The sequence below is a fragment of the Pogoniulus pusillus genome, chromosome 43 (assembly GCF_015220805.1).
Source record: "Pogoniulus pusillus isolate bPogPus1 chromosome 43, bPogPus1.pri, whole genome shotgun sequence".
Taxonomy (NCBI): domain Eukaryota; kingdom Metazoa; phylum Chordata; class Aves; order Piciformes; family Lybiidae; genus Pogoniulus; species Pogoniulus pusillus.
In genome coordinates this window covers 1,534,153-1,603,072 of record NC_087306.1, presented here as the reverse complement: position 1 = coordinate 1,603,072, position 68,920 = coordinate 1,534,153, and the positions used below count along the sequence as shown (strand labels likewise).

General features: G+C 57.1%; 2 protein-coding genes and 1 non-coding gene across 5 annotated transcripts in view; 1 reads left to right on the top strand and 2 right to left on the bottom strand.

The window, feature by feature from the left end:
* ANP32E (acidic nuclear phosphoprotein 32 family member E) overlaps positions 1 to 5,138 on the top strand; it is an 18,248-nt gene extending 13,110 nt beyond the window's left edge. For 2 of the 3 annotated variants that reach the window (XM_064175982.1, XM_064175981.1), the window contains exon 7: positions 2,220 to 5,138. In XM_064175982.1, the coding sequence (XP_064032052.1) occupies positions 2,220 to 2,287 (68 nt within the window). In that variant the 3' untranslated portion in view covers positions 2,288 to 5,138. The remainder of the gene's footprint in view (positions 1 to 2,219) is intronic. The other variant, XM_064175983.1, reaches the window with a different exon arrangement.
* A 15,716-nt stretch (positions 5,139 to 20,854) lies between these two features.
* Positions 20,855 to 24,101, bottom strand: LOC135192686 (immunoglobulin superfamily member 1-like). The gene is made up of 5 exons (XM_064175974.1): positions 23,873 to 24,101; positions 23,401 to 23,703; positions 22,970 to 23,281; positions 22,180 to 22,284; positions 20,855 to 21,130 (listed from the first exon to the last, which is right to left on the bottom strand). The coding sequence occupies exons 1-5, from the start codon at positions 24,024 to 24,026 to the stop codon at positions 21,048 to 21,050; spliced, it is 957 nt and encodes a 318-aa protein (XP_064032044.1). The 5' UTR covers positions 24,027 to 24,101; the 3' UTR covers positions 20,855 to 21,047.
* Positions 24,102 to 38,509: 14,408 nt separating this feature from the next.
* Positions 38,510 to 38,583, bottom strand: TRNAR-UCU (transfer RNA arginine (anticodon UCU)). The gene has a single exon. It is a non-coding gene; the product is annotated as a tRNA-Arg (tRNA).
* Between the last annotated feature and the right edge of the window lie 30,337 nt (positions 38,584 to 68,920).

The window sequence follows — 68,920 nt, the reverse complement described above, 5'->3', positions numbered from 1 at the left end:
AGACCTTTGGAGCCTTCTTGGCCAGGAGGGCAACTTGCTGGCTGCTGGGAACCTTTGCTGTTTCCCAGCCCATGCAGTTCCTCCTCTGCAGAGCCAAATGTGGAGGTCAGATGTGCTCTTCTCCAGGCCCAGCAGTCCCAGGGCTCAGCCTTTGCTCCTCACAGAGGTGCTGCAGGCCCCTCAGCATATGCACAGCCCAAACCTCTGTGATCTGAAACACTTCTACCAGTGGAGTTCTCATCACTGACTCCTGCACAGACCATGCCCTGTCTGAACTTGTCAGGGTGATCTAAACCAATGCTCTTTGAGCCATGAGCAGCACAGAGCAGCCAGACTGTCCTTGGTGACAAGGGGCAGTGGGTGCAGGCTGGAGCAGAGGAGGTTCCTTGTGACCATGAGGGGAAACTTCTTCCACTGGAGCAAGCTGCACAGAGAGGCTGTGAAGTCTTCTTCTCTGGAGAGCCTCCAGATCCAGCTGGCTGTGTTCTGTGTGGCCTGCTCTGGCACCCTCTGGTTGGTGACTGCTCTGCTTGGACTTCTAGTGGGAAGTGTCCCTGCCTGTGGCTGGGGGTTAGAGCTGGATGATCTTTGTGCTCCCTTCCAACCTAAACCATTCCATGATGGATGACTCTTGAAGTAAATCCCAGGAGTTGTGACTCCATCCTCTCCCTTGACAGTTCCTGGCATTTCAGGGGGAGAAGGTCTGGATTTTGTGTGTGCAGGGCTCACAGGTTTTAGCCTCAGCCTCCCTGTGGACATCACTTCCATTGTGTGGTCCCTTCCAGCCCTCACTGTTCTGTCAGCCTGTGACTGGTCACTGTGCTGATGCCAGGCACACAGCAGTCACTTCAGTGGTGTTTTCTAAAGGCCTGATGGTGGCAGAGTCCTGGGTGCAGTTCTGGAGCCCCCAGCACAGGGACATGGAACTGCTGGAGTGAGTCCAGAGGAGGCCACCAAGATGCTGAGAGGGCTGCAGCAGCTCTGCTCTGAGGCCAGGCTGAGAGAGTTGGGGCTGTGCAGGCTGGAGAGGAGAAGGCTTCCAGGAGCCCTTGGAGGATCTGAAAGGGGCTCCAGAAGGGCTGGGGGGGTACTACTGACAAGGTCTGGGAGTGACAGAATCACAGAATGTCAGGGGCTAGAAGGGACCTCCAAAGCTCCTCCAGACCCACTCCTGCCAGAGCAGGATCACCCAGAGCAGATTACACAGGAACACATCCAGTCAGATCTTGAATTTCTCCAGGGAGGGAGACTCCACAACCCCCCTGGGCAGCCTGTTCCAGGGCAGTTCTGTCACCCTCAGGGAGGAAAAATTCCTTCTCAGGTTTAAGTGAAACTTTCTATGCCTCAACTTCCACCCAGTGCCCCTTGGGCTGTCCTTGAGCATCACCCAGCAGAGCCTGCTCCAGCCTCTGGCACTCAACTTTACTCATCAGTAACCATTGCTGAAGTCACCTCTCAGCCTCTTCTCCAGGCAGCACAGCCCCAGCTCCCTCAGGCTCTCCTTATAGGAGACTCCCAATGACAAGAGGAGGAGGAATGGGTTTAAACTGGCAGAGGGGACATTTAAACTGGATGTCAGGAAGTTGTTTACAGTGAGGGTGGTGAGACACTGGCACAGGTTGCCCAGGGAGGCTGTGGATCTTTGATCACATTTGGTGCTTCTGTGCTCCGCAAGCTCCCTGGAAGTGTTCAAGTCCAGGCTGGATGAGGCCTTGAGCAACCTGTTCTAGTGAGAGAGGCTGAGGGAGCTGGGGGTGTGCAGCCTGGAGGAGGCTCAGGTGGGACCTCATTGCTGCCTACAACTACCTGCAGGGAGGCTGTAGCCAGGTGGGGTTGGGCTCTTCTCCCAGGCAGCCAGGAACAGAACAAGGGGACACAGCCTCAAGTTGTGCCAGGGGAGGTCTAGGCTGGATATTAGGAGAAAGTTGTTGGCAGAGAGAGTGATTGGCACTGGAATAGGCTGCCCAGGGAGGTGGTGGAGTTGCTGTCTCTGGAGGTGTTGAAGCCAAGCCTGGCTGGGGCACTTGGTGCCATGGTCTGGTTGACTGGATAGGGCTGGGGGATAGGTTGGGCTGGGTGAGCTTGGAGCTCTCTTCCAACCTGCTTGATTCTATGATTCTATGATGTCCCTGCCTGTGGCACTGGCTGAGCTTTGAGCTCCCTTCCAACCTAACCCATTCTCTGCGGGTGCCTGAGCTCTGTGCCTGTCTCTTCCTCAGCAGAGGGCATCCGAGGCGAGAAGAGGAAACGAGATCCCGAAGACGAAGGCGAGGAAGAGGACGATTAAGCCGTTCTAGACACAAGTAGGACCAGACTCTTCAGTTCCCAGCTCCTCAGTAGTGATGATGCAGATCTGTTTTTTGTCTCCATGTACCATAGATGTCCCTACAGAAGAGAAATGTTAACTTTTTATAGGAGAGGTGTGGTTTTACTATTCTTGCCCCCCCCCTTTTTATCATTCCAAATGAGATCTAATAGCCTGGTAGTGAACCTTTACCTAGAAACCAACTTCCAGCCCTGTAATCACTGAAGCCATTGTCAAGTTTTTTCTTCCCCCTTTCCTCCTCCTCCTCCTCCTCTAGATTTTTTTGGTTTGTTTTGTTTGGAGCTCTTTAATTTCCTACAAGCTTTTGCTGTCTGGGTCACCACCAGCCCAGAGTTTAAAGCTGGGGTTAAGATTGTGAAGTCTCTTGGAGGTGTGGAAGTTTTGCTACTGAAGCTGAACTCTTGTGGCAAATTCAACTCTCTTTTTGTTTGCTTTGTTGTTTTAAGAAGAAGTCAACTGATCTGGAGTGTAGCAGGGATTCTGTTTGACAGTGGTGAGTGTGTTAAAAGGTGACTTCTGGACTTAGGTTTTGAAGTCTCTTCTCCCATCCTGTGTGTTCCACCTGAAAGCCCCAAGGGGATTTGAAAGGGATTTTGGGGGGTTTGTTTTCTTGGTTTCAGTGTCTCACTTTTTAAGACCCCCCTCAAGAAATGGCTCTTGGTATAAACAAAGGGTTGTAATCCTTAACTTCTCTCCCAAAAGACACAAATCCCTTGCAGGTATTAAAACCAAATCCTTGCTAGTTTTGAAACAGTTTGGGTTTTTTGCTCCAAGTCTTTGTTAAGCCTCCACTTCGCTTCACTTCGCTTCTCAACGTCGTCGTTGCTCTGGGAGCCCTGCAGCAGTCGTGGTGTGGCTGTCGGCTCTCTGCCTCGGGTGACTCCTTCAGGCACGTTCTGGGTTTACAACCAGCTCCACACTGCTACTACTCTTTATGGGTTCCTTAAGGAAAGCTGAAAACGAGTTAAAAGCTGAAGATTTAAGTTTGCTCTTTCTCTGCAGGTCACCTGTTTAAATCAGGTTGCAGGCAAAGCGTTGTGAGTAGAGAGCAGTTTGGGGGAGGTTTTGTCTTGGATGGCTGCAGAAGTTTGTTGTGTTGCAAACCAGTGCAGGAGTCCTGTGGACAAACTTTGTTCTGTAAGGGTTGGATCAGCATAATTCCACCCCCCTCCCCCTCAAAAAAAAAGAGAATGTTTTCTGTTTTGAGCCACTGGGGAACAAATCTGCAGGTTCAGCATCACTGCTCTTAGTCCCAGTTTGGGGTTTTAAACCTTGCTATCAATTCCCATTCGTTTTCACAGAGGTACTGAACCAAGTACCACACAGGCAGCTTTATTCAAGAGACTTATTTTTGTACCTGTCTGGGCTGCCACTGAACTGGGGGAGACACCAAAGGGGTGTGGGAGGAAAAGAGGGAGATGTCCTGGACCTGAGGAAGAGTCAGGTCGCCCATGGCTCGCTTAGCTGTGACTATTGAACAGGTGTTTCATACTCTGGCAGGCTTTAAAAGTGACTTCCAGCTCAAAGCCAGATACTGCAGGGTCAAAGTTCTGCAGAGCCCAATAATGTCTTTGTCTGTGTGGTGTTTTTCTTCCACTCCCCCTCCTCAAATAGAGCCTTAAATGATAGTTTCTCCTCCCAGCTGTGAAGCGTCGCCAGCCACAAAGGCTCTGGGCTCAGGTGAGGCAGGCAGTAGGCTTGGAAACAAAACTGGCTTCAGTTTGGCTGTTTTGGGGTTTATGTCTGTTTTTAAACCAATTTCTCTGTGAAGACACTAGAAAAGTAGAGGTAAAAACTGCACTTGCACCCCCAGGCTGAGCTCCTGTGTTTGGCTACTGAGTGACTTTACAGCCCTTAGGTAAGTGCACATCTTGTGCTGGAGGCTCTGTGCTCGAGGCAGTTTTGTGCTCAGCTTTGAGGTAGAAAAGTTCATTTTCCCAACCTCTCTTCTGTGTTTTGGTCTTGGTGAATGACTGAAACGTTTTATTTCTGAGGGTCTACTTAAGGCACCTCATTCCCAGGGCTTTTTCCTTCACTCTTAGGCTGATAAATCAGTTTGAAACCCCAATTTTCATGATGAAAACCTGAGTGCTGCTTTTGTTCCACCGAGTCCAGCTTCAGCTCACTGCACAAAGCAAACTCAAAAGAGGTTAACAAGAACTTCCTCCCCCCCCCTTCAAATGACTATTTTCCCCCAGCCTCAACCTGCATCAGCCTCTACACCTAAAAACCTGAGCCTCACACAGCTTCCTGAGTAACTTTTGCCCTTTCCCTCCCTGTTGCCAGCTCAGAGTTCCCTGCCTGGCAGGCAGCTCCACAGCAGAGTCTTTTTTAAACTGGGGAAGCCAACCCAGAGCCTCCAGAGAAACTTTTGGATCCAGACTTTTTTTGCTTGGTGGGGGATGATCTTTTCATGCAAAATAAAGAAGTTAAGGGTGGGTTTTATATTTTGTAGAGGTTTTTTGTCCTATTTTAATGCTCTTTGTATGGCAGTTCTGTATATAGTGTGGTTTGGTTCCCTCTCGACCTCTTTTTCTTCTCTCTCTTTTTTTTTTCCCCCCTAACTGACTTCTTTTTTGTGCAGCTGTGTTTTGAATAAAGCCATGACAGTGTTAAATTAAACCAACAAAACAACCCTGCAGCACTCTTCTGATGATTTGGTTTTGGGGTTGTTTGGGATTGTTTGTTTTTTTTTTTGGGGGGGGGGTTTAGTTGTAACCAAACCTTTTGTTTTCTTGCCCCCACGATGTGCTGTAAATTTTCTCAACGTTTTCAAACCGAATTATTTCCAATAAATTGAGACTTAATTGTTCTGGATTGACTCTTTGGGGCTGGAGAGCTGTGAGGGTTGCTTAAGGAGGAGTTGGAGGTAAAGGGAATCGCAGAACGAAGCAGGTTGGAAAAGAGCTTCAAGATCCTCGACTCCAACTCTCACCTAACCCTTCTAATTCACTAAGCCCTGGCACTGAGTGCCTCCTGCAGCCTCCTCTTAAACACCTCCAGCCATGGGCACTCCACCACCTTCCTGGGCAGCCCAGTCCAATGCCAGTCTCTCTAGGAAGAAAGTCTTCCTAACACCCAGCCTGAACCTGCCCTGGCACGACTTAAGGCTGCAGCCCCTTGTTCTGTGCCTGGCAGCAGAGCCCAACTCCACCTGGCTGCAGCCTCCCTGAAGGGAGCTGCAGGCAGCAATGAGCTCTGCCCTGAGCCTCCTTCAGGCTGCACCCCCCCAGCTCCCTCAGCCTCTTCTCCCAGGGCTGTGCTCCAGGCCCCTCCCCAGCCTTGCTGCCCTGCTCTGGGCACCCTCTGGCTCCTCAGCTTCTTAAACTGAGGGTTCCAGAACTGGACACAGCACTCCAAGTTGTGGCCTGAGCAGTGCTGAGCACAGGGCAGGAGGACTGCCCTCGTCCTGCTGTCCACACTGCTCCTGAGCCAGCCCAGGATGCCATTGGCCTTGGCCCCCTGGGCATGCTGCTGGCTCCTGTTCAGCTGCCAACCAGCACCCCCAGGTCCCTCTGCCTGGCTGCTCTCCAGGGAGTGGTGCAGCTCACAGGGCATTTGCATACCTCATGGGATGTGTTGGGTTGGAAGGGACTGTCAGAGGTCATCTTGTCCAAGCCCCTGCAGTCAGCAGGGACATCCTCCCCTGGAGCAGGTTGTTCAGAGCTTGTTTTGAGCCTGACCTTGAACATCTCCAGGGATGAGACCTCAATTACCTCCCTGGGTAACCTGTTCCAGTGGGATCCTGGGGGGCATTAAGCAGCACATCGAGGGAGATTCCCCTTCTCCTCTGCCCTGCTGAGACCTCAGTTTGGGACTCCCCAGTGGAAGAAGGGCAGAGATCTACTGGAGAGAGCCCCAGGGAGGGCTAGGAGGATGATGAGGGGACTGGAGCAATGCCTAATGAGGAGGGGCTGAGGGACCTGGGGCTGAGAGTCTGGAGAGGAGAAGACTGAGAAGGGATTTAATAAATGACTATAACTGAGGATTGGGAGTCAGGAGGGGGGGACAGGCTCTGGGGGTCAGGAGAAGGGGGACAGGCTCTGCTCATTTGCTCCCTGGGATAGGACAAGCAGCAGTGGATGGAAGCTGCAGCTCAGAAGGTTCCAGCTCAACACAAGGGGCAACTTCTTGAGTGGAAGAGTCCCAGAGCACTGGCACAGGCTGCCCAGAGAGGTTGTGGAGTCTCCTTTTCTGGAGCCTTTCCAGCCCTGTCTGGATGTGCTCCTGTGTGCCCTGAGCTGGATTGTGTGGTGCTGCTCTGGCAGGGGGTTGGGACTCGACGATCTCCTTGGGTCCCTTCCAACCCCTGACATCCTGTGGTCCTGTGAAGCTGCACAGCCTAATGCTGGCCTTTCAAAGCAGCTTCTCAGTCCTCTAACAAGACCCTTGGCTTTGTTTTGGGATGGGACCAGCATTCTTGGCCAAAGAAAGTGGGGGAGGCAGATGAGAGATGAGCCCAGGGAAGGGTGGTGGCTGCTTGCTGGCATTTCAGTTTTTAAGTGTCCAGAAAATTCCTTTCCAACTAAAGCCCCACATTGGCTGCTCAGCCTCTGTAGCACACAGAGAAGTGAGACTAAAAGGGGGGACCTGAGCATTAGGGCAGACTAAACTCGTGCTAAAAAACCACTGTCTTGCAGCCCAGAGAACTGCAGTGCCCTGAAGTGTGGGCAGCAGCTGAAGGGAGGGGACTCTGCACCTCGTGGAGTATTGGGTCCAGCTCTGGAGCCTCCAGCACAGGAAGGAGGGGGACCAGAGTAGGTCACAAAGATGATCAGAGAGGTTGCAGCACCTTTGTTGGGAAGAGTTGGAGGTGTTCAGCCTGGTGGGGAGGGACTTTTGACAAGGGCTGAGGAGGACAGAAGAAGAGACAATGGCTTCAAACGGGCAGAAGCTGGGTTGAGATGAGACATTTAACAGAAGGGAGGCACTGGAGCAGGTTGCCCAGGGCTGCCCTGGTGTTCGAGGGCAGCCTGGACAAAGCCTTGAGCAGCTCGGGCTAGTGGGAGGTGTCCCTGCCCATGGCAGGGGAGGGTTGGAACTGGATGATCTCGAAAGCGCCTCCCAGCCCAAGCCGTTCCGTGACTCTCCCGGGGCTCCGTGGGGCTCGGTGGGGCTGAGCCGCCCCAGGCTGTGCCGCCCTGCTGCGGGCACGGCAGAGCAGACGAAGCGGCGCTGCGCAGCCACACCCTGCAAAACCAACACCCTGGGCACCTGCCGAGCTCCGGAGCTCGTCCTGCCGGCGGCGAGCAGCTTGTCGCCACCTGGCCCCAGCCACCTTCCCTCCCTGCCCCCGCCCGGCAGCCTCAGCCTGCGGACCCCCCTGGCGCTGCCGCCGCCGCCCGCGGGCTCCGCGCAGACCTCGCTCCCTTCGCTGCCCGGCGAGGCCCGCGGGAAGCTTCGCCGCTCTCCGGAGGCTGCAAGCAGCACAGGGGCGCAGCCCAGGGGCTCTGCTGCCTCCCGTTTTGTCGCAGCGAGCGGAAAAGCCCTTCCCGGTGGGCGACCGTGCGAGGCTTCCTCCTTCTCTTTCCTCCTCTCGCAGCTCTTTGTCTCTGGCTGCAGCTTCTTCCTCCTTCCCACCCCTCCTCATCCCCTTCCAGTCACTGAATGGAAGCATAGAACTGACCGCTTGGAAGAGACCCCCCAAGCTCAGTCAGTCCAAACTCTCCCCTCAGCCATATCCAATCAAACAGACACTAAGTGACCCATCCAGGCTTCTCCTGAGCACCTCCAGGGATGGGCACTCAGTGCTCGCAGTCGTACCCAGCGACCGCCCCCCAGGCTCTCCCTGCAGGCAGCTGCAGGCAGCAATCAGCTCTGCCCTGAGCCTCCTCTGGGCCAGGCTGCACCCCCCCAGCTCCCTCAGCCTCTCCTCACAGGGCTGTGCCCCAGGCCCCTCCCCAGCCTTGCTGCCCTGCTCTGGGCACCTTCCAGCCCCTCAGCAGCTCTCTGCAATGCAGGAGCCCAGAGCTGGGCACAGCACTCCAGGGGGGGCCTGAGAAGAGCTGCGCAGCTGTGTCCTGCTGGCGACACTATTCCTGACACAGTCCCGCTGCTTCCCCTCCGCTTTCTTCCTCAGCGGCTGGAACGCCGACTGAAGGGACCTAGCAGCGGCAGCGGCAGCGGCAGTGGCAGCGGCAGCGGCAGCGGCAGCAGCGGCAGCGGCAGTGGCGGCGGCAGTGGCAGCACCGGCAGCGGCGGCGGCAGCAGTGGCAGCGGCAGCAGCAGCAGCAGCAGCAGCAGCGGCGGCGGCAGCGGCAGGAACGGCGGCAGTGGCAGCGGCAGCGGCAGTGGCGGCGGCAGTGGCAGCACCGGCGGCGGCGGCACCAGTAGGAGCGGCGGTAGCGGCAGCAGCGGCAGCGGCAGGAGCAGCACCAGCAGCAGCGGCGGCGGCAGCGGCAGCAGCAGCAGCGGCGGCGGCAGCGGCACCGACTCCGTTCCCCACCTCCGAGACCTGCCCGAGGGGCCCCGGGATGACGTCAGCAGGGGGCCGAGCCGCGCCCCCCGCCGCTGATTGGCTGAGATTTGCCGCAGTTCCGCCCCTCCGCCGAGGTCCCGCCCCCCGCCTCAGGTCGCTGCCCTCCCGCTCTCGCCCCCCAGCGGCCGCTCCGTGTCCCTGCAGCCCTCTCCGCCCCGGGCCGTGCCGCTCGCCCAGGGGCTTTTGCTCTGGGCTGTGGTGCTGCTGGGGCAGGATGCGGCCAGGCTGGGTCGATGGGCTGAGGTCAGTGGGATGAGTCCAGCCACGCCGAGAGCTGTGTCCTGCGCAGTATCACAGAGTGAGACAGGTTGGAGAAGACCTCTGAGATCCTCGAGTCCAACCTCTCCCCTAACACCTTTCAATTCACTGAGTGCCTCCTGCAGCCTCTTCAACACCTCCAGCCATGGGCACTCCACCACCTCCCTGGGCAGCCCATCCCAGTGCCAATCACTCTCTCTGCCAACAGCTTCCTCCTTACACCCAGCCTGACCCTGCCCTGGCACAGCTTCAGGCTGTGTCCTCTTATTCTGTCCCTGGCTGCCTGGCAGCAGAGCCCAACCCCACCTGGCTATAACCTCCCTGCAGGCAGCTGCAGACAGCAATGAGCTCTGCCCTGAGCAGGCTGAACAACTCACTTGGATCACAACAGCCCCATGAAGGCTCCAGAGCAGTGGCTGGAAGCTGCCTGCTGGGAAATGACCTTCCAGTGGCTGTCCAGTATCCAAAGAGGGCTACAGGAGGGCTGGGGAATGAGACAAGGAGGAATGGGTTTGAACTGGCAGAGGGGAGATTGAAACTGGACGTGAGGATGAAGTTCTCTGCAGCAAGGGTGGTGAGAGCCTGGCACAGGTTGCCCACAACCTCCCTGGAGGTGATCAGGACCAGGCTGGATGAGGCCTTGAGCGACCTGTTCCAGTGGGAGGTTTGGAACTGGCTGAGCTTTGAGCTCCCTTCCAACCCAAACCATTCTGGGACTCCATGACCTGGGGGTGATGTTGGTCAGCAGTGGGCGGAGATGAACCAGGGTGTGCCCAGGTGGCCAAGAATGCCACCAGCATCCTGGCTTGGCTCAGCCACATTGTGAGCAGGCAGGAGCAGGGCAGGCAGAAAAACCCAAATCTTCTTCCCAGTGCTCCCAGTGCAGCCCCAGTGGCCTCCCAGTTCCTCCCAGTATCCCAAAATCTCTTCCCAATGCTCCCAGTAACACCAGTGTCTCCCAGTGCTCTGTGTGGCCCCAGTGCCCTTCAGTCTCTCCCAGTGCTCCCAGTAACCCCAAAATCTCTTCCCAGTGCTCCCAGTAACATCAGTGTCTCCCAGTGCTCTGTGTGGCCCCAGTGCCCTTCTCTTCCCAGTGCTCCCAGACCACCCAGTGCCACCAGTGCTCCCAGTAACCCCCATATCTCATCCATATGCTCCCTCCCACTCCCTCCTAGTGCTCCCAGTATGGTCCCAGTGTTCTCCCAGTCCCTCCCAGTGATGGCAGTAAGGTGCCAGAGTACTCCCAGTTCCTTGCAGTGCTTCCAGTAACTCCCAAGTCCCCTTCCCAGTGTTCCCAGTGTGTTCCCAGTGATCCCAGTAACTCTGAAATATCTTCCTAGTGCTCCCAGTAAGTTGCCAGAGTTCCCTCAGCCTCTCCCAGTAACATCCATTGCACCCCCAGTTCCTCCCAGTGCTCCCAGTATGCCTCCAGTGTCCTTCCAATCACTCACAGCACCCCCAGTGCCCTCAGTGTGCCCCAGTGTGCTCCCAGTGTGCCCCAGTGTGCCCCCATTCCCTCCCAGTGCTCCCAGGAATTCCAAAATCCCTCCTAGTGCTCCCAGCAATGCCTTCCAGTCCCTCCCAGTGCTCCCACTAAACCCCAGATCCCTTTTCCAGTGCTCTGAGCCTTCCCAATGCTCTCCCAGTCCCAAGTGCACTCCAAAATCTCATCCATGTGCTCCCAGCATGGCCCCAGTGCCCTCTCAGTCCCAGCTCGGGGGGGTCTCTGTGCTGGACTCTGCAAGCAGCCCCTGAGGTGCTGCTGGAGCTGAGGGCACAGCACCAGGCACAGCCTCACAGCTTAGGCACGATGCAAAGTGTGGCAGCACCCAGAGGCAGTGAGGCAAACAGGCAGAGAACAAAGCAAAAGCAGCAGCAGCAAAGAAGCAGTTTGCAGAGTCTGAAGCACTTTGGTGAGCATCTCTGGCCAGCAGCAGCAGCTACCACCAGCCCTGGAACCAGCTCTGAGTTATGTCTCCAACAAAGGCAGATGCAGAGGCCTAGGGTCCTCACCTGTGTTTGCCACAAAACAAAGCAAGCTGAAAAACAAGGCCAAATATGGAGTCTGTGATGGACTGAGAGGCACCAAAGCTTTTGGCTGCTTTCCCACTTCTTCCACCTGGGAAGAAGAAGCAGGAAGAAGAAGAGGGAGGGGAGGGCCAAAATGGGTATTTGGGCAGGTGTTTAGGGCAGGTGATGGATATGTGTTCTAGGCATCATGTGGACCTTCCACCACACTGGGGTCCCCAGGTCACTGTGGGGGTTCCCATGTGTAGTGGTCTGATTTAGCTTCCCAGAGCTCAGAAGCTGAACAGAAGACTACAATCATTGGATGCCTTCCCCTTGCCCTGCTTTGGAAGAAAAGGAATCAGAGGTTTTTTTATCAACTTTTTATCAACCAGGTTGGTTGGAAGAGAGCTCCAAGTTCATCCAGCCCAACCTAGCCCCCAGCCCTACCCAGTCAACCAGACCATGGCACCAACTGCCTCATCCAGGCTGGTCTTGAACACCTCCAGGCATGGTGACTCCACCACCTCCCTGGGCAGCCCATTCCAGTGCCAATCACTCTCTCTGCCAACAACTTCCTCCTAACATCCAGCCTAGACCTCCCCAGCACAATTTGAGGCTGTGTCCCCTTGTTCTCTTGCTGGTTGTCTGGGAGAAGAGACCAACCCCACCTGGCTACAGCCTCCCTTCAGGTAGTTGTAGACAGCAATGAGGTCCCCCCGAGCTTCCTCTTCTCCAGGCTGCACCCCCCCCAGCTCCCTGGTTGGGTTGTGGCAACTAACAAGGCAGGAATTATACAGTATGCAGTTATCCTTATTTCCAGAAAGCCCTGCCCACAGCTAAGTACAAAGAGTTCATTTTTGGGGGGGTCTTATTTGGTCAGGAAAACCTTCACAAGGATGCTTATAGGCAATTTAGTCATTTAGGGAAATCAGAAGATGGGAAAGGTTTGGCCACAAAGTGGCTTTGCCACACTTACAGCTAGGCAGCCTGGCCCTGGTGAGGAGAAGCATGGCTACAGTAGTGGTGAGGAGGAGAACAAGGACAGGGTGATGAAGCTGGTGAGGGGGCTGGAGTACAGACCTATGAAGAGAGGCTGAGGGAGCTGGGGGTGTGCAGTCTGCAGCAGAGGAGGCTCAAGGCAGAGCTCATTGCTGTCTACAACTGCCTGAAGAAAGGCTGCAGCCAGGTGGGGTTGGGCTCTTCTGGCAGGCACCCAGCAACAGAACAAGGAGACACAGACTCAAGCTGTGCCAGGGCAGGCTCAGGCTGGATGTTAGGAGGAAGCTGTGTCCAGAGAGAGTGACTGGCATTGGAATGGGCTGCCCAGGGAGGTGGTGGAGTGCCCATGGCTGGAGGTGTTGAAAAAAAAGCCTGGATGAGGCACTGAGTGCCATGGTCTGGTTGATTGGATAGGGCTGGGTGAGAGGTGGGACTGGATGAGCTTGGAGCTCTCTTCCAACTGGGTTGATTCTATGATTGTATGAATGAGGATGAAGACAACCAGGAATAGGAGGAGGAAGACATGGTAGAGCCCTCTGCCAGCTGAAGGGCTTAATCAGTGCCCTGGCTGTGGGCAGAGTTTCCCAGGTGGCTCAGAGCCAGCAAGGCAGCGCTGCCCCCTGACATTTGGTCTGTGATGGCTGCTCAAAAGCTTCCTCTGGAGGGGCAAGCTCCCCCAGCACTGCCTGTCCCACCTGGGTGAGGAAGCACAGAGCTGCAGCAAGAGCTGCGGCTGCATCTCCAGCCTCATCCTGCAGCGCAGCAACCACAGCGGTGAGAAGCTGCTCCCCTGTCCTGAGTGCAGCAAGAGCTGCTGCCAGAGCTCCAGGCTCAGCCGGCACTGCCTCAGCTCACTGGTGAGAGGCCTATGGCCGTGGTGCCTGCAGCCAGAGCTCCCCAGCCAAGTCCTCCCTTTTAGTCAGCACCGCCGTGGCCACACCCCTGAGGAGCCCTGCGGCTGCACTGCCAGCGGCAAGAGCTTCAGCCTGAGCTCCATCCTCACCCATGCCAGAGAGAGGCTGCTCCTCTGTGGGGACTGCAGGAAGAGCTGCACTGAAAAGTCCTCCCTCCCCAAGCCCCTTGGTACCCACCCTGGCGAGAAGCCCTTCAGCTGCAGTGCCTGCAGCAGGAGCTTTCAGCACAGCTCAGCCCTCCTCAAGTGCTGCCGCACCCACCCCGGTGAGAAGCCATCAGCTGCGCTGCCTGCAGCAAGAGCTCCAACCACAGCTGCCGACTGCCCCTGCAGCGGGGAGCAGCACACACTGCAGGGCAGGCACAGACAGGCCAGTGCTGACTGCTGCAGGAATCACAGTCCCCCGGGCAGGCCTCTGCAGCAGATTAAACCCAAAGCTCCTCTCACCTGAGCCTCTCCTCGGCTGTGGGCTGCAGCAGGAGCAGACACCTCCTGCCCTCCTGAACACCAATTAGTGGGAGTGACAATCATTACAGTGCTGAGCTGGCACAGCCACAGCTGCCCCTGGAGCTTGGCCAAGATCTGCCAGGGTTTGTCTGGTTCTTGCCCAATGCTTTGGGTCTCCCCGGGGTGAAAAGTAAACCTGTCCATGGCAGTGGACCCAAAGGAGGATGCGATTGCAGCTCCCTTGCAAGGTCAATATAACCTGGATCAAACAGATGCAGTGATTCACTGAGCCACTTCCAGGCCCAGCTGGAAGCTCTCAGTGTTGCTGTGAGGGCTGTGATGGACAAAAGAGCCACACAAAGGTACGTGGACAGGGTAGGAGCCGAAGCCTCTGGTGGCTCTGGCAGCAGACTTTTCATGTGCCACCTGTGGGAGCTGCAAGCTGTGGAGTGCAATGAGTGGATAAAATACTGCATGGAATGCTCTTAGCACAGCGCCAGGCAGGCTGGCAGAGAGCGCCAGGCTCAGCCATGCCAACCTAGCACCCAGCCCCATCCAATCCACCAGACCATGGCACTCAGTGCCCCCAGCCAGGCTTGGCTTCAACACCTCCAGCCATGGGCACTGCACCACCTCCCTGCGCAGCCCATGCCAGTGCCAATCACTCTCTATGCCAACAACTTCCTAACAACATCCAGCCTGACCCTGCCCTGGCACAGTATCCTCTTCTTCTGGCTCTGGATGCCTATAGAGGAGCTCAACCCCAGCTGGCTACAACTTTTCTTCAGGCAGCTGCAGGCAGCAATCAGCTCTGCCCTCAGCCTGCTCTGGGCCAGGCTGCACCCCCCCAGCCCCCTCAGCCTCTCCTCACAGGGCTGTGCCCCAGGCCCCTCCCCAGCCTTGCTGCCCTGCTCTGGGCACCTTCCAGCCCCTCAGCAGCTCTCTGCAATGCAGGAGCCCAGAGCTGGGCACAGCACTCCAGGGCTGGCCTGAGCAGTGCCAGCACAGGGGCACAAGAACCTCCCTGCTCCTGCTGCCCACACTGCTCCTCAGCCAGCCCAGGCTGCCCCTGGCTCTGCTGCCCACCTGGGCACTGCTGCCTCCTCTGCAGCTCCTCTCTGCCAGCACCCCCAGGGCCCTCTCTGCCTGCCTGCTCTCAGCCACTCTGGCCCCAGCCTGCAGCTGCTTGGGGTTGCTGTGGCCAAAGTGCAGAACCTGCCCTTGGCCTTGTTCAGTCTCATCCCCTTGGCCTCTGCCCACCCATGCAGCCTGCCCAGGTCCCTCTGCAGGGCTCTGCTGCCCTCCCCCAGCTCCACTCCTGCCCCCAGCTTGGTGCCAGCTGCACACTCACTTCATTCCTCCTCATTGCCTCCCTGCATCTTCTGATGCATAAACAAAGCCATTAACGGAGCTCATTAGCTCCCTGGTGGCTAATTAGTCACAACAGCTACTTAATTAGAAGTAATCAACTCCTCAGCAGGCAAACAATGGAGCCCACCAGAGCCTGATTGGTGTCTCATTAATTAGTCACCAGCATAACCAGGTTAATTAGGTGCCACAACGCTAATTAGGAAGCCTGGGGGGAGGGGAGGAATAGGATTAATTAGGGACCAATTATTCATGCTATTAGCTGATTAGCATAAATGATTGATCACTTCACTGATCGATTGGAGCAATTGTGGCTATCATTCAGGAGATTCATTAATTAGGCAAGTTAATTAATGACTGCAGCCCTCCTGCCCACCAGGGGGAGCTGTTGGGAACCAGCTATGGCAGCAGCATGGATGGCTTGGCCCAGGCCCGCAAGGCTCAGCTGCTGCCACGCCCAGGGCTGGGGCACAGGCTGGAGACAGCCTAAGTGGGGCAGGCCACACTCACTGCCAGTGCAGGCCACACTCACTGCAGGTGCAGGCCACACTCACTGCCAGTGCAGGCCACACTCACTGCAGGTGCAGGCCACACTCACTACCGGTGCAGGCCACACTCACTGCCGGTGCAGGCCACACTCACTGCTGGTGCAGGCCACACTCACTGCCAGTGCAGGCCACACTCACTGCCGGTGCAGGCCACACTCACTGCCGGTGCAGGCCACACTCACTGCCGGTGCAGGCCACACTCACTGCTGGTGCAGGCCACACTCACTGCTGGTGCAGGCCACACTCACTGCTGCTGCAGGCCACACTCACTGCCAGTGCAGGCCACACTCACTGCCGGTGCAGGCCACACTCACTGCTGGGGCAGGCCACGCTCACTGCTGCTGCAGGCCACACTCACTGCAGGTGCAGGCCACACTCACTACCGGTGCAGGCCACACTCACTGCCAGTGCAGGCCACACTCACTGCTGCTGCAGGCCACACTCACTGCCAGTGCAGGCCACACTCACTGCCGGTGCAGGCCACACTCACTGCCAGTGCAGGCCACACTCACTGCCGGTGCAGGCCACACTCACTGCCAGTGCAGGCCACACTCACTGCTGCTGCAGGCCACACTCACTGCCGGTGCAGGCCACACTCACTGCCGGTGCAGGCCGCACTCACTGCTGGGCAGGCCACACTCACTGCCGGTGCAGGCCACACTCACTGCCAGTGCAGGCCGCACTCACTGCTGGGCAGGCCACACTCACTGCCGGTGCAGGCCACACTCACTGCCAGTGCAGGCCACGCTCACTGCTGCTGCAGGCCACACTCACTGCCAGTGCAGGCCACACTCACTGCAGGTGCAGGCCACACTCACTGCCAGTGCAGGCCACACTCACTGCCGGTGCAGGCCGCACTCACTGCTGGGGCAGGCCTCACTCACTGCCAGTGCAGGCCACACTCACTGCCAGTGCAGGCCACACTCACTGCCAGTGCAGGCCACACTCACTGCCGGTGCAGGCCACACTCACTGCCAGTGCAGGCCACACTCACTGCCAGTGCAGGCCACACTCACTGCCGGTGCAGGCCACACTCACTGCCAGTGCAGGCCACACTCACTGCCAGTGCAGGCCACACTCACTGCCGGTGCAGGCCACACTCACTGCTGGTGCAGGCCACACTCACTGCTGGTGCAGGACACACTCACTGCCGGTGCAGGCCACACTCACTGCCGGTGCAGGCCACACTCACTGCCAGTGCAGGCCACACTCACTGCCAGTGCAGGCCACACTCACTGCTGGGGCAGGCCACACTCACTGCTGGGGCAGGCCACGCTCACTGCCAGTGCAGGCCACACTCACTGCCAGTGCAGGCCACACTCACTGCTGCTGCAGGCCACACTCACTGCCAGTGCAGGCCACACTCACTGCCAGTGCAGGCCACACTCACTGCTGGGGCAGGCCACACTCACTGCAGGTGCAGGCCACACTCACTGCCAGTGCAGGCCACACTCACTGCCAGTGCAGGCCACACTCACTGCTGGGGCAGGCCACACTCACTGCCAGTGCAGGCCACACTCACTGCCAGTGCAGGACACACTCACTGCCGGTGCAGGCCACACTCACTGCTGGGGCAGGCCACACTCACTGCCGGTGCAGGCCACACTCACTGCTGGTGCAGGCCACACTCACTACCGGTGCAGGCCACACTCACTGCCAGTGCAGGACACACTCACTGCCGGTGCAGGCCACACTCACTGCCGGTGCAGGCCACACTCACTGCCAGTGCAGGCCACACTCACTGCCGGTGCAGGCCACACTCACTGCCAGTGCAGGCCACACTCACTGCCGGGGCAGGCCACACTCACTGCTGGGGCAGGCCACACTCACTGCCTGTGCAGGCCACACTCACTGCCGGTGCAGGCCACACTCACTACCGGTGCAGGCCACACTCACTGCCAGTGCAGGACACACTCACTGCCGGTGCAGGCCACACTCACTGCCGGTGCAGGCCACACTCACTGCCAGTGCAGGCCACACTCACTGCCAGTGCAGGCCACACTCACTGCCAGTGCAGGCCACACTCACTGCCGGGGCAGGCCACACTCACTGCCGGTGCAGGCCACACTAACTGCCAGTGCAGGCCACACTCACTGCCAGTGCAGGCCACACTCACTGCCGGTGCAGGCCACACTCACTGCCGGTGCAGGCCACACTCACTGCCGGTGCAGGCCACACTCACTGCCGGTGCAGGCCACACTCACTGCAGGTGCAGGCCACACTCACTACCGGTGCAGGCCACACTCACTGCCAGTGCAGGCCACACTCACTGTCGGTGCAGGCCACACTCACTGCCAGTGCAGGCCACACTCACTGCCGGTGCAGGCCACACTCACTGCCAGTGCAGGCCACACTCACTGCCGGTGCAGGCCACACTCACTGCCGGTGCAGGCCACACTCACTACCGGTGCAGGCCACACTCACTGCTGCTGCAGGCCACACTCACTGTCGGTGCAGGCCACGCTCACTGCTGCTGCAGGCCACACTCACTGCTGCTGCAGGCCACGCTCACTGCTGCTGCAGGCCACACTCACTACCGGTGCAGGCCACACTCACTGCCAGTGCAGGCCACACTCACTGCCAGTGCAGGCCACACTCACTGCTGCTGCAGGCCACACTCACTGCTGCTGCAGGCCACACTCACTGCTGCTGCAGGCCACACTCACTGCCGGGGCAGGCCACACTCACTGCCAGTGCAGGCCACGCTCACTGCCGGTGCAGGCCACGCTCACTGCCAGTGCAGGCCACACTCACTGCCGGTGCAGGCCACACTCACTACCGGTGCAGGCCACACTCACTGCCAGTGCAGGCCACGCTCACTGCTGCTGCAGGCCACACTCACTGCAGGTGCAGGCCACACTCACTACCGGTGCAGGCCACACTCACTGCCAGTGCAGGCCACGCTCACTGCTGCTGCAGGCCACACTCACTGCAGGTGCAGGCCACACTCACTGCCGGTGCAGGCCACACTCACTGCCGGTGCAGGCCACACTCACTGCTGCTGCAGGCCACACTCACTGCTGCTGCAGGCCACACTCACTGCTGCTGCAGGCCACACTCACTGCCAGTGCAGGCCACACTCACTGCCGGGGCAGGCCACACTCACTGCCGGTGCAGGCCACACTCACTGCTGCTGCAGGCCACACTCACTGCCAGTGCAGGCCACACTCACTGCTGCTGCAGGCCACACTCACTGCTGCTGCAGGCCACACTCACTGCCAGTGCAGGCCACACTCACTGCCAGTGCAGGCCACACTCACTGCTGCTGCAGGCCACACTCACTGCTGCTGCAGGCCACACTCACTGCCAGTGCAGGCCACACTCACTGCTGCTGCAGGCCACACTCACTGCCAGTGCAGGCCACACTCACTACCGGTGCAGGCCACACTCACTGCTGCTGCAGGCCACACTCACTGCCAGTGCAGGCCACACTCACTGCTGGTGCAGGCCACACTCACTGCTGCTGCAGGCCACACTCACTGCCAGTGCAGGCCACACTCACTGCCAGTGCAGGCCACACTCACTGCTGCTGCAGGCCACACTCACTGCCGGTGCAGGCCACACTCACTGCCGGTGCAGGCCACACTCACTGCCAGTGCAGGCCACACTCACTGCCAGTGCAGGCCACACTCACTGCCGGTGCACACAGCAACCACTTCCGGTGCAGGCTGCTGCCCCTCAGGAGCTGCCTCTGAGGCCTCTCTGTGGCTCCTGCCCCACAGATGTGGTCCCAGCCCCAGGGGCAGGCTCCAGCCCCACAGGTTGGCTTTAGCGCCCCCCAGAGGCTGCAGCCCCCAGGGGCAGGTCCCAGCCCCACAGGTCTCAGTCCCTGCCCCCAGCTGTGGCTCTGAGCCTCTCTCGGCTCCTGCCCCACAGCCTCCCCCTGGCAGCGCCAGCAGCACTCAGCTGACCCCGAGGTGACCTCTTCGGCCCCTCCCAACCGACCCCAGTGGCCTCCCAGTTGTGCCCAGTTCCTCCCCAGCAGCCTCCAGCTGCCCTCACCCTGATCCTCTGTCGTCTCCCTGCCCCTCCCAGCTCACCCCAGTACCTCTCCACTTCCCCCTCTGCCCCTCCCAGTTGATCCTGGCTGACCCTTCCACCCGCCCAGTTCAGCCCAGTTCAGCTTTTCACCCTCCCAGTTCAGCTTTTCACCCTCCCAGTTCAGCTCTTCCTCCCTCCCAGTTCAGCCCAGTTCAGCTTTTCACCCTCCCAGTTCAGCCCAGTTCAGCCTTTCACCTCTCTGTTGCCCCCAGTCCCCTCCTGCTTGTCCCCAGTTCTGCCACATCCCCTCCCAGTCCCTGCCAGTTCCCTTCTGACCCTCTCAGTTGCTCCCAGTAGCCCCCAGTCCCCTCCCAGTTGCCCCCTGACCCTCCCTGTTCCCCCTCCCCCCAGGCACCAACATCCCTGACTGGAGCAAGTGGCCAGGGGGATCCTCTTTGTCCCCCAGCACCTCCCAGTAAGCTACTGGGAGCCCCAAACTGGGAGCCCAGGGCCCAGACTGGCAGCCCCAGGCCCCTCTCCCGCTGCCTCCCAGCGTTCCCAGTACCAACATGGGGCTGGGGGCTGGGGCTGGCTGCTGGCCAAGCTTGGGGTGAGTGAGGAGGACTGGGGGGGACTGGGAAAGGACTGGGAAGGAACTGGGAAGAGGTCTGGGGACACTGGGATGGGGTCAGGGGACACTGGGAGGGGCTGAGGAGGGACTGGGAGAGACTGGGAGGCACTGGAATGGGCTTAGGGGGCACTGGGACGGCCTGGGAGGAACTGGGTGGGACTTGGGGGGGGGGTTAGGGGTCCCTTTGGGGTCCCTGGAGGCTTTCCTGCCCCACATGTGGGAGTCCCTGGGGGGGGTCACTGAAGGAGTCCCTGGGGGTCACTTTGGGGGTCCCTGCCCCACATTTGGGGGTCCTTGAGGGGGTCAATTTGGGGGGTCCCTGAAGGAGTCCCTGGGAGGGCACTTTGGGGGTCCCTGAAGGAGTCCCTGGGGGTCACTTTGGGGGTCCCTGCCCCACATTTGGGGGTCCTTGGGGGGGTCAATTTGGGGGATCCCTGAAGGAGTCCCTGGGGGTGACGTTTTGGGGTCCCCCCCAGCTGCTGCAGCCAGGAGCTGCTGCTGAAGCTGCCCCTGAGGGCTGAGCACAGAGAGCAGCTGGGGAGGGGCTGGGAGGCTCCTGGGCTATGCTGGGAGGCAGGGAGGGGCCACCAGCAGGCATGGGGAGGCTACTGGGAGGCACTGGAGGAGACTGGGAGGCGCTGTGGGAGACTGGGAGGCACTGGGAGGTTATTGGGAGGCACTGGGGGGTTACTGGGAGGCACTGGGAGGTTACTGGGAGGCACTGGGGGGTTACTGGGAGGCACTGGGAGGTTACTGGGAGGCACTGGGGGGTTACTGGGAGGCACTGTGGGATTACTGGGAGGCACTGGGGGGTTACTGGGAGGCACTGGGGAGTTACTGGGAGGTTCCCTCAGCCCCACCCCACCGCAGCCATCTTGAGCTGTGGCTGAGCAGGAGAAGGTTTTAGTGATCAGTTGGAGCCGTTGGGAGGGGCAGGAACTGGGAGGCATTTTCTGGAGTCATCTTTGAGGCCACTTTGGAGGTCTCCTTGGAGGTCAGTTTGGGGTCCACTCCCAAGGTCTTCCTCAAAGGCACCTCCATGGAGGTCATCTGCCAGGAGACCTTCAGGGTCCCCTTCAAGGTCCTCTTCAGGGTCCCCCCTGGGTGACTCTGACCATGGGATATGAGCTTGGGTCCTCCTTGTCCTGAAGGTCATCCCAGTGGACACTTCCTGGGCCAAGAGGTTTCCCCATCAGCCTCAGAGGCTCATGGGAGGAGCTCAATGATCTCCCCCTCCCCCATCTCTGGGCCTCTGCAGGTGGTGGCCACTGGAGGTCCTCACAGAGATATGGAAGCCTACGGGAGGTCGTCACAGGGATATGGAGGCCCATGGAAGGTCCTCATAGGGATATGGATGCCCATGGGAGGTCCTCATAGGGATATGGAGGCCCATGGAAGGTCCTCACAGAGATATGGAGGCCCATGAGAGGTCCTTATAGGGATATGGAGGCCCATGGGAGGTCCTCGTAGGGATGTGGAGGCCCATGGGAGGTCCTCACAGGGATATGGATGCCCATGAGAGGTCCTCACAGAGATATGGAGGTCCATGGGAGGTCCTCACAGGGATATGGAGGCCCATGTGAGGTCCTCACAGAGATATGGAGGCCCATGGAAGGTCTTCACAGGGATATGGAGGCCCATGGGAGGTCCTCATAGGGATATGAAGGCCCATGGGAGGTCCTCACAGGGATATGGAGGCCCATGGGAGGTCCTCATAGGGATATGGAGGCCCATGGAAGGTCCTCACAGGGATATGGATGCCCATGAGAAGTCCTCACAGGGATATGGAGGTCCATGGGAGGTCCTCATAGGGATATGGATGCCTATGAGAGGTCCTTATAGGGATATGGAGGCCCATGGGAGGTCCTCATAGGGATATGGAGGCCCATGGGAGATCCTCATAGTGATATGGGTGCCCATGAGAGGTCCTCAAGAGGTAATGGCCCCAGAAGGTCTTCATGGAGCTGAAGTGGCCACAGGAGGTCCTCTGGAAGGTGCTGGTGGCCTCTGGGGGGCTCCTCACGGATCTGTGGCAGCCACAGGAAGTCCTCATGGAGCTGAGGTGACCTCAGAAGGTCCTCTTGGGCCACCACCCCAACATGGCCAGGAAGTGGCTGAGGCTTGGTCCTCACCTTGGTGTCTTCTCCTCCCAGCCCCCACCAGCTTCATTCCTATCCCCACCCCTTGATGCTCTTCTCCCATTGGCTGTGTCTCACTCACCTCTCCGCCTCCTCCAGAGCCAAGCAGCCAATAGGAAGCCGAGGAGCAGGACAATGATGCCAGAGAGGCCTCCAGCCACCAATGGGAGAAGCTGAGGTGGAGCTGCTGCAGATGGAGACCACCAAGGTCCTCAGGAGCCACCTCAAAAGCAGCCTGAAGGTCCTCAAGGCCTTCATGACCTTGGTTGGGTGCTTGAGGACCTCACCTTGAGTGGTGACCACCTCAAGAGCACCACAAAGGTCCTCCAGGAGGTGACCCATGGCAGGGTCCAAGAGCAAGGTAGGTTAAGAGGGGAGGGGGCTGAGGGGACACCAGGTGGAGAGGAGAAGGTCAGGAGGACATCAAAGTCATGGGCAGGAAAGGGTCAGGAGAAGGTCCAAGGCATGGTCAGGAGAGGGTCAAAGCCATGGTCAGGAGGAGGCCATGAGAAGGTCTAAGGAGGTGATGAAAAGGTCAGAGAAGAGGTCAGGATGTCAGAGCCAAGAGCAGGAGAAGATCAGGAGGAGGTCAATGAGGTCATGAGCAGGAGAAGATCAGGAGGAGGTCAAAGAGGTCATGAACAGGAGAAGATCAGGAGGAGGTCAAAGAGGTCATGAGCAGAAGATCAGGAGAAGACCAAAGAGGTCATGAGCAGGAGAAGATCAGGAGGAGGTCAAAGAGGTCACAAGCAGAAGAAGATCAGGAGCAGACCAAAGCTGTGACCAGGACAAGACCAGGAGAAGGTCAAAGAAGCCATGGCCAGAAGACCATCAGGAGAAGACCAAAGCTGTTGCCTCCAAGCTGGACCTACCTCTGATGGTGACCCCCACAGCTCTACTCCGAGGTGCCACCACCCAGGTCCCCTCCACATCCTCCTCCATCCCACAGCTGAAGTTGCCACTGAAGCTCCTGGAGGTCCTGGAGACCAGCAGGTGGGAGCTGCTCCTCAGCTCCTGGATCTTGAAGCTGCCTTGGCCTGGTGGCAGCTCCAGGCCGTTCCTGTAGAAGTGGAACCGTGGCCTGAAGGCATCTCTGGAGGCTCTGCAGGTGAGCTGCAGGGGATGGTCCTCGTCCACCACCCCCACCGCAGGGTCCACGTCCAAGGAGGGAGGAGGAGCAGGTTCTGAGGAAGAACATGACAGAGGAAAAGACCTTCAGGAGGACCATCTTGGCCATCAAGGCCCAAGTGAGGTGGCCTTGGCTTCTTCTCAACCACCTTGGCCATCAGGACCCCACTGGCACCTTCGATGAGGACCTCCAGGGCCTGGCTGGGGTAGGAGGGGATCCAGCGGTCCTGGGTCAGCTCCTCGTAGCCACAGGAGAAGTTCCCAGTGTGGCTCTGCTTGGCCTCTACCACCAGGAACTGAGCTGTGGTGGCCTCTCTGGTGATGTTGATGCCCTCCAGGACCTTGAGGTTCTCCTTGTAGAGGTAGAACCTGGACTCCTGGATGCCTTCTGGAGCAGTGCAGGAGAAGAGCAGAGGTTGACCTTCAATGGTGAGACCAGACGAAGGCTTCAGGGTCAAGGTGGGCTGAGGTGGATGGTCTGGAGGGGAGAAGCAAAGACCCAAAATGACCAATTCTGGTCTGAAGAACCCCAAAATGACCATTTCTGACCTTCTCAAGCCCCATTTTGGAGCCTGCAGGGAAGTGTCTGCAGGTGGTTGGTGGTGGAGAGCAGAAGCCAAGGTGTGTGGTGGCCACATCTGCCCCACCTTTGACGCTGATGATGATGGCTTTGCTCTCCTGGGAGCAGAGAGGACCTCCAGGCCTCTTGATGATGTAGCAGCAAGTTTGGGTCCCACCATCCCTGGGCCCTGTGATGTTATAGACGTGGACGTAGGATCTCTTGGAGGTCCTCACCTCCATTGCCCAACCTCTGCTACCTGAGAACTGAAAGCCCTGGAGCCTCTCTGTGGTCCATGGAGCAGAGCATTGGATGGAGATGATGTCACCAAGGAGGTACTGGGTCTTGAGTGGTGTCACTGTGATGGTAGGAGGAGGAGGAAGATCTGGAGGAGAAGGTGCTGAGTCACCAGAGACCACCAGGGTTGGACCCAATCCCCACCTGTTTGCCCTTGGACTTGGTCTTTGGGGGTGGCCTTGGAGGTGAGGTGGGACCAGGATGGCCCAAACCCCACTTGGCTGCCCTCAGACTTGGTGGCCAGAGGAGGTTTGGTGGGGTCCCAGCACCCCCCAGCCCAAGTGGGATGTCCACTCTAAAGCTTCTGCCCTGCTGGGGTCGGGTGGCTGAAGGTGGGACCTGGTTAGGGGTTTTTGGGGGTCAAACCAAGGTGGGGTTGGGGCTAGGGAAGGTCCAAGGAGGGGTGGAGCTGTGTGGTTGGTTACCTTCAGGTGAAGCTTCTGGGAGGAGAAGCTGCAGAGAGGCTGGAAGAGAGAGGGGGAGTCAGAGGGCCAAGATGTGAGAAGAACACCCAGAACCTGGCACGTGGGGACAGAAGAGCCTCAAAACTGCCATTCTTGGTCTGAAGAACCTCAAAATGGTCATTTTTGCTCAGAAGATCCCTCAAAATGACCATTTTGGGTCAGAAGACCTCCTAAAATGGCCATTTTTGATCAAAAGATGCCTCAAAATGACCATTTTGGGTCAGAAGACCTCCTAAAATGGCCATTTTTGATCAAAAGATGCCTCAAAATGACCATTTTGGGTCAGAAGACCTCCTAAAATGGCCATTTTTGATCAAAAGATGCCTCAAAATGACCATTTTTTGGAGAGAAGAATCCCCAAATGACCATTGCTGGGGAAAAGTCTTCTCCAAATGTCCACTTTTGTCCCCCAGAAGCCACCAGTTTGGGTGAGAAGAACCTCAAAATGGTCATTTGCTGCCTTCTGAGCAGCCACAAGTATGGGAGGGGCTAAACTGGGGGCTGGAAATTGGGGGAAAGAGGAAATAAATGTGGGAGGGGAATGCAGAAATGAGGCAAAAAGTGAAGAAGTGGAGGAAAATAGAAACAAAATGAGAGGAAAAGCAAAGAAATGGGAGGAAATATTCAGGATATTGGGAAAATAGGAAAGAAACAGGAGGAAAAGGGAGGGAATTGAGGGGAAAGTAAAGAAATGGGGAGGGGAAGCCTAGAAATGGGGAGAGTGGGAGAGAAATGGGGGGGGAAAGGAAAGAAATGGGGGGAAAGAGGAAATAAAGGGAAGGAAAGTGAGGAAATGGGGAAGCAAATGGGGGAAAAACTAAATTTTAGGGGTAAAAATGAATATCTGGAGGGGAAAAAGTTCTGCAGGGAAGAAGGAGTTGGAGAAATGGGTGGAGAAGGCTGGAGGAGGGAGGAGGAGGAGGAGGAGGAGGAGGAGGAGGAGGAGGAGGAGGGAGGAGGAGGTGGCCGCAACAGGCTCCCAAATGAGTTGAAAGACAGAGGAATTGGGAAACCTGAGCAGGATGGTGCAGAGGAGGAGGAGGAGGAGGAGGAGGAGGAGGAGGAGGAGGAGGAGGAGGAGGAGGAGGAGGAGGAGGAGGAGGATGGGGAGGAAGAGGAGGAGGACGACAACGACTCACCCAGCAGCAGGACAAGGTCCAGGGACCCCATTGTGAGTGGTGTTCTCCTCCTCCTGCCTGGAGAACATCTCCTTCTCCTTCTCCTTCTCCTTCCCCTTCCTGCTGGCCCTGCCCATCACATGAGGTCCTGGTAGCTATGGCACCATCCCCCCCCCACCCCCCCAAGTAAAAGAGGAGAAGCAGCCCCAGAAGGAGGAGAATGACCTCAAAACAAGGGCAGATGGCAACATCTCCACGGCCATGGCCAACCCAAGGGTCCCTGTGGTGGCTCTGGGGGGAGTGTCACAGAATGGCTCAGGTTGGAAGGGAGCTCAGAGCTCATCTGCTCCAACCTCCCCACCGAGGGCAGGGACACCTCTGAGCCAGGCTCAGCTGCTCAGGGCTTCATCCACCCTGGCCTTGAACAGCCCCAGGCAGGAGGCAGCCACAGCTTTCCTGGGCAGCCTGTGCCAGGCTCTCACCACCCTCATACTGAAGAACCTTCCTCAGCTCCACTCTAACTCTGCTCTCAGCTGCAAACCATTGCCCTTGGCCTGTCCCTGGACACCCTCATGAGAAGCCTCTCTGCAGCCTTCCTGCAGGATCCCTTCAGCCATTGGCAGGCAGCTCTGGGAGCAACCCTCCCAAAAAGACAGCCAAGAGCCCCTCAGAGTTCCCTCACTTGCTTAGAACCACAGAATTGAGCAGGTTGGCAGAGAGCTCCAAGCTCACCCAGCCCAGCCTGGCACCCAGCCCTGGCCAATCACCCAGCCCATGGCACTCAGTGCCCAGCCAGGCTTGGCTTCAGCACCTCCAGGCACAGCCACTCCACCACCTCCCTGGGCAGCCCATTCCAATGCCAATCACTCTCTCTGGGCACAACTTCCTTGAGTGCTGTGCCCAGCTCTGGGCTCCTGCATTGCAGAGAGATGTTGAGGTGCTGGAAGGTGCCCAGAGCAGGGCAGCAAGGCTGGGGAGGGGCCTGGGGCACAGCCCTGTGAGGAGAGGCTGAGGGAGCTGGGGGGGTGCAGCCTGGCACAGAGCAGGCTGAGGGCAGAGCTGATTGCTGCCTGCAGCTGCCTGCAGGGAGGTTGTGGCCAGCTGGGGTTGGGCTCTGATGCCAGGCAGGCAGGGCCAGAAGCAGGGCACAGAGGCTGAAGCTGTGGCAGGGCAGGCTCAGGCTGGGTGTGAGGAGGAAGCTGCTGGCAGAGAGAGTGATTGGCACTGGCATGGGCTGCCCAGGGAGGTGGTGCAGTGCCCATGGCTGGGGGTGCTGAAGCCAAGGCTGGCTGGGGGCACTGAGTGCCATGGTCTGGTTGGTTGGGCAGGGCTGGGGGAGAGGTTGGCATGGCTGAGCCTGGAGCTCTCTGCCAGCCTGCTTGATTCTGATTCTATCCTCCAGCCTGAACCAGCCCTGGCACAACTTGAGACTCTGCCCCCTTGTTCTGTCCTTCAGTGCCTGGCAGAAGAGCCCAACCCCAGCTGGCCACAACCTCCCTTCAGGTAGCTGTAGGCAGCAGTTTTGGGGAGGTTGTCCCTGACCTGCAGGATGGGACAAGTTTGGACACCTTGGATTGGAGGAGGAAACCAGCTTGAGTTAGTTCAGGTTCTTTGAAGCTCCAGAGGAGAGGGTAAAAAAGGGCAGCTGAGGTCTTTCTGGAGCCTCCAGGATGTGGTTGGGCTTCCAAATCTGTTTTGGAGAGACCTGGGCTTGGTGGCTCAACCCATCCCAGAGAAGAAGCTGTGCTGGTGGTCGCTGTGGTGGCTTCCATCTCACTGCTGAGGTCCTTAGAGTGGCCAAGAAGAGCTTGGCCCAGCCTCGAGGAGCAGAAATGAGCCTTCCCTTGGGGGCATCTCCTGACACTTGAGGCCAGGATCCACTCCCAGACTGGTTTCACTTCCCAGTTCTTGAGGAACCGACAAAACTTCCCCTGAGTGACTCAAAACTCTGCTGCTGGGGGAGGGGGTTCAGGGAAATTCATCAAAATTTGGTAAACTGGAAGGGGGGGGGAGAGGGATGGGAGTTGGGAGCCTAAAAATGAAGCAGAGGTCTGCAGGGAGCTGAGTCTGCAGGGGTCTGCAGGAGTCTGTAGAGGTCTGGAGGGGTCTGTAGGGGTCTGTAGAAGTCTTTAGGAGTCTTTAGGGCTCTGTAAGGGTCTGTAAGGGTCTGCAGCATTTGTAAGGTTCTGCAGGGGTCTGCAGGAGTCTGTAGAGGTCTGGAGGGGTCTGCAGGTTTCTGCAGGGGTCTGGAGGGGTCTGCAGGGGTCTGTAGAAGTCTTTAGGAGTGTTTAGGGCTCTGCAGGGGTCTGTAGAAGTCTTTAGGGCTCTGCAAAGGTCTGCAGGGGTCTGTAGAAGTCTTTAGGAGTCTTTAGAGCTCTGTAGGGGTCTGTAGGGGTCTGCAGAAGTCTTTAGGAGTCTTTAGAGCTCTGTAGGGGTCTGCAGGAGTCTTTAGAGCTCTGTAGGGCTCTGTAAGGGTCTGCAGGGGTCTTTAGAGCTCTGTAGGGCTCTGTAAGGGTCTGTAGGGGTCTGCAGGGGTCTGTAGGAGTCTTTAGGGCTCTGTAAGGGTCTGTAGGGGTCTGCAGGGGTCTGTAGGGGTCTGTAAGGGTCTGCAGGGGTCTGTAGGGGTCTGCAGGGGTCTGTAAGGGTCTGTAAGGGTCTGTAGAAGTCTTTAGGAGTCTTTAGGGCTCTGCAAGGGTCTGTAGGGGTCTGCAGCATTTGTAAGGTTCTGCAGGGGTCTGCAAGGGTCTGTAGGGGTCTGCAGGGGTCTGTAGAAGTCTTTAGGAGTCTTTAGGGTTCTGCAGGGGTCTGTAGAGGTCTGTAAGGGTCTTTAGAGGTCTGTAGAAGTCTTTAGGGGTCTGCATCTGCAGGGGTCTGCATATTTGCATCTGTAGATGCCTGCAGTGATCTGTTTGGGCCTGTAGGGATGTCTTGAGGTCTGTAGGGGTGGGTAGGGGTCTGCAGGGTTCTGACAGGGTCTGCAGTGGTCTCCAGGGAGCTCTAGAATTCTGCAGGGGTCTGTAGGGGGGTGCAGGGCTCTGTATAGATCTGTAGAGGTCTGGAGGAAGGGTTGTAAAAGTCTGTTGAGGTCTGCCAGGGTCTGTAGGAGTCTGGAGGGGCCTGGAGTGGTCTGGAGGGGTCTGGAGGGGCCTGGAGGGGTCTGGAGGGGTCTGGAGGGGTCTTTAGCTGTCTGCAAAGGGTCTGCAAATGTCCTGTAAACGTCTGCAGGGGTCTGTAGAGATCTGCAGGGGTCTAGGTGTCTGGAGAGGTCTTAGAGGGGTCTGTAGAGCTCTGTAGGGGTCTGCAGTGCTCTGCAAGGGTCTCTAGGGGTCTAAAGAGGTCTGCAGGTGTCTGGAGGGGCTTGAAAGGATCTGCAGAGCTCTGAAGGAATCTCTTGGGATCTGGAGGTGTCTGCAAGGGTCTCTAGGAGTCTGAGATGTGTGCAGGGCCCTTCTGTAGAGGTCTGCAGGGATCTGGGGGTCTCTGTAGAGGTCTGCAGAGCTTTGCAGGGGGCTGCAGGTGTATGTAGAAGTCTTTAGGGGTCTTTAGGGTTCTGCAGGGGTCTGTAGAAGTCTGGAGGGCTCTGCAGGGGTCTGGAGTGGTCTGTAAGAGTCTGCAGCAGTCTGCTGGGGTCTGGAGTAGACTGTCCAGGTCTGAAGGGGTCTGTAGAGGTCTGCATAGATCTGTTCAGGTCTGCTGAGATCTACAGAGGTGTGTAGGGGGGGTCAGGGTTTGTGTTGGGGTTAGAGTTTAGGTTAGGCTCCGGGTTAGATTTAGGGTTAGGCTAAGGGTTAAGGTCTGGTTTTGGGTTAGACCTGCAAGGAGCTGTAGGAGTCTGTAGAGGTCTCAAGGGCATTGCTAGACCCTTCCAGCTGCAGCAGCTCTTCTGTATGCCTGTCTCACTGCTGCCTTTTAGCCATGTCTTGGGAAGGGGAAATGAATTGCTGCCAGAGGAAAGTTTCCAACATTAATATTGCCTATTAATTGTGACACTCAGAACTCTGCCAGCCCTGACCACTACCTTCAATAATATTTGGGGTCTCACACAGCCATGGGAGCATTCTGTGGCTAACATCAGATCTGGCAACAACCTGCAAAGCAGACAAACATTAACTGCTCTGGCAGAGAAGGTTCTGTGGTCAGTACGCTGCCTGGGGTCACTGTGCTGCTTGCCCAGCAGCTGGGCTCAAGCTCTCTCTGCTCCATGGCAGAAGGCAGTGGAGGATCACAAAGAGGCCTTGAAGCATTTACTCACAGGACAGGGGAGCAAAAGCAGAGCAGAGGAGCAGAGCAGGGAAGCAGAGCAGGGGAGCAAAGCAAGGGAGCAGAGCAGGGGAGCAGAGCAGGGAAGCAGAGCAGGGGAGCAAAGCAAGGGAGCAGAGCAGGGGAGCAGAGCAAGGAAGCAGAGCAGGGGAGCAGAGCAGGGAACCAAAGCAGGGGAGCAGAGCAGGGGAGCAGAGCAGGGCAGCAGAGCAGGGAAGCAGAGCAGGGGAGCAGAGCATGGGAGCAGGGCAGGGGAGCAGAGCAGGGGAGCAGAGCAGGGGAGCAGAGCAGGAGAGCAGAGCAGGAGAGCAGAGCAGGGGAGCAGAGCAGGGGAGCAGAGCAGGGAAGCAGAGCAGGGGAGCAGAGCAGGGGAGCAAAGCAGGAGAGCAGAGCAGGGAAGCAGAGCAGGGGAGCAGAGCATGGGAGCAGAGCAGGGGAGCAGAGCAGGGGAGCAAAGCAGGGGAGCAGAGCATGGGAGCAGGGCAGGGGAGCAGAGCAGGGGAGAAGAGGGGAGGGCATCCTGTAAGTTGTTGTTGGTTCTATCAACTGTATTTGAGTCTCTGGGAAATTTAACTCAGAACTGAGACAATTAATTTGGCTCAATGTGGGGCTAGGTAGAAAAGAATTATTTCAGAGAAGATCTGGAAGTTAAAAATGGATGTTCTGGGAGGTTTAATAATCCAAGTGCTTGGATGGTTGTTTTGGACCTGGGTTTGTAAGTTTGTAGCTGTTGGAAATGGTAGGACCTTCAGTGCTGGACAGTTGCTTGATCTTGACATATTGGGATGTGAGCCATGGGTTCAGAGTGTACAAAGGGGAAAAGCACTGAGTTAAGTACTGAGGGTTGAAATGACCTTCAAGAGTGATCACAGCAGACAAAACAAAGTATAGCATGGACCTGGAATGTGTCCAGAGAAGGGTGACAAGGCTGGTGAGGGGCCTGGAGCACAAACCCTACGAGGAGAGGCTGAGAGAGCTGGGAGTGTTTAGGCTGAAGAAGAGGAGGCTCAGGAGTGACCTCATTGCTGTCTACAACTACCTGAAGGGAGGCTGTAGCCAGGTGGGGTTGGTCTCTTCTCCCAGACAACCAGCAACAGAACAAGGGGACACAGCCTCAAGTTGTGCCAGGGGAGGTCTAGGCTGGATGTTAGGAGGAAGTTGTTGGCAGAGAGAGTGATTGGCATTGGAATGGGCTGCCCAGGGAGGTGGTGAAGTTGCCGTGCCTGGAGGTGTTCAAGACAAGCCTGGCTGAGGCACTTAGTGCCATGGTCTGGTTGACTGCCTAGGGCTGGGGGATAGGTTGGACTGGCTGATCTTGGAGGTCTCTTCCAGCCTGCTTGATTCTATGATCCTATGATTCCAGTGACCACATCTATGCCCAGAAAGGACATCAGGCAAACATGGCAGGAGTGTGCCAGAGCCAAGGGGCAATCGCTTTTAGCCTGGCTCCTGAGCTGCTGGGATGGGGGAGCCCAAACCATAGATTTAGAGCAGAAGGAAGCTAAGCAGTTGGCATCCTTGTTGAGGGACAGGGGTGTGGATAAAGAGCTGGGGAGGCTGGATGGCACACACACACTTTGGGCCAGGCTCCTGTGTCACAGCTGTGAGACAGATAACCCTCTGAGGATGGCAGTGTCATAAATATCAGGCACAAACTGGTGTTCATGCAAGGTAAGGCTTTAATAGAGCTGCAGGAACCAAGCAATGCCCAGGCCTGGGTGCGTGGGGGGGCTCTGCTCTGCCCTAACACACACCTTTGGTTTGCAGTAGTCTCTTTTTATATCCCATTCTATTACAGATTCATTGCTAATTCTAAGAACAGGTTGGGGTTTGCTTATCAGTTCCAAGAATGGGAGGAGTCTCTTCCATGCATGTCTCTTTTTATCTGGTGGTCCCTCTGGTGGTCTTCAGTGATGAAGAAAGGAGTCTGCCTCAAGTGTCCTTTCTGTGAACTCCAAACTAGTCCTCTGTTTGCTCATGCCAAAGGTTGTCTCTTCCACCTGCCTCCCTCCTCCACCAATCTTTCTAGTTTCTAGCAGTGTGCCCAGGTGGCCAAGAGAGCCAGTGGCATCCTGGCCTGCATCAGGAATGGTGTGGCCAGCAGGAGCAGGGAGGTCATTCTGCCCCTGTACTCTGCACTGGTTAGACCACACCTTGAGTGCTGTGTTCAGTTCTGGGCCCCCCAGTTTAGGAGGGACATTGAGATGCTTGAGCGTGTCCAGAGAAGGGCAACGAGGCTGGGGAGAGGCCTTGAGCACAGCCCTACGAGGAGAGGCTGAGGGAGCTGGGATTGGTTAGCCTGGAGAAGAGGAGGCTCAGGGGTGACCTCATTGCTGTCTGCAACTACCTGAGGGGAGGTTGTGGCCAGGAGGAGGTTGCTCTCTTCTCTCAGGTGGCCAGCACCAGAACAAGAGGACACAGCCTCAGGCTGTGCCAGGGGAGATTTAGGCTGGAGGTGAGGAGAAAGTTCTTCCCTGAGAGAGTCATTGGACACTGGAATGGGCTGCCCGGGGAGGTGGTGGAGTCGCCGTCCCTGGAGCTGTTCAAGGCAGGACTGGACGTGGCACTTGGTGCCATGGTCTGGCCTTGAGCTCTGTGCTAAAGGGTTGGACTTGATGGTCTGTGAGGTCTCTTCCAACCTTGGTGACACTGTGACACTGTGATACTGTGACACTGTGATGCTGTGACACTGTGATACTGTGATACTGTGACACTGTGATACTGTGATACTGTGACGCTGTGATGCTGTGATGCTGTGATGCTGTGATACTGTGATACTGTGACACTGTGACACTGTGATACTGTGATGCTGTGATGCTGTGATGCTGTGATACTGTGACACTGTGACACTGTGATACTGTGATGCTGTGATGCTGTGATGCTGTGATACTGTGATACTGTGATACTGTGATACTGTGATACTGTGATGCTGTGACACTGTGATACTGTGACACTGTGATACTGTGACACTGTGATACTGTGATGCTGTGATGCTGTGATAATGTGATACTGTGACACTGTGATACTGTGATGCTGTGACACTGTGATACTGTGACACTGTGATACTGTGATACTGTGATGCTGTGATGCTGTGATGCTGTGATACTGTGATACTGTGATGCTGTGATACTGTGATACTGTGATGCTGTGACACTGTGATACTGTGATACTGTGATGCTGTGATACTGTGATGCTGTGATACTGTGATACTGTGATACTGTGATGCTGTGACACTGTGATACTGTGATACTGTGATGCTGTGATACTGTGATACTGTGACACTGTGATACTGTGATACTGTGATGCTGTGATGCTGTGATACTGTGATACTGTGACACTGTGATACTGTGATACTGTGATGCTGTGATGCTGTGATACTGTGATACTGTGACACTGTGATACTGTGATACTGTGATACTGTGATACTGTGACACTGTGATACTGTGATACTGTGATACTGTGATGCTGTGATACTGTGATGCTGTGACACTGTGATACTGTGATACTGTGATGCTGTGACACTGTGATACTGTGATACTGTGATGCTGTGATACTGTGATACTGTGACACTGTGATACTGTGACACTGTGATGCTGTGATACTGTGATGCTGTGATACTGTGATGCTGTGACACTGTGATACTGTGATGCTGTGATGCTGTGACACTGTGATGCTGTGACACTGTGATACTGTGACACTGATGCTGTGATACTGTGATACTGTGATGCTGTGATACTGTGATGCTGTGACACTGTGATGCTGTGATACTGTGATGCTGTGATGCTGTGACACTGTAATTATTTATTGCTGTTATCTGAAGCCAAGTGCATGCTTTTGTGATGGCTGTGCAAGGAGGAGTGCAGCTCCATTCAAACCCCCCCTTCCTCCCTGTCTGTGGCCTCTTGCCATGAACTGATTGGACCAAACGTATTTCTCACACTGTGCTGGTTTGAAGCAGGGTAGAATGTTTTGGTGAGAAGAACTAGATCACAGGCTGTGAAAGGAAAACAAGGGTGATGTCTGCTTCCCTCAGAGTCTTGCTGAACAAGACATGAAAACATTAGAGAACACTCTCACCATTTTTCTCTCTCTCTGCTTGGGCTGCTGGCTGAGCAACATCTTACTCTCTAACCTCACCTTCCATCTGGCCTAACCCACTTTGCTTCTTAACCTCTTGGCCAAACCTCTATTCTTCCTTGGGACTGGGGTAAGGCTGAGAGGGGCAGGGGGAAGGTGAAGTGGAGGTTGAGAGCCCCTCCTGGGGACTCAGGTTTCTGGGAGGGGAGTTGTGTTTCTGTGTTACCTTTTACCTTGTCTATTTCTGTCTATAACTGTCTGTACTGTAAGTAGCTGCTTGTACATTGTGCCAGCTGTAAATAAATAGCTTCATTCATATTCCCAGAGCTGGCTGAGTCTAGTCTGGGTGATTGCTGAAGTGTGGGGGGGCAGGGGACACCCAAACCATCACAATTGGCAAAGGTGGTTGGGTGATTGTGTGGCCAATGAGACCATGAGCCATTGTCCTATAGAAGGGGGTGAGCAGGTGAATGAGGTGCTGGTGTGCTCCTTCGTTCCTCACTCACCTGCCACCTCAGCCAGCAGCCAATTCCACATTGCAGCCCACCTGGAATTTGCCACAGGACTTCTACTGAATATTTTCCTGCCTATGCTTTGGGCCACAGACACTAAGACTGAGGACCAGTGAGTACTCTGAATTCTTTATTCAAGTTGCTAAAGGAATTTAATCAACCTCACAAGTGGTGAATGAAGCTGCCAGACTCTCTCTCAAAGAGTTCAGTTCTGGGCCCCTCAATTCAAGAGTGATGTTGAGGTGCTGGAAGTTGTCCAGAGAAGGCTGATGAAGCTGGTGAGGGGTCTGGAACACAAAGCCTATGAGGAGAGGCTGAGGGAGCTGGGGGTGTGCAGCCTGGAGAAGAGGAGGCTCAGGGGGGACCTCATTGCTGTCTGCAACTACCTGAAGGGAGGCTGTAGCCAGGTGGGAGTTGGTCTCTTCTCCCAGACAACCAGCAACAGAACAAGGGGACACAGACTCAGGATGTGCTGGGGTAGGTCTAGGCTGGATGTTAGGAGGAAGTTCTTCACAGAGAGAGTGATTGGCATTGGAATGGGCTGCCCAGGGAGGTGGTGGAGGCACCGTCCCTGGGGGTGTTCAAGAAAAGCCTGGGTGAGACACTTGGTGCCATGGTCTGTTTGACTGCCTAGGGCTGGGGGATAGGTTGGGCTGGCTGAGCTTGGAGCTCTCTTCCAACCTGGTTGATTCTAGGAAAGACATCTCTAAAACCTCTCAAAATGTACATTCTGTAAAACAGTTCTGCTACCTGCAGCCAAGAACTTGTGTGGAGAGTTGTAAATGAGTTTGGGGGAATCATCTTGGAGTATATTACTGAATTATTTAATAACTTTTGACTTGGCCTCATTGCATTTCACCCCAAACTCAGATTTCAACTCCTCCCTTCCTAACACTTACTGCCAAACATTTGAGCTGGGCTGGTGAATTGCAACTTGGGGAGAAGTTCCTAAGCCCACAACATTTCTTTGTGGCAGCCCAATCGTGGAGCCAGCTCCACTGATTTATTAATTATAGAATCACAGAATCAAGCAGGTTGGAAGAGAGCTCCAAGCTCATCCAGCCCAACCTCTCACCCAGACCTACTCAATCAACCAGACCATGGCACTCAGTGTCCCATCCAGTCTTGCTCCAAGCTCATCCAGCCCAACCTCTCACCCAGACCTACCCAATCAACCAGACCATGGCACTCAGTGTCCCACCCAGTCTTGCTCCAAGCTCATCCAGCCCAACCTCTCACCCAGACCTACCCAATCAACCAGACCATGGCACTCAGTGTCCCATCCAGTCTTGCCTTGAACACCTCCGGGGACGGCAACTCCACCACCTCCCTGGGCAGCCCATTTCAATGCCAATCACTCTCTCTGCCAACAGCTTCCTCATCACACAGTATCACAGTATTATTAGGATTGGAAAAGACCTCACAGCTCATCAAGTCCAACCCCTTACCACAGAGCTCAAGGCCAGACCATGGCACCAAGTGCCACGTCCAGTCCTGCCTTGAACAGCCTCAGGGACAGCGACTCCACCACCTCCCTGGGCAGCCCATTCCAATGCCAATCACTCTCTCTGCCAACAGCTTTCTCATCACATCCAGCCTGACCCTGCCCTGGCACAACTTGAGGCTGTGTCCCCTTCTTCTGTCCCCAGGTGCCTGGCAGCAGAGCCCAACCCCACCTGGCTACAACCTCCATGAGCTCTGCCCTTAGTCTTCTCTTCTCCAGGCTGCACACCCCCAGCTCCCCCAGCCTCTGTGATGGTTTGGGAGTTACCTGTGCCCCCACACTTAAGAAATCCCCCAGACTAGACTCAGCTGGCTGGAAGTTAAAGAATGAAGCTGTATTTACAGCTTAGCACAATATACAAGCAGATACACACAGATATACAGAGTTATATACAAGTAACACAGAAACACAATAACTCTCCCAGAAACAGAGTCCCCAGGAGGGCTCCTGACCCAAACCCCCTCTCACATAAAAAAAATGGAGATCTGAGAGGAGATGTCAAAGAAAAAAAGAGAAGGAGGTTAGAGGGCTGCCCAGGGAGGTGATGGAGTGCCCATCCTGGAGGTGTTGAAGCCAAGCCTGGATGGGGCACTTGGTGCCATGGTCTGGTTGATTGGATAGGGCTGGGGGAGAGGTTGCACTGGATGAGCTTGGAGCTCTCTGCCAGCCTGCTTGGGTCTGTGATTCTATCCTGCTGCACAGCAGCCCATGGCTGGGAGCTGGTGGCTGGGAGCAGAGCAGCTTTGGGCTTGCACAGCCCTGCACTGGGGTGCAGCTTCCACTGCCTTTGGTTTGAAGGTGGCAAGCAGGCAGATGCTGAATCAGGTCAGCCCTGGTTTCAGTTGCATTCCTTAGCATACTCCACATTTGAGAGAGATTCACTAACCAAAGGCCAGCAGGGGAAGGAATTGCTCCCAGGACATTGTTTTTCTCATCCTGATGCAGATATCTGTATGGGATTCATTCAACTGCCCCTCAGAAGGAGCCTTCCCCAACATCCCTGCAGTGGTACCCAGATGAATGAGACAAGAAAGGGGGCAGGGTCCCCTTGCAGTAGGCTCTCTGGAACTTTCTCCTTCTCTCTTGCACAGCAACACCAGAAGCTCTGAAGAGGCAAATCAGCAGTTCCTGTGATGACTCAGATCATAGAATCACAGAAGGGTCTGGGCTGGAAGGAACCTCCAAAGCTCATCCAGTCCAATCCCCTGCACTCAGCAGGGACATCCCCACCCAGAGCAGGTTGCCCACAGCCCTGTCCCAGCCTCACCTTGCCTATCTCCAGGGATGGGCCCCAAGCACCTCCCTCTGCAGCCTGCTGCAGTGCTCCAGCAGCCTCCTGCTGCACAACTTCTTCCTCACAGCCAACCTCAGCCTGCTCTGCTCTCATCCCAAACCATTGTCCCTGCTCCTGTCCCTGCAGGCCTTTGGCAGCAGTTCCTCTGCAGCCTGCTTGGAGCCCCTTCAGGCACTGGCAGCTGCTCTGAGGTCTTCTCTTCCCCAGGCTGAACACCCTCAGCTCCCTCAGCCTGTCGCCATAGCAGAGCTGCTCCACTCCCCTGAGCATTTTTATGGCCTCCTCTGGACCCTCTCCAGCAGCTCCAGGTTCCTCCTGTACTGAGGTCCCCATGTCTGGCTCCAGCCCTGCACTTACTGAATCTCCTTCACCTTCTAAGCATAGCCACACACCTACAGCTCCCCTCTTTGCCTCCTCCCTGCTGAGAGCAACAAGCTCATGGCAGAAGCTACCTGCCAGTAACTTCTGGGAAAGAAACTTTGCTGCTTGGGAAGGGATGCAGAGGAGGTTGCCAGGAAACCTGCCATCTTCTAAGGAAAATAATAAGCACAGTGGCAAGGAATTTCCACAGGTGGGAGTTCAGAATGCAGACCTACCCTTTTTTTTGCCCCCATACATTTGAAAACCTCACAGGAGATGGCAACAGAACCACAGAGTGCCAGGGGCTGGAAGGGCCCTCCAAAGCTCAGCCAGTCCAACCCCTGTCAGAGCAGCATCACCTACAGCACATCACACAGGAACATGTCCAGGTGGGTTCTGAGTGTCTCCAGAGAGGGAGACTCTACAACACCCCTGGGCAGCCTGCTCCAGGGTTCTGTCACCCTCACAGGGGAAAAAATACCTCCTGCTGCTTCCATGCAACTTTCTGTGCCCTCAGAAGTCTCTGAACCACAGCCTGCTCACCTGACTCCTACCAGAAGACAGAGTCCTTAAGAAGGTATCAAAGATGAGATCCCTGAGCAGTAGTGGAGGGACAAAGTGGGGTTAAAACACCTCCCATTCAGGAGATACCAAAAGGGATGAAGAAAGGGGAATGTGATGAGAGATGCCTCAGAGGGCAGGCTGTGGAGAGGGCATCCTGTGAGGGCATTCTGCTCCCATCCGAAGCCCTTGGGGGGGGAGGGGATGCTAAAAGTGAGGGCTGGGGACCCAGCAGAGCAGCGTGCAGGGAAAAATAAAAGAGCCACCTGCCAGGAGATCATCTCTGCCGGGACTCGAACCCGGAACCTCTGGATTAGAAGTCCAGCGCGCTCGTCCATTGCGCCACAGAGACCTCACTGGCAGCACAGCCTCCGCTCCGCACCTCAAACCCCACAGCCCCCCTGAGCCAGGGGGGGGTCCACACCCTGCTCCCGCAGCGCCAACCCCCCCCCAGTGCCTGCATCCAGCTCCGCTGCCAATCGACATCTCCAGGCTTCACCTTCCTCCATCAGCTCTGGGTAGGAGCTGCGTCTGGCTCAGCAGCAGGGATGCAGCAAAAACCTGGCTGCAGGCTTCAATCTGCGTCTCTGGCAGCCTCTCCGCAGCATCTCCAGCTCGGCTGTGGGCAGAGCTAAACCCTGGAGCAGAGTTAATTGCTGCATCTCCCTTAGCATCACCACAGCATCCTTGCTGCAGAAGCCAAGAGAGATAAAATGAAAGAGGATTTAGCATCCGAGGCTGAGCACTGACAATGCTGAGGGAGCTCTGACTGCCACAAGGGAAAACACAGAAACCTGGGCTGGGAACAGAGAGATCAAAGCAGAAGCAGCTACCAGGCTTTTGCTTTAAGCAAGCTGTCAATCAAGGGCCTAACGCTTCTCTGTGTGCATCTTCCACTGGAAAAAGAATGAAGATGGCATCAAATCCACAGGAAATTTCCTGTTACATCTGCTGAGCTGCCGAGCAGACCCTGAGACAATCCCTTGCTGTGAGCAGGCAGTTTGCATCCCTGAGCCACACGGACTCGAGGGTCCTTTGCTCTTCATTAGGCACAGCGGTGAAAGACAAGACACAGCTTGGGCAGAGAAAGGCTTACCTGAGGCTTCGAGCTCAGAGATGAGGAGACCAAAAGAAAGACCCAACCTGGCTCAGCTTTTTCCAGCTGAGAACATCCCACAGCAAAGACAAAATCAGAGTTGTTTGGGTTGCAGAAGACCTCTAAGATCATTGTGTCCTGTGTCCACTGAGCTATGACCACCATGGCCACTAAACTACATCCCAGACTGACCTCTCCACACCCCCAGGGACATAACCACAGCCAGAAGCCTGAGTAAGCCCCACCATGGCACAGTGATGTAGCCCAGTGAAGGCCACACCTGACCATGTGTGACACCTGCACAGGGCAAGGCCATGACAATGGTGAGCAATGATTAGAGCAGGGATGGGGTTCAGAAGTGATCCCCTCTGTGCTGGGTCAACAGTTGGACTTGATGACCTTACAGGTCTTTTCCAGCCTAAATGAGTTAGGATGGCCTCAGGCTCTGACCCAGCAGCCAGAGGGGTGCAGAGTTGTCAGCTGTGCTGAAAGGATTATTGTGGCAAGGCACCTGCAGGTGGGCTACTGGAAGCCTCAGAACTCCAATTCAGGGAACGGAATGAAGCTTGAGGAGGGCAGACTGAGAGTGGAAAGGAGGACAAAAATGTTGAGAGGCAGGGTGGGGAGAGCCTGGCACAGGCTGCCCCGGGAGGTTGTGGCTGCCCCCAACCTGGAGGTGTTCTAGGCCAGGTTGGATGAGGCTTTAAGCAGCCTGGGCTGGGAGAGGTGTCCCTGGGCATGGCAGGGGGTTGGAACTGGAGAAGCTTTGAGCTCCCTTCCAACCCAACCCATTCATAGAACCAAGCAGGCTGGAAGAGAGCTCCAAACTTATCCAGTGTAACCTCTCCCCCAGCCCTATCCAATCAACCAGACCATGGCACTAAGTGCCCCAGCCAGGATCTTCTTGAACACCCCCAGCCATGGGCACTGCACCACCTCCCTGGGCAGCCCATGCCAGTGCCAATCACTCTCTCTGCCAACAGCTTCCTCCTCACATCCAGCCTCAGCCTGCCCTGCCACAGCTTCAGCCTCTGTGCCCTGCTTCTGGCCCTGCCTGCCTGGCAGCAGAGCCCAACCCCAGCTGGACACAGCCTCCCTGCAGGCAGCTGCAGGCAGCAATCAGCTCTGCCCTCAGCCTGCTCTGGGCCAGGCTGCACCCCCCCAGCTCCCTCAGCCTCTCCTCACAGGGCACAGCCCCAGGCCCCTCCCCAGCCTTGCTGCCCTGCTCTGGGCATCTTCCAGCCCCTCAGCAGCTCTCTGCAATGCAGGAGCCCAGAGCTGGGCACAGCACTCCAGGGCTGGCCTGAGCAGTGCCAGCACAGGGGCACAAGAACCTCCCTGCTCCTGCTGCCCACACTGCTCCTCAGCCAGCCCAGGATGCCATTGGCTCTGCTGCCCACCTGGGCACTGCTGCCTCCTCTGCAGCTCCTCTCTGCCAGCACCCCCAGGGCCCTCTCTGCCTGACCCCATGACCCCATGACCAGTTGGACTCCATAGTTGCATGTCCCTTCTATAACCTCTGCTTTCCTCTGTGTCCTCCATGCATCAGGCTGCAGCAGCAGCACCATGCAGAGAGCTCAACCACAACAGAACAAATCCCTTGGCAGTTTCTGTTCCTTGCCTCCCTCCTCAGCTGCTAAAGAATTGTAATGCAAAACTAAAGCCCTCTAAGGCCACCAGGTCCATTCATCAACCCAGCCCCACCTTTGGCACCAAACACTGGCCCCAGGTGCCATGGCCACAGAGCTCTGGAACAACTCCAGGGATGGGGACTCCACCACCTCCCTGGGCAGCCTGGGCCAGTGCCTCACCACTCTTGCAGGACACAAATTGTTCCTCATCTCCAACCTAAACCTTCCCTGGTACAGTTCCAGGCCATTTCCACTCACTTTATCACCCAGTATCAGGAAGCAGAGCCCAAACCTCCTCCTCCTCACTGCAGCCTCCTCTTCTCCACACTATCCACCAGCAGCTCCCTCAGCTGCTCCTCCCTAGCCCTCTTCAGATCCTTCCCCACCTTCCTTGCCCTTCTCTGGCCCTGCTCCAGCTCCTCCATGTCCTTCTGGCTGTGAGGAGCTCAAACCTGACCCCAGGCTTCCAGCTGTGGTCTCCCCTGTGCCCAGCACAGGACAATCACTTTCCTACTCCTGCTGGTCATACAGCTCCTACCCCAGGCCAGGCTGCTGGTGCCCTTCTTGGCCACCTGAGCACCCCCTGGCTCATCTTCAGATGGCTGCCAACCAGCACCTCCACATCCTCTTCTGACCAGCAGGGCACCCAGAACACATCCAGGAGGGGCCTGAACATCTCCAGAGGAGGAGACTCCACAACCTCTCTGGGCAGCCTGTTCCAGGCTCCAGCACCTCACAGGGCAGTTTTCTCTGGCACCTCCTCTGCTCCAGCTGCTGCCTCATCTGCAGCTCCTCTCTGCCAGCACCCCCAGGGCCCTCTCTGCCTGCCTGCTCTCAGCCACTCTGGTCCCAGCCTGGAGCTTCTTGGGGTTGTTGTGGCCAAAGTGCAGAACCTGCCCTTGGCCTTGCTCAGTCTCATCCCCCTGGCCTCTGCCCACCCATTCAGCCTGGCATGGTCCCTCTGCAGGGCTCTGCTACCCTCCACCAGCTCCACTCCTGCTCCTAGCTTGGTGTCATCTGCAAACTTACTGCTGCTGGACTCAATCCCCTGCTCCAGATCACCAATAAAGGTATTGAACAGGATTTGGCCCAGCACTGATCCCTGGGGCACACACTGGTGCCAGCTGCCAGCTGGATGTGGCACCATTCACCACCACTCTCTGGGCCTGGTCCTCCAGGCAGTCCTTGACCCATTTCAGAGTGAAATGAAACCTTCTCCTCGAGTCACCAAGCAGCTCAAGACAAAGGCTTTTTTTGCAGCCCACAAATCCTCCAGGAAGGGTTTCCCCAAACCCTCACAACCTGCAAGGTCCATTCTTGTCTCTTCCCTAATCTGGAACCTTTCCTTTCTTGCTGTCTTCTTCTTTTGCCAGTCAGAGAATCAGTCAGGGCTGGAAGGGATCACGAAGATCATCCAGTCCCAACCCCCCTGCCATAGGCAGGGACACCTCACACCAGATCAGGCTGTCCACAGCCTCATCCAGCCTGGCCCTGAACACCTCCCTGGGCAACTCCTTCCAGGCTCTCACCACCCTCATGCTGAAGAATTTCTTCCTAACCTCCAGGCTGACTCTCCCCACCCCCAGCTTTGCTCCACTCCCCCCACTCCTATCACTCCCTGACAGCTGAAAAAGTCCCTCCCCAGCTTTCTTGTAGCCCCCTCAAGATACTGCAAGGCCACAACAAGGTCACCTGGGAGCCTTCTCCTCTCCAGACTGAGCAGCCCCAACTGCCTCAGTCTCCCCTCACAGCAGAGGTGCTCCCAATACACACTTTGGGCACCTTGCACTTAATTCCACCACCAAACCTGAGGTGTCCTCAAGGCCTCCCAGCCTGGCTGTGCCTGGGCTCATCTCACAGGCATTCACCAGGGCCTCCTGCAGCCAGTCCCCCAATAATGCCATCAGGAGACACAGAAGGCACTTTCAGAAGCTTTTGCCCTTGGTGCCAGGGGTGGCCTCTGGGGCTGTGCTGAACCTTGCTGGGCAAGAGCCCAGCTCAGCCAGGGGCTGATGCTTGCAAACTTAGAGCTCAGTCACAGCAGCAGCTCACAAAAAGCAGCTCAGCTGTCAGCTAAGACACAGACAACTCTGCTCTGCTGAGACCTCACTTCCAATGCTGTGTCCAGGTCTGGTGTCCCCAGCACAAGGACCCAGAGCTGCTGCAGGGAGGCCAGAGGAGGCCACAAAGATGATCCAAGGGCTGGAGTAGGATATGATGAGGATAAGCTGAGGGGAACCTTAGAGCTGCCTGCCAGTGCCTGAAGGGACCCTGCAGGAAGGCTGCAGAGAGACTTTTCCTGAGGTGTCCAGAGATAGGCCAAGGGAGAATGGTTTGGAGCTGAGAGCAGGGTTAAGAGTGGAGCTGAGGAAGTTCTTCAGTAGGAGGGTGCTGAGACTCTGGAATAGGCTGCCAGGAAGGCTGTGGTTGCCTCCTCCCTGGAGGTGCTCAAGACCAGGCAGGATGAGACCTTGAGCAGCTGAGTCTAGCTGAGAGGTGTCCCTGCCCATGGCAGGGGCTTAGAGCAGATGATCTCTGAGGTGGCTTCCAACCCAGACTGTGCTGTGACTCTAAGCTGCTGCTGCAGTCAATCCCCACAGGAGCTCTTTTCACATCCCAGGTAAGATGCAAAGCAGTTGTGGCCACAGCCAAATTCCACAGGCAGCTCCCAACAGCGAGATGGTGCCCAAGAAATCTGTGTCCCTAGCAAGCTCCCCTGATGTGAAGCATCCAGCAGGCAAACCCAGTCCCTCTTTTCTTTACTCTGCACAGAAAAGTGGAATTAGTCATCTGTGCAGAGTGCTTCTGCTGCTCAGCAGGAGGCTGAAGCAGTAACCCCGCAGGAAGCAGAGCAAGGAGCTGACACTTCTAAAGGGCAGGGTGGATCCAACCCACAAAGTGGAAAAGTCAAACTGACAGCAGCCCACAAGCAAAGACACCTCCAGCCTGTTGTGAGATCACTGCAGGACCAGGAGGTTTGCTCCAGCTGAAACAGTTCTCTGAGTCTGTGACTGATGCCACCCAGGGAAAGGAGAGCACAAACAGACTGAAAGGTGCCAAGGCAGCAACAGAAAAGGAAGATCCCAGCAGAAGTCACAGAATCAGAGAACATTAGGAGGGAGAAGAGACCTCAGGAGATCATCCAGGGCAGGGCACCCAGAACACATCCAGGGGGGCTTGGAAGTCTCCAGAGGAGACTCCACAACCTCTCTGGGCAGCCTGCTCCAGGCTCCAGCACCTCCCAGGACAAAGTTTTCCCTTCTGTTCCCCTGGCACCTCCTCTGCCCCAGCTGGCACCCAGTGCCCCTTGTCCTGTCCTTGGGCAGCCCTGGGCACAGCCTGGCTCCAGCCCTGCACAGCTTTGGCACAGCACTGAGGGCAGCCCTCAGGCTGCTCTGCTGCCAGCCCCCAGCCCCAGCTGGCCTCACAGGAGATGTTCTCTGCCTGCAGCAGCTTTGGGGCTCTGGGCTGGACTCTCTCCAGCACTTCCCTGAGCTCCTTCGTGAGCTGAGGGCCCAGAGCTGGACCCAAGATTCCAGCTGTGGCCTCAGCAGAGCAGAGGGGCAGGAGAACCTCTCTGGACCTGCTCACCACAGCCCTGGAGTCAGTGCTAAGGCTCCACAGAATCACAGAACCAAGCAGGCTGGAAGAGAGCTCCAAACTCATCCAGTGTAACCTCTCCCCCAGCCCTATCCAATCACCAGACCATGGCACTCAGTGCCCCAGCCAGGATCTTCTTGAACACCCCCAGCCATGGGCACTGCACCACCTCCCTGGGCAGCCCATCCCAGTGCCAATCACTCTCTCTGCCAACAGCTTCCTCCTCACACCCAGCCTCAGCCTGCCCTGCCACAGCTTCAGCCTCTGTGCCCTGCTTCTGGCCCTGCCTGCCTGGCAGCAGAGCCCAACCCCAGCTGGACACAGCCTCCCTGCAGGCAGCTGCAGGCAGCAATCAGCTCTGCCCTCAGCCTGCTCTGGGCCAGGCTGCACCCCCCCAGCTCCCTCAGCCTCTCCTCACAGGGCTGTGCCCCAGGCCCCTCCCCAGCCTTGCTGCCCTGCTCTGGGCACCTGCCAGCCCCTCAGCAGCTCTCTGCAATGCAGGAGCCCAGAGCTGGGCACAGCACTCCAGGGCTGGCCTGAGCAGTGCCAGCACAGGGGCACAAGAACCTCCCTGCTCCTGCTGCCCACACTGCTCCTCAGCCAGCCCAGGCTGCCCCTGGCTCTGCTGCCCACCTGAGCCTCCTCCAGGCTGCACACCCCCAGCTCCCTCAGCCTCCATTTCTCCCTTTCCTATCTTCCAAGTTCTGACTGCTTAAACTGTTTAACTCCATGTTCACAAACACCCTTGGTGCAGCTGCTTCCTGGTGACCAAAAATCCAAAGAATCTCAGGGAATTTTCCCGAATTTTGGAAGATTAAATAACAAAAATTCATATCCATATAGAAATCAATCTGCATAATTCATAACAGGTTGTCAGCTTCCACCATAAGAGGAAACACCACTCCCTGCCTGGCACAGTCAGAGGGCTGAGCTCCAGCATGGCAGCACCTGAGGTGGCCAAGATCAGCTCCAGCAGGGGCTGGAGAGCAGGCACAAGTCTCCAGAGCCACCCACACCAGCAGCTCTGGTTGGCACCCCAACCCTACTGCCTTAGCACGACCGTGTACCACCTCCTTATGGCTCTCACTTGGGCACTGGGAATAAAGCCAAGGATGCAGTGAAAAGTGAAGTCAGCTGCAGAGCATCAATCACCCCTGCAGGGCACACAGCCTCTGGGGACAGCAGCACACATCAGCAGATAGGGGACTGGGGGAGGGAAACTAAACCCAACTAAAAGAACAACAAAAAAACCTGAAATATTAAAACTAACAAAAAATGCCAGCACCAAACAAACAATCAATCAACCCCCCCAGCACCTGAGCACCTGCCAGCTGGGCACTTGGTGTCAGCACAGTCCTGCGAGTAGACACCAGGCCTGGGACCCTCCAGCACCACGCACAAGGACTCAGCTGCTCCTCACCACTACCCTCCAAGGACTTTGCAGAGCTTCACAGCATCACAGTGTCACAGCGTCACAGTCTCACAGTATCACCGGGGTTGGAAGAGACCTCACAGACCATCAAGTCCAACCCTTTAGCACAGAGCTCAAGGCCAGACCATGGCACCAAGTGCCACGTCCAGTCCTGCCTTGCACAGCTCCAGGGACGGCGACTCCACCACCTCCCCGGGCAGCCCATTCCAGTGCCCAATGACTCTCTCAGGGAAGAACTTTCTCCTCACCTCAAGCCTAAATCTCCCCTGGCACAGCCTGAGGCTGTGTCCTCTCGTTCTGGTGCTGGCCACCTGAGAGAAGAGAGCAACCTCCTCCTGGCCACGACCACCCCTCAGGTAGTTGCAGACAGCAATGAGGTCTGCCCTGAGCCTCCTCTTCTCCAGGCTAACCAATCCCAGCTCCCTCAGCCTCTCCTCGTAGGGCTGTGCTCAAGGCCTCTCCCCAGCCTCGTTGCCCTTCTCTGGACACACTCAAGCATCTCAATGTCCCTCCTGAACTGGGGGGCCCAGAACTGAACACAGCACTCAAGGTGTGGTCTAACCAGTGCAGAGTACAGGGGCAGAATGACCTCCCTGCTCCTGCTGGCCACACCATTGCTGATGCAGGCCAGGATGCCACTGGCTCTCTTGGCCACCTGGGCACACTGCTGGCTCATGTTCAGGTGGGTATCAATCAGCACCCCCAGATCCCTCTCTGTCTGGCTGCTCTCTGTCCTGCTCTGCTCTCAGTGGCAATGCCAACATCGTGCCAGTGAGGCACGCACCGGGGCAGGGAGGATGCTGTCAGCCTGCAGAACAGGCCACAGAATCCCAGAACTGCTTTGGTGGGGAAGAGCTCTGCCGCAGCCGAGTCCAAGCACTGAGGCTCGCTGAGTGCCACAGGGGACGCCAGCAGGCAGCGACGGCGCCAAGGCAGCTTTGAACACTGCCTCTGCTGCCAGCCCCTGCCCGAAGTCCCTCCCCAGCTCTCCTACGGCCCCTCCAGCTACTGCAAAGCTGCTCTAAGTTCTCCTGAAGCCTTCTCCTCTCCAGCCTGAGCAGCCTCAACTCTCCCAGCCTGTCCCTGCGGGGGAGGCTCTGCAGCCTCTGCCCCTCTTGGTGGCCTCCTCCGGACGCTCTCAGCAGCTCCCGGCCGAGTTCGAACGCAGCATTCAGACGCTTGCACAGAAAAAAAAAGTCATTTACAACATAATTCTGCCCCTAAATCGCCGCTTTCGGCCGCAAGCTGCCATCCTCCCCCGGGTGCCGCAGGTCTCCGCAGAGCCTCGGCTGCGTCCCGAGGGCCCTCCTGGGCCGGGGGCACGGCGGAGCCACCCCCGGCGGCTGCCAGCGGCGTGCCCAAGCGCTGCCAAGCCCCGTCCGCCCCAGGCTCTTCCTCCTCTCGCTGTTTCGGGGTTTCATCCCCTTTGCTCCGACACAAAAGCAGGTCCCCGGCGGTACCGCAGCCCCTGGCACTTACGCGCGGCCCTCAGCCTCTTCGCACCTCTGCCGCTGCCGGCTCCTGCTCCAGCTCTTGCCACGGCACCACCGAGGGGTGCGGGGGGTTGGAAGGGGCCTCCCGAGGGCACCGAGTGCGCTCCCCCTTCTCCTTCCAGCAACTTGGGCTCCTCTTGCTCCTCTGTCCCCTGCACACCCAACCCAAGCCACCTCCTCGCCCCTTCGGCCGCGTCCCGGCCCGGGCCCATCCGCACGGCCGCTGGCTCCCCCCAGGGCCAAGCTGGCCCCGGCAGGCTGCGGGGCCCCTCTAGGGGCTCCTCCACGCCCGGGACCCGCACCGCTGCCTCCCAGCCTCCGCGGGGCTCCGGCCCCGTCCCCCTTGCCCTCCCGCTCCACTTCCCCGCTGCTGCTCCCCACTCCCCGGCCGGGCTCTCTCCTGCGTCTCCTCGGCGACTTCCTCCCTCTCTGCCTGCGCTTTCCCCTTCCTCTTTGTCCCTCCTGGCCTGCCCTTTCCGCCCGGGCCGCTCGGGGTTTCCATGGGGATGGGGGCGGCGGCCGGGCCGGGGCCTCGGCGGCGGGAACAGCACAAAGGAGGCCGGCGGGGAAGGGCTGGAAGGGCCCCGGGAAGAGCACAGAGGAGGCCGGCGGGGAAGGGCTGAAGGGCCCCGGGAAGAGCACAGAGGAGGCCGGCGGGGAAGGGCTGAAGGGCCCCGGGAAGAGCACAGAGGAGGCCGGCGGGGAAGGACTGGAAGGGCCCCGGGGGGAGCTGCATTGCTGGGCCGGGAAGAGCACAGAGGAGGCCGGCGGGGAAGGGCTGGAAGGGCTCCGGGGGGAGCTGCATTCCGCCCCGGGAAGAGCACAAAGGAGGCCGGCGGGGAAGGGCTGAAGGGCCCCGGGAAGGGCACAGAGGAGGCCGGCGGGGAAGGACTGAAGGGCCCCGGGAAGAGCACAGAGGAGGCCGGCGGGGAAGGGCTGAAGGGCCCCGGGAAGAGCACAGAGGAGGCCGGCGGGGAAGGACTGGAAGGGCCCCGGGGGGAGCTGCATTGCTGGGCCGGGAAGAGCACAGAGGAGGCCGGCGGGGAAGGGCTGGAAGGGCTCCGGGGGGAGCTGCATTCCGCCCCGGGAAGAGCACAAAGGAGGCCGGCGGGGAAGGGCTGAAGGGCCCCGGGAAGGGCACAGAGGAGGCCGGCGGGGAAGGACTGAAGGGCCCCGGGAAGAGCACAGAGGCGGCCGGCGGGGAAGGGCTGAAGGGCCCCGGGAAGAGCACAGAGGAGGCCGGCGGGGAAGGGCTGGAAGGGCCCCGGGAAGGGCACAGAGGAGGCCGGCGGGGAAGGGCTGGAAGGGCCCCGGGGGGAGCACAGAGGAGGCCGGCGGGGAAGGGCTGGAAGGGCCCCGGGGGGAGCACAGAGGAGGCCGGCGGGGAAGGGCCTTTCCCCGGCAGGGAGCTGCGCTCCGCGGCTGGGGGAGCACACAGGGGAGGGCAGGCACCGGGAGTCCCATCCCGCCGCTGCCGTCCGCGCTTCTCGGCAGCCCTTCGAAGGCAGTTTGCTCCCTGGGCGCTGCTGAGCGGAGTTGTTGTTTTTTTTTCCCCTCCGCCTCCACTGGAAGGGAAAAACCCAAAGCCAGAGAGGAGGAACCTGCAGATGGCAGCTGCCGGGCACGGCCGCGGCGGTGCTGCACAGGACGGGCAGGGGCGGTCGAGGCTGGGCCTGGCGCCGTCCGAAGGCACAGGACGAGGAGACACAGGCTCAGGTTGGTCCCCGAGGACACCCAGGCTGGATACCAGGAAGGCAGCTGGGTGAGGTGGTGGAGTCCCCATCCCTGGGCATGCCTAAAGGCCTCGTGGAGGTGGTGCCGAGTGTCATAAATACCAGGCACAAACTGGCGTTCATGCAAGCTAAGGCTTTGATAGAGCTGCAGGAATCAAGCAATGCACAGGCCTGGGTGCGAGGAGAGACTCTGCTCTACCCCAACGCACATCCTTTGCCTTCAGCTTTCTCTTTTTATCCCCTATTCTATTCCATATTTACTCAGTTCTAAGAAAAGGTTGGGTTTTCTTTATCAGTTCTTAGGAATGGGAGATGTCTCTTCCACACAGGTCTCCTTTTATCCGGTGGCCCCTCTGGTAATCTTGGATGAAGTAAGGGGTCTTGCTTAAGTGTCTTCCTCATGGACTTCAAAGTCCTGGTTCTTCTCTTTGCTCGTACAGGAAAGGAAGCACCAGGAGGAATGCACTGCCATTTCAATATGCAAAATACTATCTCTTCCACATGCCTCCCTCCTTTGTCAATCTAATTACTCTTATCTTTAAGCTTATTGAGATGGTGTCACCATCACCCAGGGATGGTGACTCCAGCCCTGCCCCGAGCCTGTGCCAGCCTCTGAGAACCCTTCCAGTGCAGGAACAGTTCCTGAGCTCCAGTCTGGGCCTCCCCTGGGACAGCTTGGAGCCATTTCCTCTGCTGCTGTCCCTTGGCACCTGTATCACAGTGTCACAGTATCACCAAGGTTGGAAGAGACCTCACAGCTCATCAAGTCCAACCCTTTAGCACAGAGCTCAAGACCAGACCATGGCACCAAGTGCCACGTCCAGTCCTGCCTTGAACAGCTCCAGGGACGGCGACTCCACCACCTCCCCGGGCAGCCCATTCCAGTGCCCAATGACTCTCTCAGGGAAGAACTTTCTCCTCACCTCCAGCCTAAATCTCCCCTGGCACAGCCTGAGGCTGTGTCCTCTCGTTCTGGTGCTGGCCACCTGAGAGAAGAGAGCAACCTCCTCCTGGCCACAACCACCCCTCAGGTAGTTGCAGACAGCAATAAGGTCACCCCTGAGCCTCCTCTTCTCCAGGCTAACCAATCCCAGCTCCCTCAGCCTCATAGGGCTGTGCTCGAGGCCTCTCCCCAGCCTCATTGCTGGTGACTGGCATTGGGATGGGCTGCCCAGGGAGGTGGTGGAGTGCCCATGGCTGGAGGTGTTTAAGAGGAGGCTGCATGAGACACTTAGTGCCATGGGTTAGTGAATTAGAAGGTGTTAGGTGAGAGGATCTTGAAGGTCTTTTCCAACCTGATTAATTCTGTGGTTCTGATTCTGTGATTCTGAATCTGGGCTCCAGAAATGGCAAATCAGAGACTCATAGAATCAAGCAAGTTCATCCAGTCCAACCTAGCACCCAGCCCTATCCAACCAACCAGACCATGGCACTAAGTGCCCCATCCAGTCTCCTCTTGAACACCTCCAAGGATGGACACTCCACCACCTCCCTGAGCAGCCCATTCCAATACCAGTCACTCCCTCTGGGCACAGCTTCCTCCTACCATCCAGCCTGAACCTGCTCTGGCACAGCTTGAGGCTGTGTCTCCTTGTTCTGTCCCTGAACGCCCAGGAGAATAGACTGACCCCACCTGGCTACAGCCATGGCCCTTGAGGACAGCAGGAGAAAGGAGAGCCTGGACAGGCAGAAAAGGCTGCTCACAGCTCTCTCAAAGCTCTCATCTGCAGAGCCAGAGGGAGCTTCCCACTGAGGCACTGCCAGGACTCATGGGTGGCCAAGAGGCCACAAGGCTCTCCAGGGATGCTGTGTCCTCTGCCATGTCCCCATTCTCTCGGGGCTTCATCCCTGCTGCTGCTGAGGAGGATCTCTGGGCACAGTGCCTTGCTGTGCCCTGCTTGCTCCCTTCCCAGCTGTGCCCACTTGGTGCCACTCTTGATCCATGTTTTTCTTTTGTGACTTGGGAGCCTGCAGTCAAGCAAGGAAGAAACGTCCAGGGCAGGCCAAAGAGAAGGAAGTTTGCCAAAATAAAGCAGAATTGTCACAAAAGCCATGGGGAAGGGCACTGGGAAACCTTCCTGCTGCAGGACTTTGCCCATGCAGTGAAAGGGCAGAGGGGTGCAGGTCCTGCAGCTCTCTTGCCCCTTGGGAGCTTGAGCACCAAGGCAGCCTCAGACCAGACTCCTCTGTGGAAGGATTTCTCAATGTCAGAGGACACAGTTTGATAACCATGAGCAACCCATGCTGCACAGAGCATCCTTGAGCCCTCAACAACCTGCGCAAGCGGTACCAGGAGAACCTCATCTGTACATTCATTGGTACTCTTCTTGTCTCTGTCAACCCTCACCAAGAGCTGGATATCTACACCCTGACACAGCTGCAGCTTTACCCAGGGGTCAACTTCTTTGAAGTGCCACCACATCTATATGCCATAGCTGACAATGCCCACAGGCACATCTATATGCCATAGCTGACAATGCCCACAGGCTGATGTGCAGTGAGTACAACAACCATTTCACACAGTATCACAGTGTCACAGCATCACAGTATCACCAAGGTTGGAAGAGACCTCACAGACCATCAAGTCCACAGAGCTCAAGGCCAGACCATGGCACCAAGTGCCACGTCCAGTCCTGCCTTGAACAGCTCCAGGGATGGCGACTCCACCACCTCCCCGGGCAGCCCATTCCAGTGTCCAGTGACTCTCTCAGTGAAGAACTTTCTCCTCACCTCCAGCCTAAATCTCCCCTGGCACGGCCTGAGGCTGTGTCCTCTCGTTCTGGCACTGGCCACCTGAGAGAAGAGAACAACCTCCTCCTGGCCACAACCTCCCCTCAGGTAGCATCCAAGAAGATCCTGCAGTATTATGCCATGACTTGTCCAACGACAGAGCAGCTGCAGAACGTCTGTGACTGCCTGCTGCTTTCCAACCCTGTTCTGGAGGCTTTTGGGAATGCAAAGACCCAGCATAATGACAACTCCAGTAGATTTGGGAAGTACATGGACATCCAGTTTGACTTGAAGGGAACTCTGATGGGAAGGCACATCCTCAGTTACCTCATAGAGAAATCCCAGGTGGTCCAAAACATTAAAAAACAATCCCAGGGAGGTGGTGGAAGCACCGTCCCTGGAGGTGTTCAGGAAAAGCCTGGATGAGGCACTCAGTGCCATGGTCTGGTTGACTGGATAGGGCTGGGTGCTAGGTTGGACTGGATGAGCTTGGAGCTCTCTTCCAACCTGGTTGATTCTATGATTCTCCCACAGAGAGCGACATTGGTAGCGCCCTATGGGATGCCACTGTCACCGCAGATAAAGCTAGAGAGGTGACTGAGGACTTGGGTCTGGCTTGGAGGGACAGAATTACCACGTTAAGAGCAATGAAGGCAGAACAACAGGTCACTAGGGCTGCTGTGCAGATGCTCATTGCCACTCCTGCTTTTCCAGTCAAGACGACTGACACAGACCCAGCCATCAATGCACATTCAGCCGGCCAGGGTGGCCAAGAACCTTCTCGGCTTGTGTGCTGGTTTGGAGCAGGGTAGAATGTTTTGGTGAGAAGAACTAGATTACAGGCTGTGGAAAGAAAACAAGGGTGATGTCTGCTTTGCTCCCAGTCTCACTGAGAAGTATGGGAACAAGAAATGAAGGCATCAGATAACACTCTCGCTGTTTTCTCTCATTGGGGCTGCTGGCTGAGCTGCATCTCTCTAACATGCTCTTCATTTTGGGCTAACCCACTTTGCTTCTTAACCTCTTGGCCGAACCTCCATTCTTCCTTGGGACTGGGGTAAGGTTGAGAGGGGTAGGGGGAAAGTGAAGGGATGGTTGAGAGCCCCTCCTGGGGACTGAGGTTTCTGGGAGGGGAGTTGTGTTCCTGTATTACCTTTTTACCTTGCCTATTTCTGCCTATAACTGTATGTACTGTAAATAGCTGCTTGTATCTTGTGCCAGCTGTAAATAAATAGCTTCATTCATATTTCCAGAGCCAGCTGAGTCTAGTCTGGGTGATTGCTAAAGTGTAGGGGGGGTGGGGAACACCCAAACCATCACAGCTTGGAAAGCTTTTTGGAACTCCTGTGTTAGGACCTGTGGAAAATGTGAGGCTGAAGTACGAGAAGGGGGAGGGACGAACAATCGTAAGAGCTTCCCCAAAGCTTTTTCTCTCTGCGAGGGATGTACTTTAGAAGTTATTTTTCCTGTGCAAAAGAGTCATTTTAAAATCACCTGGGATGTGGTGAGGAAGGCCCTGAGGGACAACAGGAACCAGGGCTCCAAAGACTCATAAATCTGCCGTTAAGACAGGACAGGGAGAGCAATGGGAAGCCAACGGCAGAGACCACGAAGGTATTTCAGGAACTTTTACCTCTGATCAGAGAGTTGTGGTTAACAACTGCTGATGAGCCCAGGGCCATGGAGGTGCTGAGTGATTGATTGCTGTCTTCTGAAGTGTCTGCAGCTCAAAATTCATCTGCAGGGGAAGTTGACTTTTTGGCTGCAAAGATGGAGGATTGGCAGGACAAAGCAGTGACTCAGCTGAGCTGTATCAGCTCTACTCGGGACAGCCACAAGCCGAGGAGGAGAAGCCACAACATCTTTATTTATGATCTGGAGCAGGGGATTGAGTCCAGCAGCAGTAAGTTTGCAGATGACACCAAGCTAGGAGCAGGTGTGGAGCTGTTGGAAGGTAGCAGAGCCCTGCAGAGGGACCTGGCCAGGCTGAATGGGTGGGCAGAGGCCAATGGGATGAGACTGAACAAGGCCAAGGGCAGGGTTCTGCACTTTGGCCACAACAACCCCAAGCAGCAAAAGGCTGGGGACAGAGTGGCTGGAGAGCAGGCAGGAAGAAAGAGACCTGGGGGTACTGGTAGAGAGTAGGCTGAAGCTGAGCCAGCAGTGTGCCCAGGTGGCCAAGAGAGCCAATGGCATCCTGGCCTGCATCAGGAGCAGTGTGGCCAGTAGGACGAGGGAGGTTATTCTTCCCCTGTACTCGGCACTGCTCAGGCCACACCTTGAGTGCTGTGTCCAGTTCTGGGCCCCTCAATTCAAGAGAGATGTTGAGGTGCTGGAAGGTGTCCAGAGAAGGGCAACAAAGCTGGTGAGGGGCCTGGAACAGAAAGCCTATGAGGAGAGGCTGAGGGAGCTGGGGGTGTTTAGGCTGGAGAAGAGGAGGCTCAGGAGTGACCTCATTGCTGTCTGCAACTACCTGAAGGGAGGCTGTAGCCAGGTGGGGTTGGTCTCTTCTCCCAGGCAACCACCAGTAGATCAAGGGGACACAGCCTCAAGTTGTGCCAGGGCAGGTCTAGGCTGGATGTTAGGAGGAAGTTGTTGGCAGAGAGAGTGATTGGCATTGGAATGGGCTGCCCAGGGAGGTGGTGGAGTGGCCGTGCCTGGAGGTGTTCAAAACCAGCCTGGATGAGGCACTGAGTGCCATGGTCTGGTTGACTGGGTAGGGCTGGGGGATAGGTTGGGCTGGCTGAGCTTGGAGCTCTCTTCCAACCTGCTTGAGTCTATGATTTTAAGCCGATTCAGCGATGGAAGCCGTGGGAGTCATCGGACCCATGGGAGGGATGTCCCCCGCAGGAGTCACACACACCCCCTCCCACCCTTCCCTCTCTCCCTCCTTCCTCCACAGCTGCTGCAGAGAGAAGCTCTCAGTTCCTGAAGGAGACAGTCATTTTGATAGCCTTTGGTTGTGATGCACTTGCAGAGTTTCAGGGTTTACTGACTGAGCTCTGCATTGAACAGGGTAGGAGTTGGAATACTCTTAGCAGGGTAATTGTAATAAGGCTTAGGTAATCAACACAGAGTGTGTTAAGTAACTGGTAGAGTATGATGGAATATTGTGGTGGGAGCTGTTTTGTGAGTGTCTAAGTTAATGATTCTCTTCATGATTTAAGGTTCTTTTCTTTTTCTGGATGCCAGAGTATTTCCAAGCAGCTCCATGAGTGTAATATAGAATCATAGAATCGACCAGGTTGGAAGAGAGCTCCAAGCCCATCCAGTCCAACCTATCCCCCAGCCCTATCCAATCAACCAGACCATGGCACTAAGTGCCTCATCCAGGCTTGGCTTCAACACCTCCAGGCACGGCCACTCCACCACCTCCCTGGGCAGCCCATTCCAATGCCAATCACTCTCTCTGACAACAACTTCCTCCTAACATCCAGCCCAGACCTGCCCTGGCACAATTTGAGGCTGTGTCCCCTTGTTCTGTTGCTGGTTGCCTGGCAGAAGAGCCCAACCCACCTGGCTACAGCCTCCCTTCAGGTAGTTGTAGACAGCAATGAGGTCCCCCCTGAGCCTCCTCTTCTCCAGGCTAAACAACCCAGCCTGGAGCTGCTTGGGGTTGTTGTGGCCAAAGTGCAGAACTCTGCACTTGGCCTTGTTCAATCTCATCCTGTTGGCCTCTGCCCACCCATGCAGCCTGTTCAGGTCCCTCTGCAGGGCTCTCCTACCTTCCAACAGCTCCACTCCTGCTCCTAGCTTGGTGTCATCTGCAAACTTACTGCTGCTGGACTCAATCCCCTCGTCCAGATCATCAGTAAAGATATTGAACAGAACTGGGCCCAGCACTGATCCCTGGGGCACACCACTGGTGCCAGCTGCCAGCTGGATGTGGCACCATTCACCACCACTCTCTGTGTCCTGCAGGAGTGGTCAGGTGCTGGCACAGGCTGCCCTGGCAGGTGGTGGAGTGCCCATGCCTGGAGGTGTTCCAGAGCTGTGTGGCCATGGCACAGGGTTTGGTGGGCATAGCAGGGTTGGGTTGGTATTGGGTGGCATTGGGTTGGTGCTGGACTGGATGATCCTGGAGGTCCCTTCCAAGCCAAACAGTTCTGTGACTCTGGAAGAGGAGCTTGGTCCTGTGCAGCTCCAGAAACTGCTCTCTGCAGCTCCCTGGCAGGAGGCTGCATGGAGGTGAGGTTGGGCTCTTCTGCCTAGTGCCAGGTGATAGGATGAGAGGAAATGGCCTGAAATTGTGCCAGGGGAGGGGCAGGTTGGAGATGAGGAAAACTTTTCCTTGCTGCAAGAGTGGTCAGGGCCTGGCACAGGCTACCCAGGGAGGTGGTGGAGTCCCCATGCCTGAGGGTGTTCAAGAAGTGTCTGGACATGGCACTTGGGGACATGGTTTAATGGCCATGGTGGGGCTGGGTCCATGGTGGGACTGGATGATCTTAGAGGTCTTTTCCAACTGAAGCAGTTCTATGAAGCACCTACTGAGGTGCCTCTGTCTCACCTCTCAGGGCTGCAGGCTCCAATGGCCCTGACCCTGCTTCTGCCTGCTTTAGCTCATCCTTGAGCTCATCCTGGGCCATTAGGAACTGCTCTCCAGAAGTGAGAAATCCCAACTGCTGCCAGAGAAGCCACTGATGCGTGGACTCCATCATCTCAGAGGTCTTTTCCAACCCAAACCATTCTCTGACACTATGAGATTGGTGCTGTGGGTCCTGGGGCTCTGCAGAGGGAGGCTCCCAGCACAGAGTTGTCTGTCAGAAGCAGGGGGAATGGCTCTCATCAGCTGCAGGAAGAGCTCCAGAGTCAGCCACTGGCAGGTGAAAGCTCCTGTCCTCAGGCAGGACCTGCCCCTGCTGCTGAGCCCTGCATGTCCCAGAGCTGCTCCAGACACTGCTCAGTGCAACAAGCAAGGCAGCAACAGCCCAGCTGAGCACCAGGGCTGCTCTGGGCCAGCCCCCTGCAGGACCTGCTGCCAGGCTGCCCTTAGAGTCACAGATCTGGCTTTGGTAGGGCATCCAGTCCAACACCAACCCAACACCATCACAGGCAGCAAACCCTGGCCCCAGGTGCCATGGCCACACAGCTCCAGGCATGGGCACTCCACCACCTGCCAGGGCAGCCTGCGCCTGGCCACTCCTGCAGGCACAAACTGTTCCTCATGGCCAACCTGAACCTCCCCTGGCACAGTTTCAGGTCATTTCCTCTTGTCCTGTCCCTTGTTCCTTGGCAGCAGAGCTGCTCCAGACACTGCTCAGTGCAGAACTGAGGGAGCAGCAGCCCAGCTGAGCATCTCCATCAGCTCAGAGGTCACTTCCAACCCAAACCATTCTCTGGCCTCTTGTTCAGGAGAAGGCAGGCCCTGGCTGCTGTCAAGGAGTCAGCAGATCTGCTGAGCATGCAGAGCATCCAACCCAGCTGAGGACAGCAGCAGCAGCAGAGCTGCAGCCTGGCACTGGCCCTGGCCCAGAGCTGCTCCATTTATTAACAGCAATTTCTAAAGGCACTGCCAGCAGTGCAGGCTCTGAGCTCTGTGCCAACCCCAGTGTCTGCTCCCTGCCTGCAGAGCAGCCAACCTAGCTGGTGGCTGCACCACCAAGAGACCTCCAAGCCAGGGGAGGGCAGAGGTGCCCTATGAGAACAGGCTGGGAGAGCTGAGGCTCTGCAACCTGGAGAGGAGAAGGGCACTGCCAGTAGTGCCACCTGCTGCCCTCAGGGCTCTGTGCCAGCCAGTCACTAGTGGCATCCCTCAGGAATCAGTGCTGGGCCAGGTCCTGTTCAATATCTCTATTGATGATTTGGACCAGGGGGTTGAGTCCAGCATCAGTAAGTTTGCAGATGACACCAAGCTAGGAGCAAGAGTGGAGCTGTTGGAGGGTAGCAGAGCCCTGCAGAGGGACCTGGCCAGGCTGCATGGGTGGGCAGAGGCCAAGGGGATGAGACTGGCTGGTCAGGGCTGGGTGAGAGGTTGGACTGGACGAGCTTGCAGATCTCTTCCAGCCTGCTTGATTCTAAGATTCTATGACAATAAATGCTCCCTGCCTGCAGAGCACCAAGAGACCTCCAAGCCAGGGGAGGACAGAGGTGCCCTATTTATTTAGGGGCACTGTGAGAGGTGCCACCTCCTGCCCTTGGGGCTCTGTGCCAAGCCAGTACCTGCTCCTTGCCTGCAACGCCCAGGAGCAAGGGAGGGGGACAGCCTGGGGGATGTGATAATCAAGGCCTGGTGACAGCTCCATTTATCACTGGGCCAGTTGCAGCAGTTTGCCTCAGGAGAAGGTTTCCCCCTCCCAGCGGTGACAGATCCCCGGCGCCATTCCCCGCGGCAGCTCCTGGCACAGGCTCAGCCAGCCTGGAAATAATTGAGCACCCTCTCGGGCTCCACCAGCACCAGCCTGGGTTTGCTCACAACAGCAAATATTTAGTGAGGTAAATCAATCCAAAGGAAACCTTCATTTGGATAAGGAAAACGAACTGCTTCCCCCGGACCTGCTCCTGACTGTCCCTGGCAGCAGCTCCAGACAGCTCAGGGTGATGCTGCACCAGGAGGTAATTACGGAGGAGCGGAGAAGCAGCTCAATTAGCTGCAGCTAATGCTTCTTATTAGCATTTTGCTGGAGCCTGTAGAGTTTTTCAGCTGCAGCAGACAAACAAGCTCAGACATCCACCCAGGAGAGCTGAAAGGAAAACAGAAACAAAAGAAGCAGGAGAGAGGCAGGAGGAGCCCAGAGAACAGCGCATGGGCGGCAGGGGCTGGCTGCGAACGTAGGCAGCGCTGGCACAGAGCTCTGGGGGCAGGCACAGAGCTCTCGGGGCATGCACACAGCTCTAGGGGCAGGCACAGAGCTCTGGGGGCACGCACACAGCTCTGGGGGCACGCACACAGCTCCTGGGGGCATGCACACAGCTCTAGGGGCATGCACAGAGCTCTCGGGGCATGCACACAGCTCCTGGGGGCATGCACACAGCTCCTGGGGGCAGGCACAGAGCTCTCGGGGCATGCACACAGCTCCTGGGGGCAGGCACACAGCTCTCGGGGCATGCACACAGCTCTGGGGGCACGCACACAGCTCCTGGGGGCATGCACACAGCTCTGGGGGCATGCACACAGCTCTCGGGGCATGCACACAGCTCTGGGGGCACGCACACAGCTCTGGGGGCATGCACAGAGCTCTCGGGGCATGTACACAGCACTGGGGGCATGCACACAGCTCTAGGGGCATGCACACAGCTCTAGGGGCACGCACACAGCTCTCGGGGCACGCACACAGCTCCTGGGGGCATGCACACAGCTCTAGGGGCACGCACACAGCTCTCGGGGCATGCACAGAGCTCTAGGGGCATGCACACAGCTCTCGGGGCATGCACAGAGCTCTGGGGGCACGCACACAGCTCTCGGGGCATGCACAGAGCTCTAGGGGCATGCACACAGCTCTCGGGGCATGCACAGAGCTCTGGGGGCACGCACACAGCTCTCGGGGCATGCACAGAGCTCTAGGGGCATGCACACAGCTCTAGGGGCATGCACACAGCTCTCGGGGCATGCACAGAGCTCTGGGGGCAGGCACACAGCTCTGGGGGTATGCACACAGCTGCTGGGGGCATGCACACAGCTCCTGGGGGCATGCACACAGCTCCTGGGGGCATGCACACAGCTCTGGGGGCACGCACACAGCTCTCGGGGCATGCACAGAGCTCTGGGGGCACACACAGCTCTGGGGGCAGGCACACAGCTCTGGGGGCAGGCACACAGCTCTCGGGGCACGCACACAGCTCTGGGGGCAGGCACACAGCTCTCGGGGCACGCACACAGCTCTGGGGGCATGCACACAGCTCTCGGGGCATGCACACAGCTCCTCCTCTCCATCTCCTGCAGCCTTTCTGTGATGACAGTGTCCAGGGACCGCTTGAGCTCGTGGCAAGGTCTCTGTGGCTGTTGGCTGCCCCTCAGCCTCCTAAGTTCTTCCTTTGGCTCTCTGGGTGAAGTCTCTACCACAGTGAATTTGTCACCCAAGCAGCTCCAGGGCTGCAGCTGCTCTGCCACCCTGGCAGCCTGCAGGCAGCTCTTGGCTGCTTTGTGCTCCACGAGGGTGCTCTGAGCACAGTCATCACTTCCAAGGCGTTCAGCATCTCTGGCAGGCAGAGGCTTTTGACCACGGTGGATTAAAAAGATGGAGTTTGACAGCAGCAGAGGCTGCAGAACCTCCTGCAGAGCCTCTTACACCACACTCAGTCACCAAAAATTAACTCGGAGCACTTCCTGAGAGGCAGCAGAGTCCCAGCTGCAGGTGGTGGAGATCTCCCTGCGTGTGGGAGGGCATTGCCCAAGGAGCTCATTAGCTCCCCTGTGCCTCTTGGCCAATCTTCCTTCAGCTGCCAGCCAGAGCAAGTGGCACAGAGGCTGAGTGCAGCCAGCACCAGCACCCTGCGGTTCTGCCCAGGCAGAGCCTGGCTCTGGCTGCACTGAGGGGCTGAGGTAGCACTGAGGGGCTGAGGTAGCAGCTGCTGCACACAGGACTGGCACCTGCAGCACTGCTGCCTCGGGGAGCGCCAGAGATGAAGCAGCTGCATGAGGCTGCAGCTCCTGACGGGACTGCACTGGGATGTGGATCCCCCTGCACTGGGATGTGGATCTCCCCTGCACTGGGATGTGGATCTCCCCTGCACTGGGATGTGGATCCACCTGCACTGGGATGTGGATCTCCCCTGCACTGGGACATGGATCCTCCTGCACTGGGATGTGGATCTCCCCTGCACTGGGATGTGGATCTCCCCTGCACTGGGATGTGGATCCACCTGCACTGGGATGTGGATCTCCCCTGCACTGGGACATGGATCCTCCTGCACTGGGATGTGGATCCCCCTGCACTGGGATGTGGATCCCCCTGCACTGGGTGCGGATCCCCCTGCCCTGGGATGTGGATCCCCCTGCACTGGGACGTGGATCCCCCTGCCCTGGGATGTGGATCCCCCTGCCCTGGGATGTGGATCCCCCTGCCCTGGGATGTGGATCCCCCTGCCCTGGGATGTGGATCTCCCCTGCCCTGGGATGTGGATCCCCCTGCCCTGGGACGTGGATCCCCCTGCCCTGGGATGTGGATCTCCCCTGCACTGGGATGTGGATCCCCCTGCACTGGGATGTGGATCTCCCCTGCACTGGGATGTGGATCCCCCTGCCCTGGGATGTGGATCTCCCCTGCACTGGGATGTGGATCCCCCTGCACTGGGACATGGATCCCCCTGCACTGGGATGTAGATCTCCCCTGCACTGGGACGTGGATCCCCCTGCACTGGGATGTGGATCTCTCCTGCACTGGGATGTGGATCTCTCCTGCACTGGGATGTGGATCCCCCTGCACTGGAACATGGATCTCTCTACACTGGGACATGGATCCCCCTGCACTGGGATGTGGATCCCCCTGCACTGGGATGTGGATCTCTCTACACTGGGATGTGGATCCCCCTGCACTGGGATGTGGATCCCCCTGCACTGGGACGTAGATCTCTCTACACTGGGATGTGGATCTCCCCTGTCCATCTGCACCACTGCTGAGTTCTGTGCCTTGTTCTGTGGCCAGAGCTCATCACTACTGGTTAATGCCTGCTGTGCCTGCAGGCAGCCAGCTCAGCTCCAGTGCTGCAGGGCACTCATTGGGCTTCAGAGCCCAACGGAGTCATCCTCCTGCCTCTGTCCACCTCTGGAGTTTCTGCAGCCAGTGCCCAGCTGTGAGAGTGCAGAAAAACCACAGAGGCACAGAAGGGTCTGGGCTGGAAGGGACCTCCAGAGCTCATCCAGTCCAACTCCCTGCACTCAGCAGGGACATCCCCACCCAGAGCAGGCTGCCCACAGCCCTGTCCCAGCCTCACCTTGCCTATCTCCCCAAGCACCTCCCTGTGCAGCCTGCTGCAGTGCTCCAGCAGCCTCCTGCTGCACAACTTCTTCCTCACAGCCAACCTCAGCCTGCTCTGCTCTCACCACAAACCATTGTCCCTGCTCTTATCCCTGCAGGCCTTTGGGACCTCTGCAGCCTGCTTGGAGCCCTTTCAGGCACCCACAGCTGCTCTGAGGTCTTCTCTTCCCCAGGCTGAACACCCTCAGCTCCCTCAGCCTGTCCCCCTGAGCACTTCCATGGCCTCCTCTGGACCCTCTCCAGCAGCTCCAGGTCCTGCTTGTGTTGGGGTTCCCATGTCTGGCCCCAGCCCTGCAGCTGAGGTCTCCCCAGAGCAGAGCAGAGCAGAGGGGCAGGATCCTCTCTCTCCAGCTCTGCCCACACTGCTGTGGGTGCAGCCCAGGCTGCCCTTGGCCTTCTGGGCTGGCAGTGCCCACTGCTGGCTCCTGCCCAGCTTCTCCCCCACCAGCACCCCCAGGTCTTTCTCCTCAGGGCTGTTTCTGTCACCTCCTCCCCCAGGCTGTACTGGCAGTGAGGATTGTTCCAGCCTAGGTTCAGGGCTCTCTACTTGCTCTTGTTGAACCTTCTGAGTTTCTCCTGTGCCCAGCTCTGCAGCTTGTCCAGGTCCCTCTGGATGCCATCCTGTCCCTCTGGCACATGGACAGCACCACTCAGCTTGGTGCCAGCTGCACACTGCTGATGGTGCCTGTTGCACTGACACAAGTGTCAACCAGCACAGGTCCCAGCTCAGAGCCCTGAGGGACACCACTTGGCACTGCTCTCCACCTCTTCTTCCCAAGGCCCTTCTGTGGAGCAGTCTCAGCTGGAACTGAACACAAGCTGCATATGCTCAGGATGCATCACTGCTACATCTCCTGCACCTGGAGTCACCAAAGCAAAGGAGAGTCCCTGGGCAGAGCCTGATGTGACAGGCCTGAGCTGATAAGGGTTTGCTTTCTTCTCTTGCAGCTGGGGGAGATTGGCACCCGAGGAACATGATAGCAAGGTAGAGCTGATAACAGTGCCAGGCTGGCTGAGGATCAAGGCAGGCAGCCTCTGAAGACCAAGGTGGATGTCCAGACAGAAACTCACTTCCATTTCACATCTCAGACTGAGAAACATCCCAGATAAAGTCCTTATCTGACCTCCCCTCCAGTCAATACCTTGCTCCACTCTCATGCAGAACACCAGAGGCAGGCGTTTGGAGACAGCTTCATCACATCACTCTGCAGGCAGAAGCAGCTGAATTTCCCTGTCCTTTCCCTTCTGTGCTGCTCTGCAGGTAGGCTGAGGCTGCCAGCCTGGCCCCACCCTGGGCAGGTGTCAGGGAGGGGATTCTGATTTTGGCAGAGGGGAGAAATGAATTGGGGTGAGATAAGGTTCTATAAAAATAGATATTTATTAAACTCAATATTCTGAACTCTCCCCACCCCCAACCACTGGATATTACTATTAAAAGGATTCTACACAGTCATGGGAACATTCTAGGATAAACAGCTACAGGAACTTGTTAATAAGCAGCAAACATTCAAACTATAAACAGAGAGAGGAGTTTTCCCCACAGCAAATACCATTTGGGGCCTATTTGCTATTCACCCAGCAGAGTGGGCTGGAAACTCTTTCTGCTCTGTGGCAGAGACAAGAGATTATTACAGAGGCTTTAAGGCCTTCACTCACAGGTTTTGATTAATTATCAATCACCCCCCGGGGCCATGTCACAGCCTGTGCCAGTGTCCAAACTTCAGGGGGGCTTTGCCCGTGGACTTTGAGGCTGGAATCCTCCCAGCTTGAGGGGAAAGGAGATTCTTCCCAGCTTCTGGGGAAAGACAATCTCTGCCCTTGTGCTGCTGGATTCTTCTGCATGCTCTGTCCAGGGACTGTTGGCAGGATCATAGAATCATAGAATCATAGAATCAACCAGGTTGGAAGAGACCTCCAAGGTCATCCAGTCCAACCTATGCCCCAGCCCTATCCAGTCAACCAGACCATGGCACTAAGTGCCTCATCCAGGCTTTTCTTGAAGACCCCCAGGGACGGTGCCTCCACCACCTCCCTGGGCAGCCCATTCCAATGCCAATCACTCTCTCTGTGAAGAACTTCTTCCTAACATCCAGCCTAGACCTACCCTGGCACAACTTGAGACTGTGTCCCCTTGTTCTATTGCTGGTTGCCTGGGAGAAGAGGCCACCCCCCACCTGGCTACAATGCCCCTTCAGGTAGTTGTAGACAGTAATAAGATCACCCCTGAGCCTCCTCTTCTCCAGGCTAAACAGGCCCAGCTCCCTCAGCCTCTCCTCATAGGATTTGTGCTCCAGGCCCCTCACCAGCTTTGTTGCCCTTCTCTGGACATGTTCCAGCACCTCAACATCTCTCTTGAATTGAGGGGCCCAGAACTGGACACAGCACTCAAGGTGTGGCCTGACCAGTGCTGAGTACAGGGGCACAAGAACCTCCCTTGTCCTGCTGGCCACACTGTTCCTGATGCAGGCCAGGATGCCATTGGCTCTCTTGGCCACCTGGGCACACTGCTGGCTCATCTTCAGCTTACTGTCTATCAGTACCCCCAGGTTCCTTTCCTCCTGGCTGCTTTCCAGCCACTCAGTCCCCAGCCTGTAGTGCTGCTTGGGGTTGTTGTGGCCAAAGTGCAGAACCCTGCACTTGGCCTTGTTCAATCTCATCCCATTGGCCTCTGCCCACCCATCCAGCCTGTCCAGGTCCAATGGTGCAGAGGCAGGATGCAGTGCAGTCTCAGCACGATGTAATGCTGGTCAGCAGGCAGATCGCATGCAGGCAACTCAGAGTCTGCTTCCTGGTAACTCGGCAGCAATGGCACTTACCAGGCAATGATAGGCAGCTGGCATGCAAGGTGTGCACGGCTGCTGGGAGACTATGGGCTCCACATATACATGGGCAGGCTTAAGAGAGCTCTGCAGGTAAGTACACAGGCAGGGGAGTCTGAGCACTTGGGAGTCCGAGCTGTGCAGGGGAGTCTGAGCAGGAGCAATGGAGTCTGAGCAGGAGCAATGGAGTCCGAGCAGGAGCAATGGAGTCCAAGCAGGAGCAATGGAGTCTGAGCAGGAGCAATGGAGTCCAAGCAGGAACAATGGAGTCCGAGCAGGAGCAATGGAATTAAAGCAGGAGCAATGGAGTCCAAGCAGGAGCAATGGAGTCTGAGCAGGAGCAATGGAGTCCGAGCAGGAGTAATGGAGTCCGAGCAGGAGCAATGGAATTAAAGCAGGAGCAATGGAGTCCAAGCAGGAGCAATGGAGTCTGAGCAGGAGCAATGGAGTCCAAGCAGGAGCAATGGAGTCTGAGCAGGAGCAATGGAGTCCGAGCAGGAGCAATGGAGTCTGAGCAGGAACAATGGAGTCCGAGCAGGAGCAATGGAGTCTGAGCAGGAGCAATGGAGTCCAAGCAGGAGCAATGGAGTCCGAGCAGGAGCAATGGAGTCTGAGCAGGAGCAATGGAGTCTGAGCAGGAGCAATGGAGTCCGAGCAGGAGCAATGGAGTCCGAGCAGGAGCAATGGAGTCCGAGCAGGAGCAATGGAGTCCAAGCAGGAGCAATGGAGTCTGAGCAGGAGCAATGGAGCCCAAGCAGGAGCAATGGAGTCCAAGCAGGAGCAATGGAGTCCAAGCAGGTTGTTTGCCTGTGCACCCCTATTTATTGAAGGAGGGCCAAGATTAATGTGCCCTTTGGCCACTGGAATGACCAATCAGGTTGGCAGTCAGCCAAACCTTACCGTGGTAGGCAGATGCCACTTGCCTGGGCTTTCCCCAGGTGTGGGGATCACAGTGGCTTACACCAGGGAGGCACAAGCTGGGTGTGTGGGGGCTCACACAACCTGTTTTCAAGCAGGGGTCCTGGCAGATCAGACTTTATGGCATCAGGCCTATTGTGCCACTTTTATCCATTTAATGTGTTTACCTCTGGGTTAGGCAGAAAAACATGTCCAGGCAGGGCAAGGCACAAACAAGCCTATTTTCTGTTCTATTGAATCATAGAATCATAGAATCAACCAGGTTGGAAGAGACCTCCAAGATCATCCAGTCCAACCTAGCACCCAGCCCTATCCACCAGGCCCTCCACAACAGTGGGGTGCAAGGGAGGCGAAGAGGCCACGGTAAGGAGGCCCTGGGGGCTCTCCTGGCTGCTGGGGGGGAGGGCGGTGAAGCCCTTAACAGCTCCACTGCGATTTCCTCCTCTCAGCCCAAGGACCTGATGTGTCTTTACCAAGGGTCTGGTGCCTTTTCCAGCAGCCCTTGGGCAGGAGAGGGCAGCAAAAGGCTCCCTTTGAAGGAGAGCAGGCAGCAAGGAGGGTGCGAGGGCTCCGCTCTGGGCTGCTTCTTGGCTTGCTGTGAAAAATGTAAGCCAGGATCAGTTTCTGTCGTGGTGCTGAGAAAGGTTTGCTGCGAGCAAAGCCTTTGGAGCAAAGCCCCGATCCAGGAACCTGCTCCTACCGGAGACCCCCTCAAAGCTGAGCCCTTGAAAAGAGCCGAGGCAGAGGAGAGTTGTGTCTGGGGGTGCCACAAGGAGTCTGCAGGTTCCAGGATGGCAAATACCTGCCCGGCAGTGCCCTGCTTGCAGTGCAGCCTTGGAGTGCAGCTCTGCCGGCAGACAAAGGAGGCTGCGATGTCCCTGTGCAGGGACTGCGCCCGCAGCGCCGCAGCCTCTGGGCAGCTCCAGCGCGCCCTGAGCCAGACGTGCAAGCAGATCTCCCTCTCTCTCCCTGTCTCTCTTCCCTCTCTTCTCTCTCCCTCTTTCTCTCCCCCTTCCCCCTCTCCTTCCTCTCTTCCTTTCTCTCTCTCTCCCCCTCTCACCTTCTCTCTCACTCTCTTCCACACTCTCTCTCCCCCTCTCACCTCTCTCACTCTCTTCCACACTCTCTCTCTCTGCCCCTCTTCCTCTCTCAGCTCTAATTTAAATTTCCCAGAGACTCAGCTATAGCTAAGAGAACCAACAACAATTTATAGGATGCCTTTTCCTCCCCCCCCCGTCCCCTCCCCCCTTTTTATTTCCAAAGAAAGGGAATTAGATGTAGAGAGAAAAAAGTAAACAGACCCAAATAAATCATCTCACTTCGATTTGGATGCTAAAAGAAGAACCACCTGGAGTCAGGGTCAAGGCCACTCCTCCAGGAGGGTTAACCCTTTACACACTCTCTCGCCCTTTCTCTCTCTCTCCCCCTCCCTCTCTCTTCCTCCCTCTCCCTCTGATGATTCCCAGCTGCGGGGGAGGATCTGTTGCCAGGAGGCTCTGCCTGGGGACACTCTGCACCCTTTAATGCATAGATGCAGTCCCCACTGCTGCAGTTTGGCTCCCACGCCTTGGAGTGCTCTCAGGCAGGTTTCATTGTCTGAAGCAGATTTGCTGCTCCCATTGCACCCCAGCACTCCCCCACTTCAGCATCATCTCATTCCCGGTCTGTGCAGAGCAAATCTGGGAGCCTCAATGCTTCCTGTCAGCCCTCCTTTAGGGATGCAGAAGCTCTGCTGAACCCCTACCACCGGAGCTGCCAAGCCCACTGGTGAGAGTCATCTATCCAAATTTAGACCACCCCAAAGTCGATGTCTCCGATGAGCTCATCACTTTTTTGGTCCCTTTATAGCCAGTGGCAAGAAGCAGGAATGACTCAGGCAGCAGGAGACATCTGTCCCAGCGTGAGCTGACTGCCCTGCGGGGGGCACCCCTTGCTGCTGCCACCCTGCCCAGACACCAATCTCCAAGGTCTGGATGCTGAAATTCAAGCAGTTGTGTCCCCTTCCCTGCGGGGCAGCTTGGCCCAGGATCATATCCCTGCTGTGATGCCTGGCATCTCCTCTATGGACCAGGACACACAGGGCGGCTGCCAGGAGGACGGAGACTCCCTTCTCATGGAAAAGACCCGGGGGGAAGGGGGTGGGGACAAGTTACTGCTGGGGAGATTCCCACTGGACTCCAGGAAGAAATGTTCCCCTTTGAGCAGAGTTGGACATTGGAATCAGCTCGCAGGGGCAGCAGGAGAGCTCTCTTTGCAGCCCGACAGGCTGCTGGGGCAGCTCAGCTCAACTCCCCCAACACTTAGAAAGATGGAAGCAGATCATCCCTGGGCGGGGGAGGTCCCTTCCAGCCTGGCATTCCGTGATCCTTGCCGTGGAGTCTCAGGAGCTACTCTGCAGACCCCTCACTGACACCAGGTCAGCTTAGTTTGCTCCCCGTGAACCCATTCCCAAGCACACACACACACTCCCCCCCCCCACGCCCAGCCCCGTGGCTGTGTGGAAATCTCATGTTGCTGAGACAGGCTTAAAACCTGAGAAGAGAATGCAGCGACCAAAAAGTCCAACTCAGACTCCAACCCCTGCACCACCTTTCCCGGTGCCTGCAGCTGCAGGCAGAGCTGCTCCTGCTGGATGAAGACCTGAGCTGCCCTGGCTCCGTTTGTGTTCGAACTGCTCCCCCGGCTGCAAACCTGAGCAAACGCAAACCATTTGCTCAGCAGCAGGATCCCACCAGGTGGCTCAAGCTTTGCTAGCAGAGCTCCTTCCACCCTCTCCGTTCCTTGTGGGATTTCTGCGGGCAGGCAGGATGCGGAGCGGAGCAGCAGCAAAGGCAGGCAGGCTGCAGCCGACCCTGCAGGGGACAGCGCGCAGGAATGAGGAGGGTCCAGAGGTGGACTTGCAAAGGCAGGGGAAAGCCAGCCCGAGGCGTAGAGATGGCTGCAAACTCATTCAGGAGGCCAAATGCCCTCTGGGCTTAGGATGAAGTCAAGCTGATGACTGCAGCTGATCCCTGCGTACAGACCCGGATCGTCCTGCCAGGACCTGCAGACGGCTGGAGCTGTCACTAGGCTGATCCCGGTGCCTGGAGCTGGAGGTAGGTGCTGACTCTGTTCCTGGCTTTGTCATTTCATCAGCTCGCTGCACTCTGCTTGTTTCCTCTATTTGCCTTCTGTAATTAGCTCCTGGGTTCTCTGCACTCTCCCTTCCCGTCTCTGTTCCTTGGCAGCGCTGGAGAAGGCTCCATTGTCTCTGCTGTGCTTTAAGGACACAAACTACTCCAGCGTTCTTTGAAGCTCAGCGCTCTGGGGAGAGTGCCAGGAGA

Bases quoted from the DNA above. Each gene is read 5' to 3' on its own strand.
- LOC135192686 (XM_064175974.1), bottom strand. From the start codon at position 24,026: ATGGAGGTGAGGACCTCCAAGAGATCCTACGTCCACGTCTATAACATC. The intron at 23,704-23,872 runs GTGGGGCAGATG...TCTCCCCTCCAG, and splicing joins CATCATCATCAGCGTCAAAG to ACCATCCACCTCAGCCCACC. The intron at 23,282-23,400 runs GTGCCAGTGGGG...GTTCTTCCTCAG, and splicing joins CCTGGAGGTCCTCATCGAAG to AACCTGCTCCTCCTCCCTCC.